Raw genomic sequence first — 72,089 nt, 5'->3', positions numbered from 1 at the left:
ATTAGATCTGGGTGAAGATTTGCAGCAAAATCCCAAATGAAGTGAACACCTTGACTGCTAAAAGCTTTCCAGATTTGCCAAATGATATATTCAATACCATATATTCAATGGCTGTCTTTTCAGGAAGGGCCTTTACCGCTCACATGTCTGCTCCTCTCCTCATTCCACAGCAGTGGGGCAGGAAAGGCTTCTGTGATGGCTACTGCAACATGGCTCCCTCAGACATTCCTGACTGCCTTGTAGTAAATCTCAGGGTGCATATTCCCTGGCTGAAGCCAAAAGAGCGACTTTCAGTTTGGTGAGACTGGAAGTGATGATGGTGGGGAAAAAACCAGCCAGGTTTGAGAACTCTGTGACTTTCTTTCATGGGGTGGAGCTTTATAACATGGATTAGAGCTGGTCACTCTATTACTGGGGATAATATTCACTGTGAAGTTGGCTTTTGTTTTGACTGTTGAATTAGTTGGAGACTGACATGGATTTTCTGCAAATGTATTAGTTATTCATAACTGTTCAACAAATCAATTGAATTAATCATTTTCAGCATATGGGCTGTCTGAAAACTGCTTGCTTGGAGTGTTTGCTATTCACTCTTTGGGCTGTGACTCATGGTCACATGAGAGCTGTGTTGGATCGCTGATTGGATAGCCAACTTTTGAAACACAAGGATCGTGAACAATGCACTTCTAGTATAAATGTTAAGATGAATAATGATTTGTGCTAAACTTTGGGATGGATGAACATTTCGCAAAAACCTGGTGGCTGTCCAAATAATTACAAATAGCAAAGAGCCTCACAAATCAGAATGAATTGAACTTGGCATTTGTGCCTTTATTCATGAATCAGTTTTCCAACTAGACAGTCATCTTTGCTTATTATAAATGTGCTCTCATTTAATTCATTTGGTACTCTCAGGATTGCTTGGTCACTTGGGAAGGAACCTGAACTTTTGAGAAGCACCTTCCCATTTGGTTTATATTTTTCCCATCTCTTTAAAATGTCAGTTTGTTTCTTTGAATCAGGCAAATTGCTACTCATTTTTTGCATATTAATACAAAACATGCAATCCCGCATGCCATTTTATGCCCCACATCACAGAGAACCACCCACAGTGAACAAGAGGGCATTTTTAAACCATAAGAGGTACCCCATGGGCTGTATTAATTTATTTCATAAATCATTAATAGTATTTCAGAGTTGATATTCTGATCATTTTCTCAGTTTGTATATATATTTTTTAACGAGTGAACATAATAAAATGCTTCTCCAAAAGGAAGATTGAACTAACTTTGCCATTTGGTCAGAATTCTCCAGCGTTTGGAGAACTACCTGAGATTGTCAATGGAAGTGGCTTGACGAAATCCCTTTTGTACAACTTTCTTGGTGAATAGTAGGACTCTTCTCAGGCAGACATGAGTGTGCATTAGAGCTGTGTGAAACATGCCACTTTCAGCATGTCCTACAGGTGGGCACATTTCACTTGGCTCTGCTACTTGGATGAATCTAAACCCTAAAGCAAAAAACCATATGGACTCAGGATCTTCCTCCACATAGGCTAAATTAAAAGCATCCAGGACCTCCATTACTTGGTGTCATAGTCATTGGAATCTGGAAGCAGTGGTCTGCTACCAGGGCCGGCTCCAGACCCCAGCGCGCCAAGCAGGCGCGTGGGGCGGCATTGTCGGGGCAGGGCGGCATTTGGCTCCGGCGGACCTTCCGCAGTCATGCCTGCGGGAGGTCCACCGGAGCCCCAGGACAAGTGGACCTGCCGCAGGCATGACTGCGGAGGGTCCACTCTTCCCGCGGCTCCGCTTGAGCTCCCGCAGGCATGACTGCGGCGGGTGCGCTGGTCCCGCGGCTCGGACGGAGCTCCCGCAGGCATGCCTGCGGATGCTCCACCGGAGCCGCAGGACCAGCGCACCCGCCGCAGACACTTCTGCCCCGGCCGCGGGACCGGGGAAAGGCGGCGAGCGCGCCGCCCTGCTTGGGGCACTGTCATTTCTAGAGCCGCCCCTGTCTGCTACCAGCTCATCTTCAGACATCTTTGTGGGGCAGTAAGCTGCTACCACTCAATCAGCTTCTCTCCATTCTGGTTGATCTGTTGTTCCCACATTTCCCATCCCTTCTGAAAAGATGTCAACAATGAAATTCTGCTTTCTTCACCAAGTCCTGAGGAAACTTGAAACCATATGAAAAGTGTTAGGCCTACCAGTAGTCTGAAGCTCTCCAAGTTTCACTGGGAGAGAACTTCAGTGAAATTTGCTTTCAGAATGAAACCCAAAATGAGGGAAGCTTTTTCTTTGCTTTCATTAGAGAAGCTTCGCACAGCTCTAGTAAGCATATGTATGGTGAGGGAGGAATATGAATGGAGAAAGGAAGAGTTATAGTCCCCACCTGTTTTGTGTGTATCAAGCCTCCATGATTATCCATTTACAACAACTAAAATGGAAACAGCTGTCTTGGAACAATTTTTAAACTCTATCCCTTAGCGACACAAATAAATAAAATCCATTTCCAATGCAAATTAGTCTTGATAGCAGCTAAAGGGATTTAACAAGTTAGTTATATTTGCACTGGGGATTTCAAAATTCATTTTTATTCATGTGTTTTATCTTTAAAATAATCGGGAGGGAGTTTAGTGCTTAAGAAAGCTTTGAGCCATGTACAGTGTGGGCATGCAGGATGCCAGCTTCTTCCACATAGCTAAGTGCATTCACCTCCATGCTGATCTGCAATCAACTTCACTTGTTACTCCATTTCTGAGACTCTTTATCAGAGACAGACTGCTAGTTGTGGGTATGTCTGAGGCTCTTAGAAGGCATTGCAAAAACAATTGGTTGGAATGCCTTGAGCTTGCAAAGCCTGTCAGTGCCTTCAGTTTGCAACAACAGCTGTCCCAGGTGTTTTAAAAATGTTGGCTATACTCACTTCTTGCCAATGTGAACAGAAAATCACAACCATTACAGGTCCCTTGGTTCAGCCAGGTTTTGCACCTTTTCCCCCCACAATGTAATGCATTGCATTTGTATTTTACCTGAAAGATCCTATTCCTAGCAACAGCACTTAGCATTATGGAATAGGTGCTTCAGAAGACCCAGAATGTACCTGTAAAATCACTGCTGTGATGCATCCCCACTGTAAACATGCCCAATAGTTCTTTCAAAAACAGTGTTGCCGTATCGACACCCTACAGCAATTTCCTTTCTTAAAACCTCTTCCTACTTGTAGCCTGAGTAACTCAGCGACTCTACTGGGCAAGAAGAGTAATCAACTCTCCCCAGGCTACTGAGCAGCAGAAACTATATTGGTCCTCTCCGAGGTGGAAGGACGGGCCAGAGGATCCACTATAAATTGTTCCAGATTCTATGACCTCATTCCCAAAAAGCTGATGGAGGTGGTATCTCTTCAGAGCCATTCTTGTAACTATTTGAAGCTAATTCTTGTCTGATGTGTCTGGATGTCTCTTCATCAACTTAAAATTAAAATAGGCAAAGCTGAACTCCAATACTTCACTCTGTTACTACACTCTATCATAAAAAATGCAGCTGCCATGATTACTTCATCAGTTGATGTGACCACATGACTCCCCCACCCCCTTATTGACTATATCAAGTTCAAGCTTCCCGTCAATACCTTCAAGGATCTTCACAATTTTGCCCCTCAGCACTTGTTCCACCTTAATTCTCTTTCCAGTGCTCTCACCTCATGGTCTTTGCCAATGATGCCAACCACATTCCTCATTAATCCATGTCTCCATAACTATCTCCATGCTTTCTTCAGTGCCACCCCTCCCCACCCTATGCATGGAAGCAAGCTAATCCATCAAGTTATCAGCCACTCATATTTCAAATCCAACTCCAAGATTCATTTCTGCCATTAAAGCCTTAAAAATAGTCATGTAATAGTCTCCAGAAAAGAGGATATGTGGGGACAGTTTATCAAATAAACAATACAAAAGCATAGCTACCAAATTGTGCCAGGCATCAACCCTTCTTTTTCATTCTTTTTTTTTTTTTTTTGTGTCTTTCAGAGTGTAGGGTCTTCATGGCAGAGATTCTGTCATCTTATGTTGTTGGAAAGTGCCTATCATACTACAGATGTTATCACAATATAGGAAGTAATAATAATAATAATTATACATGAATTAAATGAAGATCAGATGGCATAGTAAATTTGCTGCTCTGGATTACTTTATAATCTCTGCTGATTTGTGACTGCTTCATGGCCATTTAGAATGAGATTGGGAATACTTTGGCGTCTGCTTAGAGATGGCCTGACATTCTCAGTTCAGAGGGACTCTCAAGGTCTAGTTCCCTTTGGAATACTTCATCATTCATAGGGGTGAAAATTAAAAAGCCTTGTCCTTGTTTTGTAAAGCAATTCAAAAATAACATAAAATATGGTTTCATTTCAGTAGATAGTATTAAATATGATGTCCCTTAAAAGCCTACTGAGCATAAATCACTGTAATGGTACACAATATAACAGCTTATGTGATGGTGTGTGAGAAATGAGCAGTGGTGCTGCCATCCATAACTCACAAGACAAAGTTCCATGTGGGTTATGTGACTTGAACATTATGAGTCCATTGTTTCTCATTTTCAGATTGGACATTCAGTATAACTCTTGTTCTTCTTATAATATGCAGGAATTCCACAGAAGTAGTGACAAGGGTGATAAAAGGTTTTCTAGTAAGATTCATTTATTTTGTCCACTTTTATTTAATCTTTATTTGGGTGGAGGTTCTTTGCCAGATACTCATTATACCAAAATATGTTGTTAGATCCTAATCAGGAAAGTACTGTAGTTTCAACTTTTAAAACAGTTTGGTGATCAGTAGCCCTAAACTAACAGGAAAGCTTATTTTCTTATTGTTGTGTTTGAGATTACAATCTCTATACATCTCCTGTCCATGGAAGATTTCTTTTTCTTTTTTTAATTTTAGAAGCTCTACCTTTCCCTATAATTTTATTTCAGTCGATTATACTCAAGTATTTCAGTGAATTGAGAGTAATGTTCATTAAACTATTTTGTTCAGCCACAGAAAGAGAAGGGGTTCAGCAGTCCTGGTGTGGGCAACTGGCATGCTGCAGAGCTGTGATTATTGTCATGGTGTGTAATCTCTCTTCTTCTGCCCAGCTTTCGGTAAAAAAAAAAAATCTCCTTAAAAAAAATCAGACATCAATAAAAAGCAACTTTTAGAGTTCTGATGCAAATGACTCCTTTGCTGATCTGGCATTTATCTTGACATTGGAGTTTGGGACATTAGCCCCAGGTACTCTGGATAGCATATACCATGTCCAAATATTATTGTGGAATCAGACATGCCTTTTAGTGCAACTGAAGCCCTGTGTTTTTGAATGTGCCTACATAGACCTCATGTTCATCTGCTGTAACAGGAATATGAAATCCATCCTACCTCCCAAAGAGTGGAGATGATGATGAAGTTTATTCACCCCTACCAGTCTTTCCTCTACAGTATGAAACTTTAAATTTAAAGAGTATCGTGAGGAGTTGATTCATTCATGCAGCATGTCTTTAGGAATGGAATTGAGATTCTACTCTCTTTGGTCATTAGTGTTCCCCTGGTGGTGCAACACTTGAGTGAACTTTATAAACTAGATTGCAGAAAGCGTGGGATGAAGTTAGACCTGTCTGGTATGCAAGCTCTTCTGCAGTCAAGCAAGCTGTCCTTTGACTAGTTCATGACTAGAGTCAGCATACCCACCCAGATTCTTCTTCTTCTAGATCTGAAGTTTTATAAGAAAAGATGCATTCTTGGTGCAACACATCATGCCTTAGTGTGGGGGCGATGGACTGGATGACTTCTTGAGGTCCCTTCAAGCCCTACATTTCTATGGTTCTTCTAGGCTTGAGGAACAGATTTGCATCATGTCTTCCCCTCCTCTTCTTTCATTTCCAAATTGCCTATTCAAAATCCATTAGGACTGTGTGGAAGTGACATTTTTTACCCTTTTTTTTGGATGTGTGCTCCTGGGTTCTCAGACATGCAGTATTTGGTGGTAAAACCCTATATCCCAGTCACCTACTCCCAGACCCAAGGTAGGGTAGCTAATTTTAGCTAGCTAGCCATGCTTTTATACACTCTCTGTCACTGTAGTATGTTACAATGGTCATAGGGGTTGATGGGAAGGAGAGACAACTACTGAAAACATAATTATTAACTGACCATTCTGAAGAGAGTCTTTTCTAAAAGTCCCATTGAGCTTTGTTGAAATTTGTGCTTTTGCTCTGTGCAAATTCGAGTGTGAAAGAGTCAGATGGTTGTCCCTGCAAAATGGAGACTTCAAAGGAGAGGTACTATATGGGCAGTGACAAACTGGCCATGCAAGCTTCCTCACATGTCCATGCCCCTGAGTTTAAATCCTGACCTGAAGGGGAAATTTAGTCTCTATTACAAGTTAGTCCTTGGCCTCTCTGCTGATACTTCCAGAGAGGCAGCCAATCTGTGTTGTTTGAAATGATGGTTTTGTGCTGTGGACACTTGTCTGATGGGAACTGGATTGAGATCACCAAACTCATTTCACATGGGTCACCAAGCAATCATCAGCCAGTAGCCTTTGATCACTACTGACCTGGTCTGCATTTAATACAGTTGAAACCTCTTTACCCCCTTTGTTTATTTTATGCTTCACAAGTTTCACTAAGCTTCCTTATTTTGAATATTTCTCTAATTGTTTTCAATTAACTCTAAACATTTCTCTTCACTGATTCCAAAATTTTACTTTAGCTCTATGACTGACAACAGTATGCTGCACTGACAGCAAGGCTTATTTGCTACCCCCTTCAGTGGTCATTATGGACCAAATGCTCAAAAGGAGTTAGGTTCCTAATTTCTATTTAGGTTCCTAACTTCCATTGATTTGAATGGAAGTTAGGGAGACTAAACAGAATTTAGGAGCTTAACTCCTTTTGAGCATTTAGCCCTGTGTGTGTGTAAGTATTTGTACATCCATTCAGAAACTTTTTCCCCTTTCACATCCTGGAGAATGGCAAGAGCTGCATGTAGAACATGCAAATTGAGCAAATTAATCAAGTAATTAGATTGAAAATTGAGGGGGAGGCAGATCACTAACCAAAAACAAAATATGCAGATTTTGTACTATTAAACATTTAAGGCATCTGCCTTTTTAGTACGGTCGTTAATCTGTTAATATCAGAACTGGCACTAATCGGCACCCTTTTTAGCAGTCTCAGCAGAGTTTGCATAGGCCTGGACAGAGAACTCTTTCACGCTCAGAGGAGATCTCTTTTCAGGTTAGAGAGGGCTGCTGCCTCCAGGGCTATCAGTTTGATACCTTTTACCAGCACTAAACTCACTCTAAAAAATGTTAGAGCAGAAAAAGAAACCCACACAGATTGTAACTGAAGTGATTCTAATAGTTTAATATAATGTCAGTTCCTTTAGGCTGCTTCCCTAAGGTAGAATTAAGTAAAATTATTGAAAGATGGATGCAGCAAGTCTACAGTTTCTGATCACAGTCAAGTTGGGTTCACCTACTGGATTATTTAGATATGTTAATAAATGCCAAAATATTACTACTGAATCATCAAGGGCCAGATTCTGCAACCATTACATTTGAATAGTACTTTACTCCAAAAATAGTGCCACTGATTCCAGCAGAGCAGCTTGTGGAATCAGGTGCTACTTAGCATTAATAAGGGTGATAGAATCTGGACCTAAGACTCCAAAAATGTTTTTGAATTCAGCCTCCTCCATGAGACAATTTGTTTAAAGTTATATAAAACCTGGCAGGGAGTCAGGTTATTCCACTGGCTGATAATGTCTTACTCTGGTTTATTAGATTTGTGTGTGTGTCTATCGTTTTTCATTCTCCTAATGTAATGTCATTGCTTGACAGCCCACCCATCTTCATTTAATTTTGTCTGCTTGGGGAAATTGTGCCATCGGCAACAGTCTCATCTCTTTCAGTGAAGGAATCCTACATCACAAAATTTGTTTACTCTAGGCTCCAATCAGAATTGATTATACTGTAGTGCAAACCATATAATGCTATAATAGAACAAACAGTTTAATAAAAAGATTATCCACTATTCTAGTTTTCTTCAGCTTTCTTTGTCATGAGTTCGCCAGCCAGCTGAATGAGATGATTTGTATGGAAATGATAAATCTAAAAATGGATTAAAGCCCAGTTAACCTGATTCTTGGCAATTTCCTTACAATATGCATGCATAGTGTTGTGACAATTGGGCCTACAAGTTTACCTGACTTGTAAGCTGAACTGTAAAACGTAGGTAGACATACATGAGATGTTAAAATAATCTATCATAACAAATGTTGATGGGAAAAAGTATGAAAGAGAGACAGAATAACTGAATTAGTCTGAATTAAAAAAACATCTTAATACGATTCAAGGACTGTGTTGGAATTATTCTTGTTAAAAACAGGAGATATGGAGCTGGAAATTAATGAGCCAAAATTGGTATGCTGGATATCAGGCCTAATTGGTGGACAAAATAATGAGGAGATAGGCTATTCCACCTATCACTCCCTTTTGGGCTCCTTAAAAGAAAAAAAATTGTGGGGAAAGGATGAAAGAACAAAAGGAAGAGATGAAAAGAACAGATAGAGGCTACTGAAGTTAGCTTCACCACGACGTGGATATTCACCCACGAAAGCTCATACTCCAATACGTCTGTTACTCTATAAGGTGCCACAGGACTCTTTGCTGCTTTTACAGATCCAGACTAACATGGCTACCCCTCTGATACTTCACCACTGTGGCTGCAACCCCTATTGCTTCCTGGAACCCCCAGGGTCTTCATCATCCTGATCCTGAATGGTGTTCCTGACCAGACCAGTCCAGAAAGAGAGGCACCTGGATGACATCACCACTTCTACCAGCTCCAGCTGAATCCCAAACACCATCTGGGATGACAGTTTGTTATTACCATCTTTCATACTATCTTAGAGACTGACAAATAAGGGGGCTTTTCCTTCTAAGATTGGACTTTAACAACAAACAGCAACAATGACATCTCCAGCCCATCTCAACTAACTTCTTCTCAAAGTAGTGATTACTATCTTTGATACCATATATCAAACTGTCAAACAAGGGAGGGTTTACTTCTAGAACTCTCTCCAGCTGAAGGGAAAAGGCACAAGGAATGTTGCTAAAATGAAACCCTTCCTTAAAACATATGAAATGTAAAGTATTAACTGTTTCTCCTTCTTTTCTTTATCTTTAATAAAAAGTTAAAAGGATTGTTAATGGTGTGTTTGCCATGGGGCTAAGGAAGGCTGAGGTCTCTGTATGCCAAGCCTTGGACTTTGTTTAACACGGGTGTTGGACCGTGATTGGGTTGTGTTAACACCTTTAGCCCATATATTCCATTTAAATTAATACAACAATACCTAGTCATGCATGGAGGGTGAAAATCACCCCCTGATGACTTGTGAATGTGCCCAAACACCACTTAAGCACATACTATTGAGGAATTAAATGGAAGGGCCTTGGATGGGCCCTTGGGAGAAGCTGGATTTCATCCAAATTGCTTATTTGTATTGAATACCCCCATACATACACAGATACTAGGCTTTCAGTGTGCACTTTACATAAACAATGAGGGGGAAAATCTTCTTGAATATCTTCCTGATCTTTAATGCTGCCATTAATGTTTTGATTAGAGATGGATTAGAGGAAAAATAACTGCCCCAAATCTTCACATCAAATTCAAACCAAACCTCAAATCAACCTTTTTCAGTGTTTGAAAACTGTTGTTAACCGTCTCTTACACTTTGCTTTTTATTGTCATATCTCTGCATTTTGTGATTCTAGCTGGAATTTGAAACAGAAATGCTTCAGAATTATTCTTGTGAGATATCCAGCTGAATGTTTTATACTTTAAAGGCTTGGATAGTTCAGGTAAGGTTCAGATAAGCAATTAAGCATCCAAACACTTGGTTGCTTCTCTTTATGGGACGCATGAGGTTACACTCAAAGCAGTGCTGTAGTAAGGGCACATTTATTATATGTCTACGCTACTATGTAATGGGGTTTACAAACCCCATAGTGAGCACAGACAGAAGGGAGAGGAGAGTCTGCCCTGCTTACAGGCAATCAGACTGATCTGCAGCTGCCAACACTGCTGGTGTGGAGACATGCACCCTCAACTGTGACCAATAAAGAAAACAAGCCCAGCTATAATGGGAGAGGGTGGGGGATAGTGTGTGACTATAAAGGGAAAGAGAGTTAGAAAAGCCTGGGGTAGCAGAGGGGCAACAGACAGGCTGCTTCTGAGAAACTGAGGAGGAGACAAAAGACTACAAGCTCTGAAGCTTAAGGGCTGATAGGATCAATTTAAGTTAAGATGTGTTAGACTGGTCTAATTTTAGATGAATTGAAGGGTCCAATTAGGAAAAATCTGGGACCTCTAGAAAGACTATACCAAGAGCAGCTGACATACCACTACTAACTTTTGTGTGTTATTCTTGCACCCCAGACTAAAGCTTTGTGCTCACATCCTTTAATGTTGCTTCTGCCTTCTAGACTTCTTTGATGCAATAATGTTTTTTTATAGCAACCTTCATGCAAAGTCTCAGAGGGAATAATTTATCATCTGCCATTCATACAGTGGAGCCTGCAATAAAAAAAGGGGGTCATTTGGTGTCATGAAGCATCTTTCTTGAATGCAAAACATCCTCATTTTTGTGGGCAAGGAAAGGAAGAGTTCATTGGTTCATGGGGGTCCATAATTACATTCCTCTCTTGTAGCAGTACCTTCTTCCTCAATGTAGCTCAGATCTTTAATAGCTTATTCAGATTGTTCTAGAGTTTTGTGAATACTGTAAAAGAATCAGTGAATATTGGTTCAAAGCTGCAAGTATATATGCTTAGAATTGTTTCACCTTGTCTTCATTTTCTATTAGTATTCTAGTACACAGGCAGGCGGGTTTGCGATGACAATGGATTGTAAGCAAATAGTGGACCATATTCATAACAACTGAATTTTTAATTCATAGACTCAAATATTCACATTGGAAACACATCCAAGTAGGACAATTAAACAATGCCATGTAACTTATGTGTTCAGTCAAAACTAGCAACACAGCTTGAATTTTGAACATTCATAATAACCTGCTCTAGAACAATAATATTAAGAGTTAAGGTTTTGTCTAAATGGGAAAATATTTCTGACATAACTAGTATAATTATACTGCTATAGTTATATTAGTAAATTTATCCATATAGACAGCCCTAGTTCTCATTTAAAGTCAAAGGGATTTAGGCTCTTAAGCATCTATGTAACTTTTGAAAATAGAAAGTAAGTGACTAAGTCATTTAGATCTTTTTGAAAACTTTAACTATGGACTATGACTCCTATATCCTACTTGGTGTTTGCTGTAAATTTGATGACTACTGTTTCCAGTAGACAGCTAATTAACTGTTGGTCTCTAGCAAACAAGAAAAACATCACCCATGTGAATAGATTTTTCTTTTAGCCTTCTCCCAAAATTACTAATTAAATACATCAAGCCCTGGAGCAGCCTTAGGGGTATAGCACAGTTGAAAACCATTGGCAGCTAGTTACAACTGCTTCAAGAAGAGGCTTATCAACACTTAAGAAAAAAAATAATCCTTAAACTGAAGAGGAACATAGGTATAATAGCCATGCTGATTCATGCAGTGTTTATTTTTCTATTTTTTTAATTGTATTAGTGACATTTTGTATCCTTTTCCAAGAATCAAAGGTAGCTATGTATGAGAACCATTCCACATATCAAGCATATTTATTGTTAGTTCTGTAAAGGGATAATACTGTTTTGTTTTTTCAAAGATTCAATTTGATCCAGACTGTTTTGGCTTGTAATCCACTTTGTCTATAAAAGGGGATATTGGAATGTGTACAAGTGTGAGTTTATAGCTTAATTCTGAGTTTGATTCCTCAGCCTGGTTTGTTGTGGCTTTATAGCTTCACTTCGATAGGATAGTTTTACATGGGTAAACTGGGTCCATTTGAATTCTCTCTGAAACTTCAATCTTTTCATTATGGAGCATCAACTGTCTCCAATGTTCAGCTAGGCAATTAAGTGCTGCAATAAATATTCAAAATGGGTCCTTATCCCTTCTTTCTCATGCTGGTTAAATAGAGCATCCTGGAATATTACTTATGCTTTTTCATAAAATTCTGTAAATAATGTAAATTATGACTACATTATATTTTTTCTCTTCATCTCTTAAGGCAGATGAGCAAAATATTACAGAGGTGATGTGCTTAATAGAACTAGTTAGGATTTTAGCCTATTTCCCTTCTCCCTCTGTTGGACTTGAAGCATCCATGCCTTTCAAAGTACATAATTCCCTTGGAACATTCCTTTTGCTTTATACATTTAAAGGGGGGGATAGCTTGGTGGTTTGAGCATTGGCCTGCTAAACCCAGAGCTGCAAGCTCAATCCTTGAGGGGGCCATTTAGAGATCTGGGACAAAAGTTGGGGATTGGTCCTGCTTTGAGCAGAAAGTTGGACTAGATTACTTCCTGAGGTCTCTTCCAACCCTGATATTCTATGTTTTGGGTAGGGAGCATTTAAATTATACAATTATTTTAAATTTGTGTGCAGCTCCTTTGTCAACTCTACCTTCTAATAGTTTCCTTCTCTGACCTCTGTGGGACACTATGTTGGGGCAGGTCAGCTGAACACAACACTTCTACTCTAAGCAAGAGTGAAGCTAGGACTTACTGATGGACACACATGTCTCTGTGCCAGATGGTTTTCTCCACCACTGGCAAAATTCTCTACTTTATAAGCAATGTGTTACATATGTTGTGGAAAAATTGACCACACCGTTGATTTTAGGTCAGACACTGCCTTGAGGCACCTTTATTAAAATACAAATATGCATATAGGGAAACTCAGCGTGGCCCCATGCAAGGGGTTAACTGCCTTGTCTTCAACAAATTTTCACCAAGCTTATAAAGGCTAAAACCGCAAATTAACACTTACTTAGATTTCCTTATTTGGGATTATCAGTGGCAAATTAAGCAAGCTAGCTCAGTACTTTTCCATATTTGGTTTTTCCTGTTATTGTTCTTTGACAGTTTTCGTTGGTAGTCTGCCTGCCTTAAGACCCCTCCTTTGCGGTTGCATTGGGTAAGGCTCTTGTCGCATTCTAGCTGAGCTTCCCTCAGTTCCCCTTTCTCTGGTTTCTTCACCACCACCACCACCCCTCGTGCCCCTTATACAGACAAACAAGTTTTGCAGAAGTTAACCTTTGTCCTATATAGCAATTGGGTTTTTGCTAACAGGCCTGGGCCTGAAAGGCAGGGGTTAGGATGCAGTCTGCTTCTGACCCTATGGGTGGGGATCTGGCAAATTCCCCATCACACCACAAATCCCAATCGTCACCAGCAAGCCAATCAGAGCCCCCCACCATCCAGGGGCCCCCCTGTCACCGTCCCAGATGCTCCCTGGTTTCGCCATACACTTAATGCTACTATTTCCAATAATGTTGTACAATAAGCCCTTTCCTAACTATTTGTGTGCCCACCTACGTGCGGTTACATTGTACATCTTTGTTCTGCTTATGATTTTTCCATTGCTATTGTGCTGCTATACTAAGGCCATATTGCACAACCATCAGTTGATTTTGGTTCCCCTTTCTCCTGTTGGCCTTTGATTATGCCACACAAACTATTACAAATTTTCCTATGCCTTAATGTCAAGTTGACCTATAATGGCCTACTGTTACTTATGCTCAGCTAACTCAGCTTGGGGCAAGCGGGACCCCTTAAAATCCCTATCACATAGTTTACTGAATCCCTAGAGTTAGACTAAACTATCATTTTCAGGAGGTCATGGTTGGGAAACAGCTACAGGCCAATACCACTTAAAACAAAACTCTTCCTTTTAGACTGGTGAGCTAAAGAGAGAGAAAAGGAAACATCAAAAAAATGACCTTGGCAAATAAAAATCCATGCATATAGAAATAATTATTTGATTTCTATATGTAGTTTTTAGAAGCTACTTATAGATATATAGCTGGGGTAATGGAATCACAATTTCTGTGGGTATCTCTGTTGAATTGTACATTAGGCAAACCAGTGTTTGCTTATTCTTTAAGTGCATAGTATATAAAATATCTGAATGAATATGTATAGTAGGCAATATCCAGTAAAAGAACAATGGCTTTATTCTCAAAGCATTCAGAAATGGTTTAAACTCATAAATCAGCTTGTCTTGACATCAGTTCTAATAGTGTTCCAGAGGCCTCTCCTGCAATACAATCATCTAGACATTTAAAAAAAATATATTAATGGCTAAATCTGGAAGGTTGTTGAATTTCCTTGCTGTGTTATGATGCTGAAACTATGTTCTGACTCAGTGCATGTTATCACATGAGGAGTTTTGTCCCATCAAACAAATCTGGAAATGCTGGTAATCTCTAAGAGATTCCCATTTCCCCCCAATTTAACAGTTAAATTTGTTCCATGTGATCTTAGTAGGAATGTGCAGTGCTGTCCTTGTGAGAGATGAATGAAAACTGTGAGCTAGTATACCTGCAACCATAAGCTTTAAGAATAGAACTGAGTTATTTCACTGCTGAGAATAGGCTGATTACCATTTTAACATAAGCACCCTTAAAGAAGGGACTTTATTATTAAATTGGAAGACCTTAAAGATGTAGTAAGGTAAACATATTAATTGGATTATATTTTCAGGTTTGAAGTTAAGGTATATTTTAAAAAAACTGTATTATCTTCACATTAGGTAGTAGCTGTGGAAACAATTTCCATTTTCTAGGACAAAACCTGAAATGAACCTCTATTTTTCTCATTTTTAATTTTGATGGACCTCTGCTCTCCTGTTTTCTTCCCAGTGTGAGCACAAGTACAAAATGCCAGAAGCAAGAAAATGATTTTGTCGCAAAGCAGCCACAGATTAGCCCTAGTTTGCTTAAATGTAGTCCTAGGATCAGTTGAAAGATTTGGGAACCTTAGTGAGTCTGTCTGTAAATTTTGATTAGAGTGCTAGGTAAATTTCATAGAATCATAGGCTTAGAAGGGGCCACAAGGATCATCCAGTCTAACCTTCTGCCAAGATGCAGGATTTGTTGTATCTAAACCATCCAAGACAGATGGCTATCCAGCCTCCTTTTGAAGATCTCCAATGAAGAAACTTCCACGACCTCCCTAGTCTGTCTGTTCCATGCTCCTACTGTTCTTACAGTTAGGCAGTTTTTCCTGAGATTTAATCTAAATCTGCTATGCTGTAGTTTGAACCCATTGCCTCTTGTCCTGCCCTCTGGGGCAAGAGAGAACAACTTCTCTCCATCTTTTTTACGGCAGCTTTTCAATTATCTGAAGACTGCTATCATGTCCCCCTTAATCTCCTCTTTTCCTTCAACCTTTGCTCATATGGTTGGCATTCCATCCCTTTGATTATCTTTGTCACTTGCCCCTGGATCCTTTCCAGTTTCTCTGCATCCTTTCTATACATTGCTGACCCAAACTGGACACAGTACTCCAGCTGAGGCCTAACCAGCACTGAGTAGAGCAGTACTACCACTTCCCATGACTTGCATGCTATGCATCTGTTAACGCAACAAAATTGTGTTTGCTTTTTTTGCAACAGCATCACCTTGCTGACTCACGTTGAGGTTGTGATCCACCACAACTCCCACATCCTTTTGAGCCGTGTTGCTGTCAGGCCAGTTTCCCCCCATTCTGTATTTGTCCATTTGTTTTTTTCTTCCCTAAGTGTAGCACCTTACATTTGTCTGTTTCACATGATTTGTTGCAAGTATTTTCTTTGGCTTTATTGGAAATCACATTAATTCTATTTTTCTAGCATGATTTTCAGCAAATTTTTCACTAAAAATTTGAGTTGATTATCCAGACTTTTAGGTATTCCTAGGTGTTTGTGTAACTTGTCCCAAACTCCAAATTCATCTCTAACCCTATGTTTGGCATTATAATTAATTTTATAATTAGAAACTATCTCCTAGACTTCCAAAAGCAAAGAAATTAGTTTTAACACATACAGTGTATACGGCAGGATATTCATCTTTTGTCTCTATATCCCCGATCCAATTTCATTTAATGTCTTTGAGAGTTTTCCCACTGATTTTAATGGAAATTGGATCAGACCCACTGTCTGGAATTACTCCCTAATTATAAAATGAATCCGACCACCCAGTCTTCCAAAAGTAAAGAAATTAATTTTAACAACACAAAGATGGAAGGTCAATCTCAGAGGACAGTACCCAAATTAAATTTCTTAGGGCCGTATCCTCAACTGCTCTAAATTGCTGTACGTCCACTGGTTTCTAGCTGAGACTCTGGCCTTTAGATTTTGACATATGCATTATTATTAAAACAATACAATATTCTAGGGAAACGTCAAATTTATTTGAACATCTTGGATTTGAGTTTATCTTGAACATGGTTGTTTTTTTTCCATGCTGTATAAGAGACATTGTGTGTGTGTGTGTGTGTGTGTGTGTGTGTGTGTGTGTGTGTGGCGGGGGGAAGGAGTAGAGAAGGGACCAAGAAAAAATCCAATGGAAAAAACAAACTAACACATGGCAAAGTGCAGACAGAAACAAATGCAGATGGACTGTAAATAGGGAGTGGAAAATGGTGGGCAGGAGATAGCTAATGCATAATGTACATGAAGCTAAGCACATGTATATGTATTTTGCTAAATAGGGATTCTTAAAGTAAAGGATGTATTTATAAATAAATTAATAATAATAATAATAATATATGGAGATATACCTATCTCGTAGAGCTGGAAGGGACCCTGAAGGGTCGTCGAGCCCAGCCCCCTGCCTTCACTAGCAGGACCAAGTCCTGATTTTGCTTCAAGTACTGATAATTGCGTTACTAAATCAGGGCCATTTTATTGTGCTTTTTATTTGTCTGGTGAAAATCATCTGTGATTACACTATATTTTGAGGATTTAAAAATACCTTTTGTTTTGATCTCCCAAATTTACACCAGCACTAGTATGCATGGATATATAAACTTAGGAGAAATCTCAGCTGAATAATTGTCTCAGGATTTCAGTGGCTGTACACGTGTATTTTACACAGTGGAGCAAGTGATTCCAGTATATTTGTTTGCTCTAGACTTGTTTCATTCTGTCCAAACTAAAATCTTGACCTCTCTCTGACATCTCCTTGTGGATGTCTAGACATAAACTCAAGGTCAACATGGCTAAAACAGAGCTGTTAATCTTCCCACCCTAAGCCCTCTCTATTACCTCTTTTCTCTATCACCGTGGACAACACAACCATCCTGCCTGTCACTCAGGCCTATAACCAAGGCATCATCTTTGACTTGAACCTCTCTCTACATCTTTGAATCCAGGCTATATTTAAATCTTGTGGATTCTTTCCTTATAAAATCTCTAAGATCTGTCCTTTCCTATCCATCCACACAGCTAAAACTCTCACCCAGACTTTTATTATCTCATGTCTCAATTACTGCAACATCTTTTTCTTTGGCCTTGACACTGTCACGCTCATGTCCATTCAGAATGCTGCTGTAAAGATAATTTTTCTTGACCACCACTCTGAACATATCACCCTCTCATTGCATCCTTTCACTGGCTCCCTCTTCCCTTTCGTATCAAACATAACCTTGTTTTCACTTTAAAGGCCCTTCAAAACCTATCCCCGTCCTATCTATCATTCAGGATTAAAAGGTCAGCTCCTGCATCCAATGGGTCCATGATGCCAGCCTCCATCATCCACTTGTTAAACTTTCAAACAAGCACCTTTGTGCTTTCTCATTCTGTTCCTCATGTCTTGGAGAAGTTCCCTGTAAACATCCACAAAACTAACTCATTTTCCTCCCTCAAATTTCTCCTTCAAATTCTCCTTTGCTGTGAGGCCTACAAAAAATTGGCAGTGGTTAGGCTGTTGGTATGCTGAGAACACAATGTGTCATGCTGACCAGTATTGTCTCTTTGTTTCCTTTTACTCCCCATCTGCCCCTATCCACTTGTTGTCTCATGTCTTATACACAGATTGTAAGTTCTTTTAGGGGAGGGACTGTGGTTTTGTTCCATGGTCCATGACCGGAGCTCCTCGGTAGCACTATAATACAAATAATAAATAATAATCATTTCAGGTTTAATAACTGGAGGATTGTGGAATATGATCTCTGAAGGGATATATGGAAGGAGGCTGGGCTTTGATAGACTTTAAACTGATTCCTTTTGGCTCTGATGTCTTGCTGCCATGCAGGAGCAGTAATGGATACTTTTATACTGCTAAATTTGGAAGATTTCTAGTTCTCTGTGGGCCTCAGTACTCAGTTCTAGCCCTAAAAACCACAAATATTTGAGTTTTAAAACTGTGACATTATGTAACCCACCCCCCCAAAAACCCACCCTTTTAAGTCATTTTCAGAGGTAGTTTGTGTCTCCCTCTAAGCCCCCACAGTTGGTCTTGTGGTAACTAAGACACCTGGCATTAAAGGAGAAATATAGAAATCATCCCAATATTACAAAAAAAAAATCTCTCTAAAACACTCTTAACATAGTGCCTGTAACATACAAAGCACCCACACAATACTTGGTGATGGTCTAGTGTAGCGGAAAAGTTTTATCAGCACTTGTTGTAGATGATCTGCACAGTCAGAGTGTTGCCTCTTGTGAAAAGTGTGCTCAGTCTGGACTCATGGTGATAGAACTGTTATACTGCATCATCATATATTCCCTGTATAATAAAGAAATAACATCATACTGCACTGGTGCCTGTGATGGGATGTCCACCCCACACAAGGCTGGAAGGTGGCCAGGTAGGCCTATGAAATCCACAGGCTACACCTGGAGGAAGAACCAGAGAACAGGGAATTGATTTCAAGCAGGCTCAGATGAGCAGGAACAGGTGGGGCCTATAAAGCCAAGATGCTGGCAATAGACAGACCTGCTGCTGGCAAAGGACAGTCACTCCCTGGGAAGAGGGAGGCGGGTTTAGAGCTAGTACACCCAGAGAAAGGAAGGGAACCAGGAGTTGTAGGAAGCAGTCCAGGAAAGGAGCAGTGAGAGCTGGGAGAGGAAAGCACAGAACTGCTGAGTGTAGGGTCCCTGGACTGGAACTTGGAGGAGAGGAAGGGCCAGGGTTCCCCTCCCAGCCACTGAGGGCATGATATAGACCAGACGTGGGGCAGAGAATGGGAAGACTGCCTCGGTCAGTGTGAGAGTGACAAACAATTGAAGAACTGTACCACAAATTGGGGGAAATGCTGAGCAACTTAACTGCAGGGTTGAGTCATGAAGAGGACACTGAAGTTCCTGAGATGAGAGAGGAGTTATGGATCTGAAAGAGAGAGAGAGAGAGGTGGTGTGCAACCACAGGAGGGGGAATGGACCTTGAGAGCTAATCCCCAGAGTGACCATGAGGAGCTGCCAGACAAACAGTGAGTGGTGCACCCCCTGAGAGTGCCTAACACCAGTGCTTGAAAACTCACTGTAATTAGATGAACTACTGCACTCTATATATAAACATTTTACAGTATACTGTCACACTTTAGTAACTTCTCATGCCTTGTGTTATGTACCTAGGATTTTAGTTAACTGCCAGGTTAGGGCTCACTTTGTTTTTATAATTCATTATTTATTTGAATGCTGACTGAGTACTTGGTACTGTACAAATGTAAGGAGATATGGTCCTTGCTCCAATAAGCTTAAAATCTAATTAAGATTCAGACACTAAAAAGACTGTGGGTGATAGTGCAAGTTTCCCGAGGAAGAGGGGATGCATCTTGGATAACTGAACACCAGAAGATTTTACAGAATCAGGGTTAGAGCATGTGTGTGGGTTTGTGTTAGAGCAGTGGCTCTCAACCAGGAGTCTGGGGACCCCTGAGGGGCTGCAAGCAGATTTCAGGGGGTCTGCCAAGCAGGACCGGTGTTAGACTTGCTGGGGCCCAGGTGGGCCATGGAATTTTTATAACTTTTTTTTTTGGCTGGGGGGGAACTCAGAAAGAAAAAGATTGAGAACCCCTATGTTAGAAGGACTTGAAAAGTGGAAAGCAAACAGCTGATCATCTCTCTAAAGCAGAAACATAGCTTTAGATGGTTTAACTGGATTTAAGAGTGGAAAAAGAACTGAACTGGCTTTTGATTTCACAAATGTTGTATTTTATCTTCCATTTATGAGACTTACCCTACTGACTCTGACCTGGCAGGAATATCCTATTGCAAACAACTTGAAGAACTCTCCAGTCAGACACTTATCTGCTGCCTGTATAACAGGATTGTCATATTCCCTGACTGAATTTACAGCTCAGACAGCTTCAGTCATTTGAAAGGTGGATGAATAAGCACCCACACAAATGTCAACCTGACTCACCAAGCACCACAGTCTTTGAGTTTTCTATACCCTTCTGTCATGTAGTAGAGAATGTAATACACCCCAAAAGACCCATTAGTCTCTCCAGTAGAGGTTGAGCTGCTGCAGCTTTTGAACTGATCAAAGATGTGCATTCTGGTGGACAAGAGTCCCTTCCCTGTATTCAGTCAGAACACACTAGGGGTGGAACTAGAGCCAAGAGGGTGAGAAAGTGGCTCTGTGGTTTGCCCCTATGGGGAACATAGGGTTGTATGGGTGTTCTGATCAAGCTAGAACTAAACCTTATTGATACTGACTGAGTATTATTTGGCTCTGTTACCTGTGTTTGTGTATGACTGTTATTCGATTCCAGACAGATTGCAGTCAAGTTTTTTTTTTTTATTTTATGACCTTCATATGTGAATGTCATTCACGGGCTGTACAGACTGAATGTTAGAGCTCCAGGTGGCTCTAATTGTTGGAGTGCCTACAACATTTGACTCCCAGGTTTGTGCTGTGGCTGTCATGCCTACTGACCTTAACCAATTTCTGTGCACTGTCACCGACACGGGCTCCAGCTCAGACTTATCTAGGACAAGAGGCAGTTTGTTACAATAGAAGTAGATCTGTGTAGCTGGGACAGAAAGAAAAGGTGATGGACTCATTCATAGCAGGACAGAAGATAGATAAAGGCTAAAATGTTCCAAAGATCCTATGTCTGACTGATTTAAAATGAGATTTAGGTTCCTAAGCAACTTTCAAAAAGGGACTTAAACTCCTAAGTCACTCAGTGCCTTTGAAAATTGTTCCCCAAAACTATTTCCCTACCTGCTATTGGGGAGGGAAAGAAAGGAACACAGGTCTTTGTGACGTTCTGTATTCAGGGGCTCCAGAGAGAGGTGTATGCTGCTGAGCAGGAGAAGGCTCATATGAGCCGTCTGCAAACCAAGCTGGCCTTTGACAACTTATGAAAGAGAAATCTCATTTTTCATTCTCAAACACAGTGTCTAGGGTTTTCCTTGTGAAGATACCCTTCAACTGGAAAGGGCTACAGACCTGTGTAATCTGACTGTTCAGTGGAAAGGACCAAGCAGCCGGGCTCAGCTTCTGCCTCAGGAGGGGATTGTGGAGGGGAATAGACAGACTGCACACATGTTTTTAGGCAAAACGAGGCAGTTATATTTTGGTACATCCTAGAGAAACCTCTTGCTAACTTCCTCCAAATCATTGGGCCAAGTTGGAGTTGTGATAATGGTGGACAGGAACCAGATATGTTTAAGGGGAAAGGGGACAAAAGTCAACTATTGTGCTGGCCTGCTAAGGCTGGATCTGTTTGTTAAACTGTTCAGTCCATTCTGAGGATAGGATTGATCCCCCACCATCTGCTCCCTTAGGGCTTGCTACAAGGGAGTTTTCCCTTCTTTGCCTTTAGCTTCTAGGAGCACATGGAGGATGCAACATGTAATCCTTGTACCCCTGACAGCTCCAGCAGCTGCATGAGAAAGAGAAGGATAGAAGGCAAGGATGATCTTGTGGTTAAGGCACTGGACTGGGACTCAGGAGACCTGTCTTCAGTGTCCAGCTGTCTCTCAGACATCTTGTGTAAACTTGGACAAATCACATATGATCTCTGCCTCAGTTTCCCTGTAAGATAGGCATATTACTTCCCAACATATAAGTGATGTTGTGAGGATAAGTACCTGGGACATGCTAAATACTACAGTAATGAGGGCCATATAAGTGCTTAGAGTCCCGATTTCAGCAGCGTCACTGGTCTGTTTCTAGCATTGACAGTCTTTGGTGGAAAGACAACACTCTGACCCTCACCATTAATGAAGAAGAGACACACAAAGTGTGCCATTTGACTCAATTTAAGACACAGGAGATATCAGAGTCCAAAAATAAGGTGAACTGGAGAAGTGCAATTAAAGGCAGAAGAAACTCAAGGCTCTTCTAAATTCCTGAGTAGTATATGAACTTTCTCTGAAACGTTAGGGTAGTCTTCATTCTACATTTCAGTACCTTTTATTCTTCACCACAATGTCCTCACATCTTTCTTATTACTGTATCTAGGGATTATACATTAATAAATGTACAAAGCCATATTCTTCATGCCACAGAAACACGTTTTCATAGTGTTCCTCATCAGTTTGTCTCAGACATAGCACCGTTAACATTATTCTCTTCTCAACACCTAAATTTTCCCAGCCCTCTCTTCCCTGTCACTATGCAGGTTTATTTGTGATGCTCATTTGCAGCTTTTGAGGCTAGAGCTTTGTGATCCTGGGAGCGCCTCAATGCCAACTGGCAGAAGTCCGGTCCTCCCCCGTTTCCCCCTCCCCCATACTGTAGCTCAATTCAGGCCTGACACACTCATTACCCCAACACGCTATTGTCATAATATGTATATCAAAGGTCATGTTAAAGTATCCTATGTACACTGGTGACACTAGCCCCAACAATCATTTTGTGATGTATGTACAGGGTGTATACAAACTGTTATAGATGTGTGCTGGAAATGTTTTTAAAATGTGTTTGGGAGGCAGTGCATATCCCAAGCATACCATAGACAAAGGAATGTGTGGCAGAGGATAATTAAAGTATATGTAAATACATATATGGCAAACAAAGCCATCAAGCTACACAAGCAGAGGCAAAGACCATTTAACAATCACACCAGGGATAGCAGGAAGCCTTCCTTGCTCTTGAAGGAGAGACAAAGAATTTTGGGTAATATAAGGGGGACATAAAGACCTTTTAGGGATCCATCTCTGAGGGGAAATATGATACAACACCCTCTGAGCCTGTGAAAGTTGGGTCCCTTAGTTTGGAGGGCTAGAGAAGTTGGTAAGTTAAGTGAGAAACTGCTTAGGCAAAGATTGCAATTTGCTAAGACTACATTTTAGTTTCTAGAAAGTGTTTTGTTTTGTTTGTTGTTTTGTAACTACACCTGTCTCTTTTCTTTTGCTTGATATCACTTAATCTTTATTAATAAACTGATTCTTGTTTTATTATAAGTGTTAGGTTAGCTGAAGACACAACAGGCAGATGTCTGCTCTGTCTCTTTGGAGGCAGTAAACTAAATTTCTGAGAGTGTCCACTGACAGGGACTGAACAGTGCAGGGAGACGTCTCTGGGAACTTGATAATTGGGGTTCACTGAGTGTTTCCTGTCAGGCAAGTTTTAGACTGGCAAAGTCTTGAAGCATTTGCTAGCAAGGCAGACAGGCTGGTGTGTCAGCAGCAGCAAAGCCCTCACTTTTGTGAAGGCAGAGTGGTAACACAGCAGCTCACAGTTCTGGGTGTCCTGCTGAGCACAACATCACATGCTTACTTTTGTCCCTAGCTGTGAGTGTTTTACACAAGTGACTCATCTCGTTCCCCATTTTACAGCTGTGAGAACTGAGGCACAGAGAGGTCTGTGACTTGCTCAGAATTACATGGCCAGCAATTGCAGGCTCTCCTGATTTCTACTCTTAAAACTTATCACCCCCAGGAATTTGTACTGATTGTTTACAGAGAATAGAAAGTCTTCTCATTAAAAGAAATTTCATACATACGTCTTAGCAGCAACAGCCTTTAATTTATAACTGTCTCATTTTACTGTTGCTTTTACTCCAATTGGGTCAAATTCCTCCATGGTGTAACTCTACTGAAGAGATGAAATTCATTGTGTATGGCTTGGGTGCTAATCTTCTTTTGGTGTTTTGCTTCCCCTCCCCCTATCCTTTTTCTTTAATAAAACTTTCAGATTCACTTTCTTTTTGTTCACCTTTTTGATCTTGTCTTTAATTTTTCCCCCTCCCCTTCTATTGGCTTCTGTCCTCCATTGATTTCGCTCTTTTCTTTTTTCCTCCCATTTTTTTCTTGTGTCCTTAGTGTCTTCTGGGCCTAGTGGCAGATCCAGAGGGGAGAAACTATCTTCCCTGCTCTATCTGAAATATCAGTCGGAGGCCAAACAAAGTTGGGAATTGATCAGGGGCAAATCAATAGCCCAAATTATAGATTTACTTTCAGTCTATTGCTACTCATTTGGCTTCCCTTCAAACTGCTGTTTTTAGATAGAGAACTGCACTATTGAGTCAGAAGTCCCAGGTTCCGGGCCTGATCCAAAGCCCATTGACTTCAATGGGAAACTAGCTATTGACCTCAATCTTGACTCACCTTGAATTCATACACTAGCACAGAAAGAAACGGGGGGGTGGGAGGTGGAAAATGACAATGTGAATGGTCTTCATTCTGTGATATTGCTAATTTTTCAGAAGCGTGGGTTGCTGAGGGAGGGGTGAGGAATAGATCATGTATCCCCATTAGAAAGGATTGCTTTCTACTTTCCCCATTTCCTCTATTCCAGTGAACAGATGCGGCACATGCAGAGAGGAGATAGAAATGGGTTGATCAAATGAGCTGCCTTTCAGCCAAAAGGGAACTGGTACATTTTGCTTTATACAGTAAACTAAGATCAAGTGACACTATGCAGTTCTGTTTAGCAGGGCAAAATCTCCCCATTACAGTCTGTTCCAGGCAAAACAGAAGCCATCAATAATTTTGCATTCAAAAACATTCTTACTAATTGTTGCTGTCACTGCAGTAGTTTTGATTTGACATTTTCTATAAACCATTTCTAATCCACCACAGAAAAGCAGTTTGAGCTTTACAGTAGTTCAGTGAACATGCACATCTAGTATTCCATCCTGGTCCTGGTTTGTTGACATGTTTAATTAAAACCATATTATCACTGCTTCATCAACATTTTTAAACATTTTTTTTCTTCCAGGAGGAGGAAGCATTTCCCCATCAATCAGATTAGATTTCAGTATTGATGTAGCATCTTCATTCAGATAGTCTTGGTACCCCTGTAACAGGAGCTAGAGAAGCAATTATCACACTATCATATGCACCTAAAAGCAGCCAGGAAATGTTTTTGAATATATATTTTTTCTGTCATCCTGTCAGCTACACCTCTGTGTGGTTGCTTTGTTAAGATGACAGCAAATATCTCTCGCTCACTTTCTTTTAAGTTCTTTGAAATTGTAATAGGCACATTAGATTTTTCTCTTCTTTTTTTCTTTTTCTTTTAGCCATAGCTTTAGCTTTTCTTGATCTTTTGGTATTATCTGAGTGACATATTCCCAGTGCTTGGATACAGATATGTCAATTTTGGGTGGGGAGGCTAGCTTCATTTACTTGCAAATTGGGACATTTACACAGTCCTTTGTCTCTCACATAGGTTTTGCATCTGCAGGAAGCTTTTTTGCAGAAGACAGCACATTAGGCACCATAATTATTTTAATCTAACATCCTCTCAGTATTGCTCTTTAGGAGAGAGAAGTAAAATGGAGTGAGGGAGCAGGCGAACAATGCTTTGCTTTGGAGGACTTGACAGCTGATATAGTGCCATCTTCAAAGCTGCCTCAAATCAAGTGCTCTATAAGGCCATAACTGCTGAATAGATGTTAGCTTTACTGCAGTGAAAGGGAAATAATGATTCAGTTAAACATTAGTAAAGTATGGCTGTCAGAGTAATAAGTGCAGTACCATATTCCTACATCAGAACTCTCTTTGACAAAATGCAATAAAGGAATCTAATCTGTCAATAAATGTTTACCGGTGATGCTGTTTTTTATCCGTGGTCTGTTGATGTTGGGAGGGGAGGGAAATGATTTTTGTCAGCCCAATGGAGAAAGGAAAGGAAAGGAATCCATCAAGACTATCTAGCATAGAGGTGAGGTTAATGGGTCACTTCAACTTGAATGGTCCCTTTAAATATGTGTTAAATACTTATGCTAAACAATCTCTTCCACCTTGTATTTAGCTGTAACAGGAAGTATGCTTCCCAGACTTGAAGAAAGGCTCTGCATGTTTTGAAAGCTTGTCTCTCTCACCAACAGAAGTTGGTCCAATAAAAGATATTGCCTCACCTGCCTTGTCACTACTACAGGGCTGGTAATAAATACTTAGGGCATTTCAATAAATACTTAGGGTGATTCAAAACAATAGCCACTTGACTTAAGTAGCCACTTGACTTAAGGGGATTATGGGATGTTTCCGGAGACTGATCAGAACGCAGTAATGCAACACCTCATCCACACTAACACCTGGCGTTGTAGCCAAGGCGCAGCAAACATTATTCCTCTCGCCGAGGTGGAGTACCAGGAGCGCTGTAGCTGTGGAGTCAGAGTGCTCTACGTGCCTTGCCAGTGTGGACGGGGAGTGAGCTAGTGCACCCGGGGCTGCTTTAATGCGCACTAACTTGCAAGTATAGCCAAGCCCTTACTCACAGCTGTTTTGTGGTGTAAGTTATTTGACTTCAGTGGAGTTTCTCCTATTCTACACCAGTCTCAGGCCAGGTCTACACTACACACTTACTTTGATATAACTACATCACTCAGAGCTTCTCCGACCGACATAATTCTCACCTTTGCGAGAAATGGTAGGTATTAAGCCAATGAGAGAGTTCTCTCCCGTCGGCTTGGAGTGTCACCAGACGCGTGACAGCAGCGCAGGAGCAGTGGTGCAGCTGTGTAGTTCATAGTGTAGACCTACCCTAAGTAAGAGAATCAGGCTCTGCATATTTAGAGACACTAAAAACTGTTTTAGAATGTATTTAAGCACCAACAATGATATAGTGCTAGCTCAACTCTTCTACTTTACTGGCAGGGGGAGGGGGGGAATGTTGCTTTCTTTAAAATTGTGTGATAGAGTCAGGCCAGATGGCTACAGGAGAGTGTGGTTTGTTTGTTTGTTCAGAATTTTTTTGTTAACAGACCAGAGTAGGAAAGTCCACTGCTGGGCACAATTAGCTTATTCTCCTTGTGAGCCTGTTAATCTGATCTTCCCTGTTGCCAGAAGGCAGGTATTTTAGCCCTAGGATAAGTGGGTCCCTTTCCCCTTGGTAACTGAATAGGGGTTACTTTAGGTTAATTAGGGCACCTGGGGCTAATCAAGGGCCTGCCAGAACCTGTTAAAAGCCTCCCCTCCAGCCAGATAGGAGCTGAGGGAGGAAGGTGAGCTACTGGAGAGCTGGGCAATGCAGCCATTGACAAGCATTAGGAGAGAAGCCCCGCAGGTACAGAGGCAAAGGGTGGGAGAATCCCTGCCCAGCAGGGCAGATGGCCCTTAAGGGACCTGGAGGTCTGAGGGAAGAGACCCTGCCAGAGGGGAGAGACTGAACTGAGTGGCTGGTCTGTTGCCACCATGCCCAGAAGGGCTACCAGAGACTGAGAGGCTCCCCCTCCCCTCATCAGGAGGCTGGGAGGAACACTGCTCTGGCAAGGTGTTGACAATAAACTTGGGGCATGGAGAAAGTCCTAAGGGGAAAGAGAAATACCCCATCCAGCTGCTAAATGGAAGCGTGGGACCCACCGGGGTGGAGAGGAAGCTCTGTTACTATTTTAAGTTAAATAAAATCACTTTATACAAGTAGTTCAGGACCCCTATAATGCTATCAGAGTGGTGCCTCTTGAGTATTTGGGCCATTAGCATCTCCGAGCTTAACTTTGCAGTCCTAACAGGTCAAAGTACTCATACGGCACCAATCTGAAAGCATTTATAGGTACTCTGAACTCCCTTTATAAAGCTCTAGAATTCAACCAGCCAGATAACTGGAGGTTTTGTGTGAATGATCTGACTAGGAATGCAGTGTTTTTTCATAAATCATAGCATATTCAAGCTGCATTCCCTACAGGATACTGTATGATTCAGAGCTAAAAGCTCTAATGTACATTTGATCAATTTTAGTTTTGTCACTTGGGGAAAAATCTGTCAAACTCCCATTAAACTAAGTTTCTCTTTACTCTAAAGTACAAAAAGTAACACTTCATACAATAAAAGGATCAGGCAAAGTAAGCTTCTCAACATAACTGAAAGTGTTAGTAAAGCAGTCTTGAGTTCAAGTAATTGCAATGGGTCAGAACAACAAATATAGCTGATTTCTGCCTGTCAAAAAAAAAAAGACTTTCACTTAAGCAGACAATAAAAAACCAACAAGATAGACACACACATGAAACCCAAACCCAGTTTTCTTAAATCCTAAATAGAAGGATTATACAGACTAATTTGTAAAAGTGCAAATTGTACTCTAGTGCACTGGTATTTCTGATTTGTCTAATCACAAAATAGATGCAAGGGGATCTTTGCTCTGTGGATGAAGAAGCAATAAAATACATTTTGCACCATGTAAATATTAATGGAAGACTGGGGCATCTGGGGATTTCCACCATTCCATTTTGAAGGTAGATAGATAGATAGCACCCCCACTCCCTTTTTTGTTTGTTTACTGTTTTCTTTCTTACGTTGTGGCATTTTTGAATGGTATATTACTTTTCCCTTTAGATTAAAAAAACAACAAACCTATTCATGTTGTAGGGTATGGTGCTGTCTCAATGTACAAAACAGAGGACAGACCTATCTCATAGAATTCTCAATCTTGATTTGATTCATATCTGGTTATTTCAAATGTTAGCAGTAACTGACATGTTTTACATATTATGGATTTGTTAGTCGGTCTGGACTAGATTTTATTTTGAATAATGAAAGTGAAAAATGTTATACAGTAACTGTAGTGGACACAGGGTCATATGCAAAGTCAGTCAGAGTTTCTGATTGAAGCTCTGGAAATGAGGGATGTCAGACAGCTTTGCCATTGGGAAGTACTGAATGGGCAAACTTGTCTGTCCTTGCACTCAAGATCTTATTTCACCATCCTCATAAATGCTGAACAGGGAACTGTTTGAGCTAATTTAAAAGATATGTGCCATTATTTTTAATGTGCCACTCTCATTAGTGGAAATATCAATGATTTATATATTACTTGACTTGTTTGAAGGGCTGTAGCAAGTGCAGTGTCACAGCTTCACTATCTGGCTAGGATCCCTTAAAGATTAAATACTTTGTAAATATCAAGGGTGCAATCTACTGCTTTTCAATGTCACTTCAGCTGCACTTAATGAAATATATTTATACTGACTGGTCATTCATTACCCTAGTACTAATTAATTAAACTGGTTCTTGCTAGTAAAAGATCAATTGCAGAGCCACCTCCATAAACTTATATGTATAGGTGTTATACACTATTAAACAGGAGTCTGAGCCTTGATTCCTGGACTTGGTCCTGTGCTTGTAAGGTGACCGGTGCAGGGAAGAGGGCTGATGTGTTGGTTGCAGCTCCTGGCAAGGTGAGTGGGGAGAAGCATGTGTTGCTCAGTGACAACATCAGCAGCAGTACGTGCTCATGACAATGAGAAACTAACAGCAATTTATTTTAAGGAATGTCCTTTTGCAAGCACCCCCACTCCTGATTTGCCAGTGCAACTTCATCAGTGGCTTCCTAGGCAAGTCCTGAGATTTTGCTGTGTGTATTTCTAGTCCGAGTAAAACTACATCTGCAATTAGTTTGATATATTTCACCTGTGAGCTAAGCCAAATTTGAAATTAGCAGAGGTTTAAAAACTAGTGTAATGAAAATTTTCCAACTGGTTCGAAAACTGTATGAAGGCTGCACCACCACCATCCACTCCATGGAAGAAGAGACACCCAAAATTCCTATCCGTAGCAGAGTGAAGCAAGGCTGCCCCCTGAGCCCCATGGTTTTCAACTTAGCCATGGAGCCGCTCATTCGAGCAATCTCCTGCGGTCTAGGCGGTTTCGATCTATATGACAAGAGTAAATATCCTGGCTTATGCAGATGATCTGGTCCTGACTGGAGAATCTCAGGGTTGTCTGCAACAAATGCTTGCCATCTCTGGCCAGGCTGCCAGCTGGAGGGGACTCCGCTTTAATGTCAGGAAGTGTGCATCCCTGCATATTGATGGCAGTTAAAGGTATTCGGTCCAGGTGATGTCTTTTCAGATCCAGGGTGAACCCATGATCTTCTTAGAGGATGGGCAAGGGTACCAACATCTCAGCACGCCCACAGGTTTCCGCATCCAGCAGACACCTGAGGATACCATCACAGAGATCCTATGGGATGTGGCCAAGATTGACTCCTCCCTACTGGCACCATGGCAAAGATCAATGCCTTGAACACCTTCCTGACCTGCCCCCCTGATCTCATTTGTCCTGAGGGGATCTCTCGTAGTGAAGATACTTCCAAGCAAGGCAAACAAAACCATCCAGTAACTGGTGAAGAAGTGGCTGTTTCTTCCCCAGAGGGCCAGCAATGAACTGGCATATATCTTGCACAGGCAGGGCAGTGCCAATGTCCCTCGAATGGGTGATCTGTGCTACATTGCTGGGATCACTCACGCCTTCCATCTTCTGAGGTGCCCGAATGCCACAGTGAGGAACATCGCGGAGAGTGCTCTACAGGATGCCGTCAAGAAGCGAATCGCCAGGACCCCCTCCAACCAAGATGTCGCCACCTACCTGAGCGGCTCACTGGAAGGTGAATTTGGAAGAGACAGGGAAGACTTTGCTTCACTTTGGACTTGTGCCTACAATGCTATGCTACAACTGGAGAAGCATATGGGCTGCCACTGGACATGGTGCGAGGAATGCCAGGAGTTGGGAGTCCTGGTGCCACAGGTGAAGAATACAGATCACACTATCATAGAATCATAGAATTCAAGATCAGAAGGGACCATTATGATCATCTAGTCTGACCTCCTGCAAGATGCAGGCCACATAATCACGATCCACCACTCCTGCGACCCCCCCCCCCCCCCATGGAGGAAGAGGAAAAAAAACAAGGCCAGGGCCATTGCCAATTCCTGGAGGAAAATTCCTTTCTGACCCCCAATGGCGGCGTCAGCTGAACCGGAGCATGCGGGCAAGACTCTCCAGCCAAACCTCTGGGAAAGGTTATATCATACCATTGACCCATTGTACTATTGTGGTGTGGCATGACCCTTTGACCCATTGACTAATATCGTATATCCTATCATACCATCCCCTCCCCATAATTAATCTTAAAGTATTAATCTCATGGAGAGTCCTTCCCCCCCCTTCCCCTCTGTTCCCTGTGTTCCAGTATGATGGTCCCTGATGGTTAACTTCTCTTGAATTTTGAGCCTCTGATTGTGAATTTCCTAGTTTATATCCGCCGTCTCCTCGTTAGCATTACAGCTGAAATAATTCTTCTCCTTCCTCCTTCCTTATCCTATTTATTATCTAATCTTATCTATCTAATCTCATCTTTCTCCTCTTCTCTTTTTTTTAAAACAAAACTCCTTCTCTCAAGTCTCCTTCATCCTCCTAATTCCCTTCCCTTCTCGGATCCCTTCTCCTTCTTTGTTTCTGTCTTCTTCTAGTTTCCTGTTCTCTTCTTATACATGCCAAACAAAAACTGCAACCAACTCTACATGATATACTCATATACTTACTCTATAGCCCTCCTTATATGCTCCGCTAAATGCAACCCAATACCTAAGAGCTATTCAACACCCTATTCAGCTTTTAGCATTATGCATCACATTGCCTACTCATCATCATCTTCTCCCTCACCCCAGGTCCTCCTCCCTCCTCCTCCCTCCCTTCCACCTCTCCTCCGTCCTTATCCTCCTTTAAAGTTATTGTATCCTAAAATCCCTAAATGCATAACTCCACTTCTCACTCATCCCTTACTACTACTCCTAAATCTCCCAGCATCATAAATCTCCTAATCAATATCCCGATCCTCTTCCCTCTGACAATGCCCCATAACCCTGTCATCCATCTTGGTGTCATCCGCCCCCTATCATCACTCCAAGAGCTAGAACTATGCTGGAGAGGACCCTGAAGAACGCCATCCACTGCCAATATGTGGAAAACCTGAAACAGAAGCCGGACCAGGGCAAGGCATTCAAGGTGACATGCAAGTGGGACGCTAGCAACCACCTCCTCCCCGGGGGCAGCTTCACCCAATTTGCCAACTGGAGGTTCATCCACGGGGTCTGGCTCAACTGCATCCCACCGAACGGAGCCATCCGCCACGGGAATCAGGACAAGCGATGCAGAAAATGTGGCTACGCCAACGAGACGCCACTCCAAGTCCTGTGTAGCTGCAAGCCCCATTCAAGAGCTTGGCAACTGTGACACAATGCCATCCAAGATTGCCTGGCCAGAGCCATCCTGCCACCCATGGGGAAAGTTGCTGTGAACTCCTCCATCCTCGGAACTGATAGCCAACTGCGATCAGACATTGTCATCACCAACGAGGACCTGAAGAAGATCATCATGGTGGACATCACAGTGCCATTTGAGAACAAGGTCCTGGCCTTCCACGATGCCTGAGCTTGAAAGATAGAGAAATATGCCTCTTTGGCTGAAACCTTGAGAGCTAAGAGATACCGGATCCAGACACACGCACTGATCATCGGAGCCTTGGGCGTATGGGACCCCAGTAACAAGCGAGTGCTGAAAGAATGCGGAATTGGTCAATGCTATGCTTGGCTGATGTGGCAACTCCTGGTGTTGGATGCCATCAGGTGGTCAAGGGACATCTACATAGAACACATCACCGGACATTGGCAATACCAGGAGGGATGGAGTGCCAATGAGAAACACAGTCAGCAATGTAACAAATACTTTCTTTGTGGATTGTATTTTCTAAATGGACAACCTACCTAATTCTCAATTACTGAGGGACAATCTCTACTCATTGATATATTTTGCTTTCCACAAAGAAATCTCTGTACAACTTTTCATGAGTGATGTACCCAAGTATTTAGATTTTAATATCTAAACTGTTAAATCTTTTCACCTAAATTTGGGTTATTGCTGATTATGTACTCTATGTATCATATGACTTTTAAAAACTAACTTTGTATTTGTGGATAATCTAAGCACTATACCCAGATGTACAGACACTCTTTTCCCGACCTATGTATTATTTTATTTATATATATATATATAATTTAACATTAGCTTTAATAAAATTTTAAAATCTGTTCTTGTGTGCCACCAGGTCCTTGCACTGACCCCTCCCTCTCTGTTAACTGTTAACTTTTATGCCATTTCCTATGTAACTTATGTTTTCTGACTCTGCTGCTACATGTGGTGGGTGGGGATTCTCTCACTACCCCCAATCCCCACTAACCACTGCTAATGAAGAATCCAGCTCATTAGAATGTGTACATATTGTGACAGGTTGGATCACCAAAACCCTCTTGGGTGCTGCCACCTGATGTGCCAAGACTACTTCTACCCCGCCTTCCCTGCCAGTTCGGGGCCCCAGCACCCTGTCTTGCTGAGCCAGACACTCCTGTCTACTCCAACAAAGACACAGGGTCTGAATTACTTGCCCCAAAGCTGCAGTTTACCTGAAAGCAGCTAACAGAAGTGTTCCTGTCTTTAACACTCAGATGCCCAACTCCCAATGGGGTCTAAACCTAAATAAATCCGTTTCACCCAGTATAAAGCTTATATAGGGTAAACTCATAAATTGTTCGCCCTCTATAACACTGATAGAGAGATATGCACAGTCGTTTGCTCCCCCAGGTATTAATACATACTCTGAGTTAATTCATAAGTAAAAAGTTATTTTATTAAACACAGAAAGTAGGATTTAAATGGTTCCAAGTAGTAACAGACAGAACAAAGTAAGTCACCAAGCAAAATAAAATAAAATGCGCAAATCTATGTCTAATCAAACTAAATACAGATAAGATCCTCACCAGTTCCAAAATGCTCCCTTTTACAGACTAATCTCCTTTTAGCCTGAGTCCAGCAATCACTCATATCCCTTGCAGTCACTGCCCTATGTTCCAGTTTCTTCCAAGTATCCTGGGGGGGTGGAAAGGCTCTCTCTTTAGCCAGCTGAAGACAAAATGGAGGGGTCTCCCAGGGGTTTAAATAGACTTTCTCTTGTGGGTGGAGATCCCCTCCTCACCCCTATGCAAAGTCCAGCTCCAAGATGGAGTTTAGGAGTCACCTGGGCAAGTCACATGTTCATGCATGACTCACAGTTTTTATAGGTAGCATCCATTGTTTACATGCTACCTTGAACATCCCCAAGTAGGCTTTTTATGTGGATTGGAGCATTCAAAGATCCATTGGCCTTTAAATGTTTCTTGATTAGGTACTTAATTTCAACATTCCTTTCTCCAGGAACTGACCAAATGATCTACTAAGGTTATTTAGAAATCAAACCAGTACACTGCCAACATTCATAACATTCATAACTTTGAATACAAAAATGATACATGCATATAAATAGGATTAATACATTCAGTAGATCATAACGTTTGAGATACATGGCATATGTAGCATAAAACACATTCTAAGCATATTTCAATAAAGCCTTATGGGAGATACCGTCACACATATATTCACCTGATCCAGCTCCACCGTGGTATTGTCTAACTTGTTTTAGCAGCAGCTATTCCAACTGGTAAAGAGAGGCAGTGTCACTGCAGAGGATCTGATCCATGGCACTGAGCCTTCCTCTAATTCACAGATAAATCAACATGAAGTGAATACAGGTACCTATGTATTAATGTCAGGATAGTAATTTTCTTCCCTTGATGTTTTGGAGCCAGTGTTTTCACACTTCAGTTTTAGCAGCAGCCGCTATAAAGCTTGCTGTCTGTTGACCTAACCTGTCAAACAAAATAAAAATTATAACAGATACTGTAATTTTTGCACTGATAGCTCAAGTACAGGAAAAAAGGGGAAATCTGTTTAAGGGGGACTTGCTGCTAAGGTGGTTGGTGAATTACAAATAATTAATTAAAACCCTAGAGATTAAAAACCTAAGAGACTAGAAGGAAGAGTTGATTATGAGAAACTGTTTATTTCCTCATCTAGCATCCCTTAACTTTAAGAATGTTAGTAATACCATTGACTTCAAGTTTTTAGTAAAGTTAAGCAAGTAGTTAAATGCTTTGCAGAACTGGGGCCTGGTTGAGCTGTTATTAGATTGACTAGTACCTCTCACCCCTCAATTTAATAATCTGGTGACTCATCTGACCCATTTATTTATTTTTTTAAAATCTCTTTGTTTACTTGCACAAAAGAGTATTTTAATGGAAATGCCCACAACAAAAATGTTTGTTTAAAAAGATAGTTGAGACTTTTATTTGATGATATACTTACTACTAAAGCCCTGCTTCAGGAAGGTGTGGGTTTAAGGCCATCCCTAGCTATATTTCACTTTATGCATATACTTCCTGATTAGGAATGTTTTCCTGAATTAGGGCCTAAATCATTGACACATCTACAGCTTTTAAAGCAAGGGATCTAATAGGTAAGGACCTAATAAATCTATATTCAGATACCATTACTCACATTGACTAATACCATCATACATAAAGTCATACATAAAGTGCTACCCAATACAAGAAAGTATATCAGACTCTGGCCTATAATCAGCATGCACATGTTTTTATGAAGTATATGAAAATGCATGTTTCATCGCAATCTTATCTCTTACCCAAAGTAATTCTATTCTTTCATCTGTAATCTCAATATATGAACACACAAAAATGCACACAAAAAAGTCTCCCCTTTTGACCAAGTTTTCATATTAAAGTACATATACTGTCAAGAAATAGCAATTATATAGCATTTTACCAAAATGTTTTTTGTTGATTAATACAATTAAAATTTATTATTTACTTAAATTATTTACTACTATTTCAGTAGCAAGATCAAGATAACAAACATAAATAACCCTCCCCACACCACACAAACTACTACATACGCAAAAATCTAGGGGTCAAAATTAATATTTTTAAAGTGTGTGTGTATGTGTGGATAGTCTGATATAACTGTGCTTGTTTGGTATATGACAACATAAGATTTATGATGGTCTCAACTTTTCATTTCCTTTCAAATGTTTTGGCTTTCTCAATGTGATAATTAAGTTAAATGACAAGAAATACTTACTTTAATGAACTGTTTTTGGTTTTCGGATAATAATAGAGAAGCGTCAAAGTCTCAATGTTTGGATGAAAATACTGATCCAGATACAGACTGGGGAAGGGGGCTTGTGGAGGAGAGAAAGACCAGTCACAGGGTGTGATCCATGAAGGTAGTTAGGTACGTAAGTCTTGGTTTTAGGCACCACAGATGTGATCCACAAAACTCTTGCTTGGCTGCTGTTTTTGCCTCTGGGTCTGTGCACAGCTGCCTCATACTAGGTATGTGGTTGCACTGATCTCTCATGATAGGCATCCGGATGCCTGTCCCCTGCCTAAGCCTCTGAATAATTCACAAATGGGAAAGATAGGCATTGGGCTGTCTAGATCATGAGTGGAGGGCATGATAAGGCAGATAGCTGGAAGATTCTTTTCAATTTCACAAGTGGTGAGCAACTGGGAAGCCAAAAAATTCCATTTCAGTTGTCTAATAATAATAATAATAATTATAATAATAATCCTTTCCTGGGGAAAAATGTCATGTTTGTGACATTTCGTTCTGGATCAGTATGAAAAATTGTTCCAAAAATGGGGGTAGGGGGAATTTGCAAGAAAGGATTTGCATTTTCCAGACAGTTCTCATAGAATCATAGAATCTCAGGGTTGGAAGAGACCTCAGGAGGTCATCTAGTCCAACCTCCTGCTCAAAGCAGAACCAATCCCCAGCCAGGGCTTTGTCAAGCCTGACCTTAAAAACCTCTAAGGAAGGAGTTTCCACCACCTCCCTAGGTAACTCATTCCAGTGCTTCACCACCCTCCTAGTGGAAAAGTTTTTTCTAATATCCATCCTAAACCTCCCCCACTGCAACTTGAGACCATTATTCCTTGTTCTGTCATCTGCTACCACTGAGAACAGCCTAGCTCCATCCTCTTTGGAACCCCCTTTCAGGTAGTTGAAAGCAGCTATCAAATCCCCCCTCATTCTTCTCTTCTGCAGACTAAATAATCCCAGCTCCCTAAGCTTCTCCTCATAAGTCATGTGCTCCATCCCCCCCTAATCATTTTTGTTGCCCTCTGCTGGACTCTTTCCAATTTTTCCACATCCTTCTTGTAGTGTTGGGCCCAAAACTAGACACAGTACTCCAGATGAGGCCTCACAAATGCCAAATAGAGGGGAATTATCACGTCCCTCAATCTGCTGTCAATGCTCCTACTTATACAGCCCAAAATGCCGTTAGCCTTCTTGGTAACAAGGGCACACTGTTGACTCATATCCATCTTCTCGTCCACTGTAACTCCTAGGTCCTTTTCTGCAGAACTGCTGCCTAGACACTCAATCCCTAGTCTGTAACAGTGCATGGGATACTTCCATCCTAACTGCAGAACTCTGCACTTGTCCCTGTTAAATCTCATCAGATTACTTTTGGCTCAATCCTCTAATTTGATTAGGTCCCTCTGTATCCTACCCCTACCCTCCAGCGTATCTACCACTCCTCCCAGTTTGGTGTCATCTGCAAACTTCTAGTTCCAGCTAAAATCTTTTCATGACTGTGCTCCCAGGAGTGTAACATGTTTCCTTATTGAAAAGAATCAAGGAAGAGAATTAAATCTTAAAACCATGTTATTGAGGATCAACAGTTAGCTACTACTGAGCTTACCAATTAATAGGTATACTGGGCCCTGTACATGCACACCAGCTTGATTTTCATGTAGTTGTATTAAGGAACAAGGCAATCATGATAACTTTTTATCAGAGGGTTGGGTTTTTTCGGCAACTTCATCTGCAAACTTCAGGAGAAAGAAAATAACAAATTTTCTTCTCCAGAGTAGAGGGCAAACAAGTTTTCAGTAGTGTTGGCACACTACTCTCTTAGCACAGGTGTCACTCTTGCTAGCTGAACTATACAGCTGGGGCCCACTGTTCATTTCATTCCACTCATTGAATGGCTTCAAGTCAATTTTAGGATTATTATCCCTTAAGAAACACAATAACCTGAAATTTCATTTTGTTTGGACACAATAGTTGAGTCGCTTACATAGATTCAACCATGTCTTTTCATTTTCCCAGTAGTTCCTACCCCATCTGTATATCCTGCAGCAACTGCAGTGGGATGTAGGCACAATCTACACAATGTGAACAAACCCATTGTGAACAAAAGGTGTCAGCAATGGCTTTCTCTGTCTCTCTTCCTATCTTCTTCCACTGGGGTTGAAAATGATTAGGCTACTGAAGCAGATAGGCACAAAGTGTTTTAATTTCCTTTTGCAGAAAATGTGGTAGAAACTTTGTTCCAACATGTGCCTAGCACGCTTTCCACAGTGGGTGCTAGAAACAGATGATTCTGTCTACTCTAGCAGCCAAACTGTTCTCTGCCTAACTTAAGTGGAGAAAGAAGTAGGGAACTAATCTTTTGTCCAGAGGAAATAGGTAACTTTTTTTGCATTGCAGAGCTTCTCATTTCTCTCCCTGTGAAAACAACTGGTTGAGTCACATGTTCCTGTAGAACCTGAATGATCTCAAATGCCTTTGAAACAGTTTTTGACAGCTATTTACAGCAGCATTTAAAATAGAGGTGGACAAAAAGTTTTGAACTCATAGTTTATTTGAGGAAAAATGCAGTCTTGGTGAACCCCAAACAATTCATTAATTTGACTTGAATAGTTTCAACCAGTCCAAGAATGGCCAGAGAAGGAGGAGGATGTGCTAATGGTAGTGCTGTTGCTTATAACCTGGAGCCCAGTGGTTAGAGCACTCGCTTCAGATGCAAAAGGCCCAGGTTTGAATACTCCCCATAAAACAGCCTCTTTCAATTGACCAGATAGTCTTAAAATTTTCAGATTCATTTTGACCTGAACCAAAAATTGTATTACTGTGTTTGTTTGTGTTTTAACTGCCACTGAACGGAAACATCTGTTATCTGCCCTGCTCTATTCAAAAGTTCTGTAAGGCTGCTGAGTATACAATACATTATTTCCCATAGCACTAATATTTTTCACTAACTAATAATGTAAGGACTCCTCATACTCTCGGTAACCTATAAAACACATTCTGTTTTTGGAAAACATTCCCATATGAAAAGTAGCAAAAGTATTTTTTGGTTAAGTTGCATTCTAGATTTTCCTTATTTCCGCCATTGTATTCTTCTCTTGCCCCCTCTGCTTATAGTTTTGTATTCAGCTAGGATGGCATAAAGGACATGGTCCAAATCTAACCACCTGTGGAAGAGCAAGTCCCAAATATCAGGATTTAAACACAACCTTAATAAAAATAAACCAGTTTTCTATATAAACACTCACTCTTACCACTATTGAGATAGCACCTGAAGTTGTTCTTTCCACCCGCCATCTGGGAAGTCCTCTGGCTCACCTATTGATGTGACCTCCTACAGTCACTCTGCACCGGGGACTGGTAAAGAGCTTTCTTTGGAATGGAACCTCTGTGCTGCAGCATGAATAGTTGAGGCCGTTTGCATTTCAGAATAACCCTTCCATTCCAATTCTCCCTCCTTTTGCCAACCTAGGTGCTAACGGTGATAGTGGAAATGTGAAATCTGACTCCTACCATGAGTGTGTTTTATGCTATCATGTTTTTTTTTTAATGGGGAAATATGGGGAAAGAAGATCTAAAAGAGTTCATATAGACTAGGAACACAAGTTAAAACTAATGTTCAAGTTACTGCCAAAGAAATGTCTTTTTAAAAAACAAGATGAAACATCAGCTGTGGCAAACAGCCATGTGCAAAAAGCTTTTAGAGATGAAGTAAACATGTACTCTCCACCCGGACATTTTTCTCAGGTGCAGTAGCTTTTCATCATAAGCAAACCCCTCTGCTTTCTGAAAATGACCTGCTGCAAATGCCTAACATGCTGTAATAATCCATTGCCCATCTATAGCACTTTCCATCTCAGAATCTCAAAGGTCATTAGAAATATCAATGAAGTTTGCCTCTCAACATCCACTTGTTACAGATGGGAAAACAGAGGCACAGTCAAGTTAACTTCCTCTGTCACATGCAAAATCTGTTGAAGATCCAAAAAACAAAAACATTTTCAATTAGCCACAGGACAGACCATCCTTCATTTAAACTCTGGAGAGCTGACCGAAAAATAGCTATTTGTTAAAGGAGATAAGGATTTTGGCACCATTGGGATTTTTTTCTCAGAGTAAGGACTAATTGCGTGACTGATGGTTTGCAGAATTGGACCCTGATTTTGTTTTTCAGCAGTTTCAGCAGACATGGTGTCCTATCCTACCAAATGAGCATAATCTATTATAGTAACAAAGTTCTGAAAATGGTGCAACCACCGCTGGACACCCAGAGAAGAGAAAACAAAACACTTGTTGGGTCCACTGAAATGGTGAAGGAAAGTGTGTGTTTTGGTTTGGTTTGGATTTTTTTTTTAAATAGTGATGGATTTACAAAGGAGAAATAGAAACTTCTCATCATTACCTTGTTAAGGCCCTTCATCACTTAGCCTCATCCTACCTGGAAGCCCTAGTAATTTATTGTGATACTGACTTCCACTTTCACACCACCAGCATTCCCAGCCTTTACCATGCACCAGTCAGCTTCTCCCTTAAATACCTCTCTGCTTTCTCCTATGTGCCCCTTCTGCATAGGAAAATCTCCATGGTAAAACCCAAATAGCTACCACCTTATCCTCCTTCAGATCCCTCTTTAAGGCTCAATGTTGCCATGATGCCTTCAAATCCCATCCTGCTGTGACTATTCTTCCCTTCTGTCATTTTTCTACTCACTTCCTCCCCACCTCTAGCCTCAGTGGGAAAAAAAAACAAATACAATCCACATGACTAACAAACCTGGGCCAATACTACAGTTGCTTGTATGTTGTATCCCTATCTGCTACCCTTCATCTGTCTGTGTCTTTAGTTTCATGCAGTGTTAGACTCATAGACTTTAAGGTTAGAAAGGACCAACATGCTCATCTAGTCTGACCTCCTGCATATTGCAGGCCACTGATCCTCATCCACTCACTCCTGAAATAAACACTTAACCTCTGGTTGAGTTATTGAAGTCCTCAAATCATGGTTTAAAGACTTGAAGTTACAGAGAATTCACCATTTACAGCCTGAAAGTTACCAAGGCCCCATGCTGCAGAGAAATGCAACCCCCCCTCACCCTCCCAGGGTGTCTGCCAATCTGACCCAGGGGAAAATTCCTTCTTGACCCCAAATATGGCAATTGGGTAGACCCTGAGCATGTGGGAAAGACCCATCAGCCAGACACCTGGGAAATAATTCTCTGTAGTAACTCAGAGCCCTTCCCATCTAGTGTCCTGTCTCCAGCAGTTGGGGATTTTTGTTACTGGCAGTTGCTGATGGGTCACATGCCATCATAGGCAGTCCCATCTTATCTCCACCATAAACTTATCAAGCTCAGTCTTGATGCCATTTGTCCCCCCTTCATCCTCCCACTGCTCCCCTTGGATGGCTGTTTCAGAAGTTTACTCCTCTGGTTAAGTACCTTTGACTAATTTCAAGCCTAAACTTGTTCTTGTGTCCACATTGGCACTTTACTTAAATAACTCATCTCCATCCCTGGGATTTATCCCTCTGATGTATTTATAGAGAGCAATCATATCTTCGCTCTGACTTCTTTTGTTTTAGCTAAACAAGCCAAGCTCTTTGTCTCCTCTCATAAGGTAGGTTTTCCGTTCTTTGGATCATCCTAGAAGTCTTTTTCTGTCCTTCAGTACTTCCTCAAAACAGCTAGTGCCAGTGAACAAACTATTACATATTTTGGAATTAAACTCATTTGACTAACTATTAATATGTCTGGCAATATAAGGTCCAACTATGAACAGCCTCCTAGACTCATGTTAGAAATTAATGAGGGCTTTTTGAGCTCTCCTATGGTACCAATAGATGGTAATCCATAAGAATAGATTACTAAAAGTCCTCCACTATGTGATTAGTTTTTTCTGGCGGCCCAAAACTGTAGCCAAAAATGCAAATGAAAGTTCTTTACAAGAAGGCTTTCAATTAAGGAAAATAACCTTGCACCAGCCTACAGACACTTTGAACTACAGTTCAAGAATCTAGCTATGTGCACCATATAGATGCTTGGAAGTGACTTACCTCAGAGGCATCTTTTGATGTTTTTTATAGTGAAATTAGGATTCAGTTGCCAAAGAAGCAAGGATATTTTTTTTTCAAATATGGCAGGGTGACTTTGACTCTTCAGTCTCACAACTTCCTGTAAAAAAGGGGCTAGCTCACCCCCCACTGGCGTAACTGAAGTCAAAGGAGCTAAGTCAGTTTATATAGCTATGCATCTGTTCCAATGTCTGAGACAAAGAATTACATTTTACATGGTCCTGAGTAAAAATTAAGTATCTTGGGAAGCAAATATACTGTAACTATGACTTTGGCTGTCAGCAATGCAATGGAAAAAGACAGACATGTACATATGATAGAGGACAGGAAAGGTCACGTTTTGTCCCCAGAAATGCTAAGAGAAATGATACCAGAAACCCTTTCAGTTGAAATAGAAATAGTAGAAGCCAAGGTGAGACATGACTTTTACTATTAAAATGTATTACTTATTTGATATATCTAGGCAAGCCATTGATGTTTTCAAACTGAGCAAATATGTCTCCACTTTCCAAAACCAGGGGATTAACTTTAGGTATCCACTTATTGTGGTTTCTGAATTGTTCCACTTATAGCTACTTAATGTTAAACTTGTTAATTATATTCTATTTTCTAACCATAAATGGGTTAAGAGATGTCCACATGACAGCAGAGACATTAGCAAAGGCTGAATGCTGAAGTTTGTGTGCTGTTATATTCTTTCAGGATTTATGCACAGAAAATTGTTCAATCCATTCACGTTTGAGTATCGCATGGTTGCATGCATGAAAGGATCACTTCATTATGTATTTAGACTAAGGCTAGAATAATGCAGGCAATCATTTGGATTTGTTTGGGGTGTTTTGTATTTTACTGCAAAATTTTCATGAAGAGAACTTCTTTAAAAAAATAGGAGAAAGAAACAGCAATTAAATGGAGGAATCAGTATCTAGCTAAATGTCAATAACACAGCAAGCTTTTCCAATCTTTTCTCTTATGAAAGGAGTTTAATTTATGTAACAGATGCTCTGTTTCTGTAAATATGACTTACAAAAGCCAAAGTTGGGGAAGGAAAGCAAAACAGATCTTTCCATTGACCTTGGTCTCTGGTAGTTAAGCCTCGCCAAAGAGAACATGAGCATTTAGCTCAAAGAATGAGGGAGCTAATATGATAACTGGTGTACTTTGCATTTCATTAGCTTTCTTCTTACGTTAGCAGCTTTCATGTGGTCCTGTGCCTTTCAAATAAACACCTTTACACAATTAATAAACATTAAATAAAGCACACACTCTAAAAAGGAAAGGAGTAAAAACAATTCAATTAATATATAGAAAAGGAAGTGTAGCTCATCTAGTAGAACGGTTAAAATTTTGAAGAAATATTTTTGGTTCTTTCCCTTCTCCCCACATTGTCTCTTTTGGGGGCAGGGCATGGAGGGAAGAAATTTATTATAATGTTCCCTGTAGAAGACTGCAAGGGTGGGAGACGTTCAACGTAAAACAACAAAACATACAAAGGGGGTCTATTTTGCCATTCATACATGCAATTCCCATTACCATTGATGGAAGCTGCACGTGCTTTACAACTGGAAAACAAACTTATTGTAAGATTGGGGACTGGACTCGATGACCTTTCGAGGTCCCTTCCAGTCCTAGAGTCTATGAATCTATGAATTTTGCAAGGTGGTGATTGTGGAGCACTTGTTGGTAATGTGGGTATTTCTTGTGGCAATAGAAATGTGTATTTGCTTCCAATTTAAAAAACATTCCCTCTCCTGCTTCAAATCTTTAATATACCTGCAAGTGTCATTGTCATACAGCTGGGAGTAACCATTTCATGCCTTTGTCCTAATGCTGCAGAATTAGGTTTTACTGGAATACTTTTGGTCAGCACAAGAACTTTATACCCTGATTAGTTGTAGAGTGAAGCTAGATGTAAATCTATCTCAAAGGGAGTGAGATGAGACATGCCATCAATTTCTCAATCATTGATGGCAGAACTAATTAGACTGAGGCTTGCAGTTTTATCATGTATAAACACTAACTTCAAGGGTAGCTTAAAAGATATAGCACCATTCATGCCATTTAACTTAGTTTTAGAAAAAATATTTAAAATTGAATTGTAAATTTATTTTCTTTAAGACAGTGTTTTCCTTGTGTCACAGTAACATAAATGTTTCAAAAGTAGCTTAGACAGTGAGGTTAATGCTACTCCATACATTTTATTTTGAAATGACCCTTGTTTATGCTGGATGGGGATACATTTTGATTAGTTGTCAGTCTCCAACTGTGCTCAGCACTGCATGAGTGTCGCCTTTGGGGTGCAACCCTGCTTATCCTGTCACCCTGGTTAACTTAAAATGCTCTGCTGCTGTATGTCCTTTTCTGGATGCTCCCATGCATGCACCGAGTGTCAGTGTGATAAGCATCCCTGATTCAGCAGCTCTGACTCCAGCAGCCTAGTTGTTACACCACAACCACACTCTGGTCTCCACAAGCTTTGATTACCTCTAGCCAGTGACCCCCTACACACTCCCAGTCCTGAATTTCCCCCAAACTATCTTCTCTGAACATGCCAGGAGAGGGCTGGACATTTCAGGGAAGTAATAAGGTCAATTGCTCCTTTAAAGCAACAAACACACAGCAGTTTGTTGCTTTAACTGAGGTTAACAATCAATTCAATTCAAACACAGCAGTGGATTTGTTTAGATTAAAAGTAAAACAAGTTTATGAACAAAAAGAGAGAGGATTTTAAGTGATGCCAGTGCAAGGGATAAAGTCAGAAATGGTTACAAGCAAATAAAAGTGAAAAACCCTTTCTAATGACTAAGACTTAACAGAACTACAATCTTGGTAAAATTCTTACCACACTTCCTTCGAGCAAGATGGTGGACCACCCTCTTGGTCAGGATCACCCACAAAATTCAAGTGCTTGGTTCCTTTGTCATCTTAGATGAAAGATAAGTTAGAGAAGGGCAAAGGACCCCTTCACAGATCAATGAACCTTTGAAATGTATTCTTCTGAAGGCTACCCCCAGATAAAGTTAATTAGTTCATGCTAAGTAAAGGAGCTATGAGGTCTGGAAGATAAGGTCTCTCTCTCCACTGCCCCCTTCCACTGGTGGTTGCTACTATGCAAATTATCTCTCCCTGCTACAATTTCCAATTGAATTTGGGCCATGCCTGGTTTGAGGTGTTGGCCTCTTTCCTTGGTCTGGAGAAAACCTATTTATCAACTCCCATGACACACCTGGTTTAAACCCTTTTAGTCATAGATTTTAAAGCATGAAATTACTGAATATCCATAATTTCACGTGAAGCATTGTTACATATATTTTACAATGATGTTATTGACCAGTGTGGTGTTAATTTTTAAATGTTACCTCAAAGACTTATTTTGTACAAAAATTATTGCAGTAGTGTGTAAGGTGCTTAAGGTCATAATGGGACAAAGCAGAAACATGGGGTTCTGCCCTCAACATTAATAACAGGCTTGACCCAAAACACACTGAAGTCAGTTGAAGTCTTCCCATTGACTTCAATGGGCTTTGGATCAGGCCCAATGTCAGTATTTGAGCTATTGAATAAAGACCTCCCTCTCAGATGATGGTCTTTGATTTGTCATTGACCTGTGTTCAGGTAACTTAAATATCAAAGGTATTATCTCCTGTATAATGCCAGTACAGTGACAATATTATAAAGTCTTATTCAAGTAAATACAGCATGAGGCAACAGAACGGTTCAAAGCCAATACTAAGTTAATTGAGAATTGTAAGTGAATGTAAGAAATGTTTTGCAATAATTTCATATATCAGACAGAATTGGAGTCCTATAATTTGCTTTCTTTTGCTATCCTCGGATTGTGTCAATGCAGTGCAGTCAAGTCTATTCACTGCTTACTGTGTAGGATTTACAATGCCTTATTGTGCCCTTTGTGGGGTCACTCTGAAAATCTGCTTTTAATAAAGATTAAATAGGCAACTGTTGCCTAGCCTCAAGCCAGAAGCAGGGTTATCAGAACTGTTTTGGTCTCATACTATATCTAAGAAACATTTTAACAGATTTAAAAGTTCAAGAGATGGCAAAACTAGATCTTGGCTCAAACTATAAAATGTGGATCCAGATTTCAAAAGCTCTAAAATTTGAATGGGTTTGCCCATTTTTGCGGGACATCTTGTAAAATTCAGATCTGGGTCCAGATTCATGTTTTCAAGATGCATAAACTTTTGGGGGGGATATTTGGGGTTTTGGCTAAAAAAATGTCTTATGTTGAAATGTATTTCCTACCTTTCATTTCCCATAGTGAATTTTAGGATCTGGGGATGCATAGGCACATGAGCTCTTAATTATGGAAGTTAATGGTCTCATGGATCAAACTGAACCTGTGCTCTCTGCATTGTAGGTAGACAAGGAGACTGATGTGTTCTTCCACAAAGAAAGAGCTATTATTAAGCACACTTGTTTTTATCAGGATAAATTAAACCTGCTGAAGGCTTCTTTTGGACAGGAAGAAAGAAAGCACATAAAACTACTTAAATTAATCACAAGCCATCTTGTATGTAGACTGAACGCTTCCTCCCAGTTTTGTTTGGACATTCCTGTTTTTGTGAACTGTTCCCTTGCAGTGCTTTAAAATTGCCAATATTTATACTCGGCAACATTATGCTTTGTATTGATGACCTCATAAATTCAAAGAAACTGTATATTAGTACTGCTTCTGATTGCACCTCTTAAACATAGTTTATGGTGAAATTAATCCTGTCAACAAGAGAATGGGATGGCATTGTGAACCTTACCCTTGATCGGAAGAGCAAAGAGAATTTCTGATTGATGGTTCAGAGTCCTGTTTGAATTGTCTATTTCACGGGTCTCAAACATGCAGCCCGTGGGCCGCATGTGGCCCGCGAGGTTATTTTCTGTGGCCCACAAGGTCCTCGTGGCCCCCCAACCCTCTCCCAGTGTTTACCTAGAGCGGCTCTGGCCCGGCGAGCACTGGGGGCAGGGCAGGCTCCCGTGACGCTCCAGGAAGCGGAAAGAATGTGGGGGAAGAGAGGCGCAGGGGTGCATGTTGATGTTGCTTCAGGCACCGCCCCCCAGCAGCTTCCTTTGGCTGCGGTTCCCCATTCCTGGCCAATGGGAGATGCTGGGGGTGGTGCCTGAAGCAACAACAACACACACCCCTGTGCCCTTGCTCCCCCATGTTCCAGCTGCTTCCCAGAGCAGAGCGATGCAGGGGCAAGGCAGGCAGGCAGGGCGCCTGCCCTGCCCCCGGTGCGCGCCGGGCCAGAGCCCACCCCCCAAGCCCCTCCTGCAGTTGAGCCCCATGCTGCACCCTGGGTGGGGATTTCGGGGAAGGGGTTGGAATGGGGGCAAGGAAGGGTTGGGAAGAGCCAGGGGTGGAGTGGGGGCAGGGCTGAGGGCAGCAGGGGGTGTGTGTGTCAGTAATGCAGCCCTCGGGCCAATGTACTAGTTCTCATGTGGCCCTCGTGGTCATTTGAGTTTGAGACCCCTGGTCTATTTGCACCATGCTGCTCTTCAAACAGCCTTTGCGTTTTAACAGTACAACCCTTTCAACAGAGTTCAAAGAGTTAACAGGATGCTGCCAGGTCTTACAGTCGTGTGTACTTCCTGGAAGAGGGAAAGTGATGCTTAGTTAATGGGATACTGATGAACTGGTTAGTATATGATTTAAACTCTCTTCACTGACTAACTAGGGGAAATAGTCATCAAATCATATTATATGCAGAAATCCATTCTGTGATGCTTCTATTATAGTGTCAGACAGTAGATTTTACATCAGATGCTGTAACAATATCCTCGCCACAGTATTGATTAACAAGCTAGCTAGGTTGGGCAATGTATCAACTGATCCCGAATGCCTGCAATTAAAATTGTCTGCACTGCAACACTGGCACAAGCAGTTACATGCCAAAAATGCAGTCACTAACTTCATAGAGCCCATAGCCCAGCTATGGGCTCTGAGATATCTCTGAGAACGGAAGTATAGAGATTGAGGCAAAAAAATTCTAATAAGGGACATTTTTCCTTTTGTATCAGAGGGGTAGCCATGTTAGTCTGGATCTGTAAAAGCAGCAAAGAGTCCTGTGGCACCTGATAGACTAAAGCCTGGTCTACACTAGGCGTTTAAACCGGTTTTAGGAGCGTAAAACCGATTTAATGCCACACCCGTCCACACTAAGAGGCCCTTTAAACCGGTTTCTGTACTCCTCCCTAACGAGAGGAGTAGCGCTAATATCGGAATTACCATATCGGATTAGGGTTAGTGTGGCCGCAGATCGACGGTATTGGCCTCCGGGCGGTATCCCACAGTGCACCACTGACCGCTCTGGACAGCAATCTGAACTTGTATGCAGTGGCCAGGTAGACAGGAAAAGCCCCGCGAACTTTTGAATATTTCCTTTTTGCCCAGCGTGGAGCTCCGATCAGCACGTCTGGTGATGCAGTTAAAAATCAAAATAAAGAAAGATCTCCCGCATGGACGATGCGGACGTGATCGCTGTAAGGGCAGGCAAATCTGTTCTATCAGCGCTCCGTTACAGAAGACGAAATTCAAAATCATTTTTAAAAAATCTCCAGACAGACGCCATAGCAGGGGCTCAGCGCACTGCTGCGTGACAAACGTAACGGAAAGCCCAAGAATCAAATGGACGCTCATGGACTGGAGGACTCAAGCTATCCCACAGTTCCTGCAGTCTCCGAAAAGTATTTGCATTCTTGGCTGAGCTCCAAATGCTTCTAGGGTCAAACACAGTGTCCGCGGTGGGTCAGGGCATAGCTCGGCAATTTACGCACCCCCCTACCCACCCCAGAAGTGAAAGGGAAAACAATCCTCTCCTGACTCTTTTACATGTCACCCTATCTTTACTGAATGCTGCAGATAGACCCGATGCTGCAGCACTCAACACCAACATCCTTGCTCCCCCCCGCCATGGGTGGCTGATGGTGCAATATGACTGGTATCCGTCCTCGTCATCAGCCTATTGGCACATGGGGCAGTGCAAAAGGACTGGTAACCATGCTGACTAGCATCGGTGAGGTCTATCAAGGGTGCCTGGCCCTAATTTTTCCTGGTAGATGGTACAGTATGGCTGATAACCATCGTTGTCATAGCAACAGGGGGCTGAGCTCTGTCAGCCCCCACCCTTCATGTGTAAAAAAAAGATTCAATTGCCCCTGGACTAGCAGAGGGATGCTGGGCTCCTCTGCTCCACACGCCTTACTGTCCTGTCTGGACTATCATAGCAGCTGGAGGCTGCCTTCCACTCATTTCTCACTAACAAGTCAGTGTGTCTTATTCCTGCATTCTTTATTACTTCATCACACAAGTGGGGGGACAATGCTACAGTAGCCCAGGAAGGCTGGGGGAAGAACGGAATCAACAGGTGGGGTTGTTGCAGGAGCACCCCCTGTGAATAGCATACAGCTCATAATTTCTGCAGGATCTGACACAGAGCAGCTGCACTCTCTGATACAGTGGTTCTCTAGTACACTTGCCCATATTCTAGCCAGGACTGATTCTATTTTTAGATACCAAAAAGGAGGGATTGACTCTGGGAGTCATTCCCAATTTTGGCTTTTGCGCCCCTGGCTAAGAGCAGCCAGGGGCACTTATGACAGCAGCAAATGGTGCAAAAGACTGGTAACCATGCTCATCTTTTTACCAATTTATGGATTAGTAGATGGTACAGTATGGCTGATAACCATCTCTGCTGTCATGCAAAAGCAAAAGCATGCTGCTGTGTAGCGCTGCTGAATCGCCTCTGTGAGCGGCATCTAGTACACATACGGTGACAGTCACAAAAGGCAAAACAGGCTCCATGATTGCCATGCTATGGCATCTGCCAGGGCAATCCAGGGAAAAAAGGCGCAAAATGCTTGTCTGCCATTGCTTTCCCAGAGGAAGGAGTGACTGACGACATTTACCCAGAACCACCCGCGACAATGATTTTTGCCCCATCAGGCACTGGGATCTCAACCCGGAAATTCCAAGGGGCGGGGGAGGCTGCGGGAACTATGGGATAGCTACGGAATAGCTACCCACAGTGCAACGCTCCAGAAGTCGATGCTAGCCTCGGACCGTGGACGCACACCACCGATTTAATGTGTTTAGTGCGGCCGCGCGCACTCGATTTTATACAATCTGTTTTACAAAACCGGTTTATGCAAATTCGGAATAGTCCCGTAGTGTAGACGTACCCTAACAGACGTATTGGAGCATGAGCTTTCGTGGGTGAATACCCACTTCGTCGGATGCATTGCTCCTTTTGGTGTTTCTGAAGCCTTCAAGAGAGACCCTCCTTTGCCTACCAGAAATATTCATTAATTCTTGACTTGTCCTTTGTCCATGTCCCTTTATCCCCTTCCGCTCCTGTCAGTGCAGTTACCCCCTGATTTGTGTTTTATCTGATATCATCACCTCATTACAGCTAAATAATCAGTTATAGCTTTCTTGCTTCCTGCATCAAGTGTTTGAGCAGTAGAGATTAGAATCCCATTAGTCAAACAGACTCCAGGGTGATAGGCGTAGTGTAGATTCCCAGGTAGTCAGATTATTGAAAAATATAAGCACGAAGCATTGCAAGACATCCAGATAGTAACTGAGTGTAAATATTAAATAGCAGAATTCAGGTGCAAAGTCTGAATATTTTCTTCCAAGGAAACAACTAAATTCTTAAAACCAATGTCTATGCTACCACAGCACACAGTAGAATTTTAGAAAACCAAAATCAACATAAGGGAATCTCTCCATGTAATGCTCATTCAATTTACAAATCTGTACAAATTTATCCTGTTAGTAAATCTGATTACCACTTCATGGACAACAAAAAGTGTATATTTATAAACTCATTCCATTAATAACCGCAGATTCAAAATAATCCCTTTGGCTGACATTAGTAAAAACTCTACTTTCATGATTTGATACAATGCAATACAATCTCTGCAGAAGCCCCAGTAGGGGAAGCATATCACAGTCAAGCTGTGGCTGTACAGTCTATATTCAAACTTGTATTGCACTGCATTGAAACTAGTCTCCTCCATGCAAATTGAGAATTACAAGTGGAATTAGTTTCTTGGCATAAGTGTAATATAAAGGATATACCTATATATTATAAGCTTGTATTCTATCCCTGAGTATTGGAATGATATCAAGCCATAGCCACCAGTATTATCTGAATTAAGGTAGCACCCTGTAATGGGTTGTACAAACCCTCGCACTGGACAGGAAGTCGTTAAGAAGCAACTCTGACCTCAGGAAGCCAGGCCCTTCCACCCATGCCAACCATGCTCTCGCTGGTAGACAGGGTTTAAAAAACAGCCAGACAGTTGGAGGTTGGCAGGGTAGAGAAGAGGATGTGCTCTGAGAGCTCCAGGCTGTGTGAGACCTCAAGACCACACCAAGTTGGGAAACAGACAAGCTGCAGCTTCCAGGAACCTGAACCACAGTAGGAAGCCCTGAAAGCACTGTCCCATAGGGATGGGATGCAGAGGAAAGTAGGAAGTGACCCAGGGAAGCTGACTTGAGACTGTTGCAAGGCACTGCAGGGTAAGTGAAGCTGAACCAGCCTCCCAGAGTCAGAACCTGTGTCAGATGGGGTAGGGTGGGCCTGGGTTCCCTTACACTGCCTCTGAACTGCACTCATTAGGTGGAACTGCTGCCTTGGGTACTAACCACTAGGTGGGAGACACTATTTCCTAATCATACACAAATAGACACGGTCCCTGCCCAGATGAGTCTAACCATATAGGTTGTCTGTATCATCTATGACCAAAAGAGAATGCATCAAAACGCTAATTCTGAATATGCACATTTCTAAGTAATAATACAGTTTAGGTCATTTATGATGGTAAAACCTACATCCCATTGGTTTCCGCAGTAATAATATTTGGAGAAATCATTGTATCTGGTGGGTATAATAATTAGGGCTCCATGTCTGTTATGCACAACCTCTGTGATTTCTGCAGCAGCCAGTGTGGTTGACCCCAGGGCGGCCCAAGCAGCTGGTCTCAGAACCGCTGCTCAGGCAGCTCCAGGGATAGCCACTCCAAACACTGCTGGAGTGGCCCCGGGGCCAGCTACACTGGTCACTGGTTGGGTGGTCCTAGGGACCACTCGAGCAGCGGCCGGTGTGGCTGGCCCTGGGGACTGCCTGAGCAGCAGTCCCGGGGCGGTGGGAGCAGCTGCATTTCAGTGGGCCCCGACAGCTGGTGCCACTGGCCCCTGGACAGCCCCCCGAGCAGCAGTCCCCCCAGACTCCCCTCCGAGCAGCAGCTCCCCGACTCTTCCCCCCCCCCCCGAGCAGCAGCCCCATAAAAGACTCTCTATATGGTCTTATGTTTTTGGGTTATGGGGTTAATGCCAGTGGTCCCCCCCATGTAGCCCACAGAAATTATAAAAAGGTAATCTTTTCCTCAGAGCTCTCAGCAGGAGTTCTAAGCCTAAGCCTCAGTGTGTTGATCACTGCATCATGCCCTGTGTGTACTAGAACAATTCATAGGCCTGGTCTACACTAGGAGTTTATGTCGAATTTAGCAGCATTAATTCGATTTAACCGTGCAACCGTCCACACCAGGAAGCCATTTAATTCAACATAAAGGGCTCTTTAGTTCGACTTCTGTACTCCTCCCCGACAAGGGAGTAGCACTAAATTCGACATGGCTATGTCGAATTAGGCTAGGTGTGGATGCAAATCGACCTTAGTAGCTCCGGGAGCTATCCCACAGTGCACCACTCTGTTGACGCTCTGGACAGCAGTCCGAGCTTCGATGTTCTGACCAGCCACACAGGAAAAGCCCCGGGAAAATTTGAATTCCTTTTCCTGTCTGGACAGTTTGAATCTCATTTCGTGGTTGGACATCGGGGCGAGCTCAACAGCACCGGCAGCGATGCAGAGCTCTCCAGCAGAGGAGTCCATGCAATCTCAGAGTAGAAAGAGGGCCCCAGCATGGACTGACTGGGAAGTCTTGGATCTGATCGCTGTGTGGGGCGATGAGTCTGTGCTTTCGGAGCTGCGCTCCAACAAATGGAATGCCAAGACCTACGAGAAGGTCTCCAAAGCCATGGCACTCAGAGGATACAGCCGGGATGCAACGCAGTGCCGCGTGAAAATCAAGGACCTGAGACAAGGCTACCAAAAAATCAAAGCGGCAAACGGACGCTCCGGAGCCCAGCCCCAGACATGCCGCTTCTACGAGGCACTGCATGTGATTCTTGGTGGGTCTGCCACCACTGCCCCACCAGTGACCGTGGACTCTGAGGATGGGATAGTGTCAATTGGCAGTTTCTCGGCGATGTTCGCGGATGGGGAAGATGAGGAAGGGTTTGTGGAGGACGAGGCAGGCGACAGCACTTACAATACTGATTTCCCCAACAGCCAGGATCTCTTCATCACCCTCACAGAGATCCCCTACCAACCGTCCCCGGCAGTTAACCCGGACTCTGAATCAGGGGAAGGATCAGTCGGTAAGTGCTATAAACATGTAAACATTTATTTTTTAAAAAACAGGAATAAAAACTATATGAAAAGAAGGTCAATGCATATGGGGTTAGAACAGAAATCCTCTTGGGTCAGTTCCACGAAGCTCTCGTAGAGGTACTCGAAAAGCCTCCGCAGGAGGTTCCTGGGGAGAGGTGCCTTATTGGATGCTCCGTGGAAGCACACTCTTCCGCGCCAGGCTATCCTCAGGTACTGTGGGAGCATTGCCTCCACGAGCATGGCAGCATAGGGCCCTGGTTTGTGCAGGGTTTCACGCAGCATGCGCTCTCTGTCTCTCTTAGTGACCCGCCTCAGGATGATCTTGCTCGGCAACTGCTGCATCTAATTAGGGGAATTAGTGTAATGTTACTATTGGGAATGCTTCACTTTTCCTTTGCATAACAATAAGCGTAGTTTAACAGCCACGTGGTGGAGGCTGCAGAGGGGAAGCATACAGGGATCTTTCCTGGGGACAGCCGCGAGTGGGTGGAACAGGGTCAGAGTTTATGCTTTCCGGATTGCCTGCAGCAGGAGGGCACTGCTATACATTAACTTTTAAGCAGCCTAAAGTTTACGGCTTACCATGCCTGGCTGCTACATGGATTCTGCTGTCCTGCCCCGCTTGTCTGATCTCCAGTGCAAGACCCCAGGCAATGAAAGCGAAGGGCGAAAATTCGAACTTGTCCTGAGAGCGCATGAGATAGGTGCCGTGTATGGTCTTGTTCACAGAGACAGACTAGACTGTGTTCAGTGTTCGCAAACATGTATCTTTGCAAGGAAATCACTTCCTTTTTCCTATCACACAGCTGCGGCTGTTTCCCGACCTGCCCCGGCATCCCCCTCACAGAGGCTGGCGCAGATTAGGCGGTGAAAGAAAAAGACTCGGGATGAGATGTTCACTGAACTGATGGCCTGCTCCAGAGCCGAGGCGGCCCAGCAGAGCCAGTGGAGGGAGACCCTCTCCCAGTACCAGCGCTCACACAGCGAACGGGAGGAAAGGTGGCGGCAGGAAGACCAGCAGGCGACTCAAACGCTGCTTGGCCTAATGAGGGAGTAAACGGACACGCTCCGGCGCCTTGTGGATGTTCTGCAGGACCGCAGGCAGGAGGAGAGAGCCCCCCTGCACTGTATCTGCAACCGCCCTCCCCCGCCACAAAGTCCTGTCCCCCCCCTCACCCAAAATAACAAGAAGGAGGGGCGCTAGGGACTGTGAAAACTGTCACTCCACCCCAGCAGAGCGCTCATGTACCAAACAGCTCTCATTCCCCAAATTTTGAGAAGTGCTTCCCTTCCTGGCTCACCCAATCCCAAATCCCAGTTTCATCCCCCAACTGTGTAGTTGAGTATTAAAAATAGTTTGCTGTTAAGTACTGTTTCAGTCATGTTTCTTTGCAGAAGACTTTGTGTGAAGGGGGGGGAGAGGGGTTTGTTAATTGCATAGGACAGCCACCATTACCAGGGTACAGACATGGGGGCAGGATCAACAGCAGGTCACACACAGAGTGCAGTCACTAGGCACCCGGGTCACTCTGGGAGGTGTCTGCTGCCCCAGGGTCCTAGCGCCTGCCATCCACAAATGGCAAGGCAGGCTGCCCTTACCATGCCCTTCCACCCTAGCCATGAGCCTCTCCAATGCCCTGAGCCCCAGCCAGAGCCCTCATCCCCCTACACCTAGCACCCTTCCCACACACCCCTCACCCCTTCCTGCAAACCCACCCCTTCCTGCACACCCTCCTGTAATCGTCCTCCCCCCAGAGACCGCTGTAGGAGCAGGAGCCTGTCATTCCTCGAGTATAGAAGCGGTCTGTACATCACTGCACACAGTACCCACCACAGTCTGCGTCCCTGTTTGAACCCTTTAACGCGAATTCATTTGTAAAGAAAACTTTGTTAATTAACAATGTTCCATTAACTTTATTTTTAAACGTCTGTTGGAAGGGGGGAAACCTGGTGAACGGGGTATGTAACCGCAGAAAAAAGTCAATAGTAACTGAAACAGGGGCAGGTTCAGCTTCTCTGTAAAGAGACTGGACAGTCATAGGTTACTCTGCTCTCTGAGGAACCTAGCTTTCAAAGCCTCCCGGATGCACAGCGCTTCCCGCTGGGCTCTTCTAATCGCACGGGTGTCTGGCTGAGCGTAATCAGCAGCCAGGCGATTTGCCTCAACCTCCCATCCCTCCATAAAGGTCTCCCCCTTGCTCTCACAGAGATTGTGGAGCACACAGCAAGCTGCAATAACAATGGGGATATTGGTTTCGCTGAGATCCGAGCGAGTCAGTAAGCTCCTCCATCTCCCCTTGAGACGTCCGAAAGCACACTCCACCACCATTCTGCACTTGCTCAGCCGGTAGTTGAAGAGTTCCTTCTCACTGTCCAGGGCGCCTGTATAGGGCTTCATGAGCCAGGGCATTAGCGGGTAGGCTGGGTCCCCGAGGATCACTGTAGGCATCTCCACATCCCCAACAGTTATTGTGTGGTCCGGGAAGAAACTACCTTCCTGCAGGCGTCTAAACAGACAAGAGTTCCTGAACAGACGCGTGTCATGAACCTTGCCCGGCCACCCGACGTTGATGTTGGTAAAGCGTCCCCTGTGGTTCACCAGTGCTTGCAACACCATTGAAAAGTAGCCCTTTCTGTTAATATACTGGCTGGCCTGGTGGGCCGGTCCCAGGATAGGGATGTGAGTCCCATCTATAGCCCCACCGCAGTTTGGGAATCCCATTGCGGCGAAGCCATCTATGACGACCTGGACGTTTCCCAGGGTCACTACCTTTGTGAGCAGTAGGTCAACGATTGCGTTGGCTACTTGCATCACAGCAACCCCCACGGTAGATTTGCCCACGCCAAAGTGGTTCGCTACTGACCGGTAGCTGTCTGGCGTTGCAAGTTTCCAGAGAGCTATGGCCACTCGCTTCTCCACACTCAGGGCTGCTCGCATCCGGGTGTCCTGGCGCTTCAGTGCAGGGGACAGCAAGTCACAGAGTTCAAGGAAAGTGCCCTTACGCATCCTGAAGTTTCGCAGCCACTGTGATTCATCCCAGACCTGCAGCACTATGCGGTCCCACCAGTCCGTGCTTGTTTCCCGGGCCCAGAATCACCGTTCCACAGCATGAACTTGACCCATTGCCACCATGATCTCCGCGGCGCGGGATCCCGTGCTTTACATAAGAACATAAGAAAGGCCGTACCGGGTCAGACCAAAGGTCCATCTAGTCCAGTATCTGTCTACCGACAGTGGCCAATGCCAGGTGCCCCTGAGGGAGTGAACCTAACAGGCAATGATCAAGTGATCTCTCTCCTGCCATCCATCTCCATCCTCTGGTGTCCCTAGTCTCTGTTCGTCATTCTTACCCATCCTGGCTAATAGCCATTTATGGACTTAGCCACCATGAATTTATCCAGTCCCCTTTTAAACATTGTTATAGTCCTAGCCTTCACAACCTCCTCAGGTAAGGAGTTCCACAAGTTGACTGTGCGCTGCGTGAAGAAGAACTTCCTTTTATTTGTTTTAAACCTGCTGCCTATTAATTTCATTTGGTGACCCCTAGTTCTTGTATTATGGGAATAAGTAAATAACTTTTCCTTATCCACTTTCTCAACATCACTCATGATTTTATATACCTCTATCATGTCCCCCCTTAGTCTTCTCTTTTCCAAACTGAAGAGTCCTAGCCTCTTTAATCTTTCCTCATATGGGACCCTCTCTAAACCCCTAATCATTTTAGTTGCTCTTTTCTGAACCTTTTCTAGTGCTAGAATATCTTTTTTTGAGGTGAGGAGACCACATCTGTACACAGTATTCGAGATGTGGGCGTACCATGGATTTATATAAGGGCAATAATATATTCTCAGTCTTATTCTCTATCCCCTTTTTAATGATTCCTAACATCCTGTTTGCTTTTTTGACCGCCTCTGCACACTGCATGGACATCTTCAGAGAACTATCCACGATAACTCCAAGATCTTTTTCCTGACTTGTTGTAGCTAAATTAGCCCCCATCATGTTGTATGTATAGTTGGGGTTATTTTTTCCAATGTGCATTACTTTACATTTATCCACATTAAATTTCATTTGCCATTTTGTTGCCCAATCACTTAGTTTTGTGAGATCTTTGAAGTTCTTCACAATCTGCTTTGGTCTTAACTATCTTGAGTAGTTTAGTATCATCTGCAAACTTTGCCACCTCACTGTTTACCCCTTTCTCCAGATCATTTATGAATAAATTGAATAGGATTGGTCCCAGGACTGACCCTTGGGAACACCACTAGTTACCCCTCTCCATTCTGAGAATTTACCATTAATTCCTACCCTTTGTTCCCTGTCCTTTAACCAGTTCTCAATCCATGAAAGGACCTTTCCTTTTATCCCATGACAGCTTAATTTACGTAAGAGCCTTTGGTGAGGGACCTTGTCAAAGGCTTTCTGGAAATCTAAGTACACTATGTCCACCGGATCCCCCTTGTCCACATGTTTGTTGACCCCTTCAAAGAACTCTAATAGATTAGTAAGACACGATTTCTCTTTACAGAAACCATGTTGACTATTGCTCAAGAGTTTATGTTTTTCTATGTGTCTGACAATTTTATTCTTTACTATTGTTTCAACTAATTTGCCTGGTACCGACGTTAGACTTACCGGTCTGTAATTGCCGGGATCACCCCTAGAGCCCTTTTTAAATATTGGCGTTACATTAGCTAACTTCCAGTCATTGGGTACCAAAGCCGATTTAAAGGACAGGTTACAAACCTTAGTTAATAGTTCCACAACTTCACATTTGAGTTCTTTCAGAACTCTTGGGTGAATGTCATCTGGTCCCGGTGACTTGTTAATGTTGAGTTTATCAATTAATTCCAAAACCTCCTCTAGTGACACTTCAGTCTGTGACAGTTCCTCAGATTTGTCACCTACAAAAGCCAGCTCAGGTTTGGGAATCTCCCTAACATCCTCAGCCGTGAAGACTGAAGCAAAGAATCCATTTAGTTTCTCCGCAATGACTTTATCATCTTTAAGCGCTCCTTTTGTATTTTCATTGTCAAGGGGCCCCACTGGTTGTTTAGCAGGCTTCCTGCTTCTGATGTACTTAAAAAACATTTTGTTATTACCTTTGGAGTTTTTGGCTAGCCGTTCTTCAAACTCCTCTTTGGCTTTTCTTATTACACTCTTGCACTTAAGTTGGCAGTGTTTGTGCTCCTTTCTATTTGCCTCACTAGGATTTGACTTCCACTTTTTAAAGGAAGTCTTTTTATCTCTCACTGCTTCTTTTACATGGTTGTTAAGCCATGGTGGCTCTTTTTTAGTTCTTTTACTGTTTTTCTTAATTTGGGGTATACATTGAAGTTGGGCCTCTACTATGGTATCTTTAAAAAGGGCCCACGCAACTTGCAGGGATTTCACTTTAGTCACTGTACCTTGTAACTTTTGTCTAACTAACCCCCTCATTTTTGTATAGTTCCCCCTTTTGAAATTAAAGGCCACAGTGTTGGGCAGTTGAGATGTTCTTCCCACCACAGGGATGTTGAATGCTATTGTATTATGGTCACTATTTCCAAGCGGTCCTGCTATAGTTACCTCTTGGACCAGCTCCTGCGCTCCACTCAGGATTAAATATAGAGTCGCCTCTCCCCTTGTGGGTTCCCGTACCAGCTGCTCCATGAAGCAGTCATTTAAAGTATCGAGAAATTTTATCTCTGCATTTCGTCCTGAAGTGAAATGTTCCCAGTCAATATGGGGATAATTGAAATCCCCCACTATTATTGGGTTCTTAATTTTGATAGCCTCTCTAATTTCCCTTAGCATTTCATCATCACTATTACTGTCCTGGTCAGGAGGTCGATAATAGATCCCTACTGTTATATTTTTACTAGAGCATGAAATTTCTATCCATAGAGACTCTATGGAACCTGTGGATTCGCTTAAGATTTTTACTTCATTTGAATCTACACTTTCTTTAACATATAGTGCCACTCCTCCCCCTGCACGGCCTGTCCTGTCCTTCCGATATATTTTGTACCCCGGAATGATTGTGTCCCATTGATTGCTCTCAGTCCACCAGGTTTCTGTGATGCCTATTATAACTATATCCTCCTTGATCACAAGGCACTCTAGTTCACCCATCTTATTATTTAGACTTCTGGCATTTGTGTACAAGCACTTTAAAAACTTCTCCCTGTTTATTAGCCTGCCTTTTTCTGATGTGCCAGATTCTTTTTTATATGACTGTTTATCATCTGATCCGGCCCTTACATTATACTTCTCATTCCTCTGCTCCCGACTATAACCTGGAGATTCTCTATCATCAGACTCTCCCCTAAGAGAAGTCTGTGTCCGATCCACACGCTCCTCTGCAGCAGTCGGCTTTCCCCCATCTCCTAGTTTAAAAACTGCTCTACAACCTTTTTAATGTTTAGTGCCAGCAGTCTGGTTCCACTTTGGTTTAGGTGGAGCCCATCTCTCCTGTATAGGCTCCTCCCATCCCAGAAGTTTCCCCAGTTCCTAATGAACGTGAACCCCTCCTCTCTACACCATCGTCTCATCCACGCATTGAGACTCTGCAGCTCTGCCTGCCTACCTGGCCCTGCGCGTGGAACTGGGAGCATTTCTGAAAATGCCACCATAGAGGTCCTGGATTTCAGTCTCTTCCCTAGCAGCCTAAATTTGGCTTCCAGGACATCTCTCCTACCCTTCCCTATGTCATTGGTACCTACATGTACCACGACCACCGGCTCCTCCCCAGCACTACACATAAGTCTATCTAGATGCCTTGAGAGATCCGCAACCTTCGCACCAGGCAGGCAAGTCACCATACGGTTCTCCCGGTCATCACAGACCCAGCTATCTACATTTCTAATAATCGACTCTCCCATTACTAACACCTGCCTTTTCCTAGAAACTGGAGTTCCCTCCCCCGGAGAGGCAACCTCAGTGCGAGAGGCAACCCCAACACCATCTGGAAGGAGGGTCCCAACTACGGGAAGGTTTCCCTCTGCTCCCATCGACTGCTCTACTTCCCTGGGCCCTTCTTCCTCCTCAACAGCACAGGAGCTGTCTAAGCGGAGGTGGGACAATTCTACAGTGTCCCGGAAAGCCTCATCAACATACCTCTCTGCCTCTCTCAGCTCCTCCAGTTCCACCACCCTGGCCTCCAAAGCCCGTACAGGGCCAGGAGCTCCTTGCACCGACTGCACACATATGCCACCCGCCCACAGGGCAGGTAATCATACATGCGACAGTCAGTGCAATAAACTGGATAGCCCCCACTCTGCTGCTGGGCTTCTGCCTGCATTGTCTCCTAGTTAGTGAAAGGGTGGTTTACGGAAAGTAGTTTTGGACGGTGGTTCGGTTTATAGGTTTTAGGGGGGGCCCACGGGGATGGGGTTAGGGCTGGTGAGGGGCTCCCACTCCCTTCCCACTCCCCTTCTAAACTCCCCTGCGAAACTCCCTGTTAGCAGCCCCTGGTCGCTTGTGCGCGGCTTTATAAAGCCCTGGCCTGAGTGAATGCCCCGCCCACTGATTAAGGCTCAACCAATTACCAGAGGCTTCGAGCTTTCAAACCTGCCTCCAACTGCCAGCCAGAGTACACGGTCCCTCAAACAACCAAACAAACAAACAGACTGACACACACAAGCTCAGCACACAGCAAGTAACCCCCAAACACAAACAAACACACACTACAGACAGTCACTTACCCCACAGATGCTGTATTAGCTCCTCCTTCACCTGGAGAACTCCCTTGCGAAACTCCCTGTTAGCAGCCCCTGTTCGCAAAGCTCCCTGGTCGCTTGTGCGCGGCTTTATGAGCTTTGTGCGCTTTGTGAGAGGTCTGTGCCACTCTGACACTTCATGTCCTCACTGTGCTGCCGGAGCCTCCTCGCCCGATTTCTCATCAGCTGACTGTGGAAGAGGTGGACGATAAGGTGCAAGGAGTTGACAATGCCCATAAGTGCAGCAATGATCGCAGAGGGCTCCATGCTCGCAGTGCTGTGGCGTCTGCGCTGTCACTGACCAGAAAAGTGCGCGAACAGATTGCCCGCCGGCGCTTTCAGGGAGGGAGGGCGGGAGTGACGGTTGAATGACGACAGTTACCCAAAACCACCCTCGACACATTTTTCTCCCAGCAGGCATTGGGGGCTCTACCCAGCATTCCAATGGGAAGCGGGGACTGCGGGAACTGTGGGATAGCTGCCCAGACTGCACCGCTTCCAATGTCGACGCTTGCCCCGTTAGTGTGGACTCACAAAGTCGAATTAGTGTCCTTAGTGTGGATACACAAATTCGACTTCATAAGGTCGAATCCACAAATTCGACCTAAGTTAAATCAAACTACTCTTGTAGTGTAGACATACCCATAGACTCATAGAAGTTTAAGATTGGAAGAGATGTCAGGAGGTCATCTAGTCCAACCCCCTGCTCAAAGCAGGACCAGCCCCAACTAAATTATCCTAGCCAGGGCTTTGTCAAGCCAGGCCTTAAAAACCTCTAAGGAAGGAGTTTCCACCACCTCCTGAGGTAGCCCATTCCAGTGCTTCACCACCCTCCTAGTGAAATAGTATTTCCTAATATCCAACCTAAACCTCCCCCACTGCAACTTGAGGCCATTGCTTCTTGTTCTGTCATCTGCCACCACTGAGAATAGCCTAACTCCATCCTCTTTGGAACCCCTCTTCAGGTAGTTGAAGGCTGGTATCTCACTACTCTTCTCTTCTGCAGACTAAATAACCCCAGTTCCCTCAGCCTCTCTTCATAAGTCATGTGCCCCACACCCCTAATAATTTTCATTGCCCTCCACTGGACTCTCCAATTTGTCCACATCCTTTCTGTAGTGGAGGGTGGGGGCCCAAAACTGGATGCAATACTCCAGATGTGGCCTCACCAGTGCTGAATATTCACCTCCCTCAATCTGCTGGCAATGCTCCTACTAATGCAGCCCAATATGCTGTTAGCCTTCTTGTCAACAAGGGCACACTGCTGACTGATGTCCAGCTTCTCGTTCACTGTAATCCCCAGGTCCTTTTCTGCAGATCTGAGGCTTAGCCGGTTGGTCCCCAGCCTGGAGCAGTGCATGGGATTCTTTCAGCCTCAGTGAAGGACTCTGCACTTGTCCTTGTTGAACCTCATACGATTTCAACTGGTAGATTGCTTCTCACTATATGAGTCTGGCAGGGCTAGCTTTCTGTCATATGCTATTTATATGGGTAGAGGGAACAGTGGTCAAAAGGAATTGGCAGCAAGACTGTTCAAGGGCTAGACTGAATGTTGAGCTGTCAGAAATAATGAGAGAGGAGAGGAGAGCATAGAAAAAATAGAGGACTCCCCCTGCTTGACAACCCCAGGACAACAGAGCAGTTCCACAAAGGGATTTAGGTACCTAAGTCCCTGTTTTTAGACACCACTGTGATCTACCAAATCTACTCTGCTGCTGTCTAATGGGCACCTAAATTCTCTGGGCCCCTATTTTTTTTCCAGTAAAATTCCCTAGGTGCCTATGTTTCTGCCTCTAGATCTACATACTGCTATCACACTCTATGTATCAGGACACCTATCTGCTGCCTGAGCCCTAACACAGTTCATGAACCAGAGGAACACCTATTTTTTTTCTGCAGGGCCCTACCTTGTATATGTGCTCAGAGCCCACTAAAAGATCAGACCTCATTCAAATCACCATCACTGCCCACTTTATAACTTTCAGTGATCTGAGCACTCATCTGGGATGTGGGGGACCCAGTTCAATCCCCCTCATCTTGATGGGAGAAAGTATTTAAATAAGGACACCTCCTCTCTATGAAGAGTGCCCTAACCACTGGCAATGGGATATCTGAAGTGGGGCTCCATCAATCTCTCCTGCTGAAGCTGTTCCACTTTGGATAAATAATTAGTTATTGAAGTAGGGAGACTGGACCCTGTAGCCTGGACTCAAGTGCCTAAATCTGTGAGAGGGCAGGGCTTTGGGCACCTCCCTTTCAAATTGTCTAGTTTAGGTTGTACCTTGCCTAGTGTGGTGGCTATGGTGGGTCTCATCCTCACCTATCTCTCCCCATGCATAATATAAGGAGACTAATGAATAACTCAGATTTTGTGGAGTCCAGTGTTATTCCAATAATTTTCAGGCTTCCAAATCACTTCTCTCTCTCCCCCTTTTCTACTCATGGCAGCTACAATGCTTAAAAGACAAAGAAAGCACCACTGAATGAGGGCTGGTCCTGGCTGCACAGCTTTCCAGTCAGTAGATTTGTGTAAACATATGGTGAGACAAAACCTTTTTGCTTTTAAGTTCACTTATCCTGTTAATTTAGGTATTTAGCTTGTATTTTATCTTTTATTTCTTTTGTAGCAAATCCTGAACTTTATGCCTCATCACTTGTAGTCACTTAAAATATTTCTTTTTTTTCTCTGTAGTTAATAAACTTGTTCTACTGTTTTATTTAACTAGTGTGTTTGGATTAAAATGTGTGGGAAACTCCATTTGGAATAACGAAGTTGGTGCATACTATTTTCCATTGAAAAAATGATGGACTTTATATGAGCTTGCATTATTCAGCAAGATGCTGGGCAATACAAGACACACATTTCCGGAGGAAAGTCTGGGACTAGAAAATCTTCTGATGTTCATCTGCAGTGTAATTCATGGGTGGCTAGCTAGTAGCACTCAATACTATGTAGCTGGGAGCAAGTTACATGCTGGAGGCTGTGTGTTTACTGGCTAGGAGTGGCTGTTCACCAGTAAAGCAGTGTAAAAGGTATCTCAGGTTGGAGAACTCAAGAGACACAGCTATTCATCAGTCCAGCTTGTACCCTGGGAGTATGTCAGTAGGGTAGTCTATAGGAGACCCAAGTTCAATTGTTGGTCACCATAGATGTCTTGGTGTCTCAGGGAAAGTCACTTCGGCACAGATTTTTAAAAATATTTAAGTGTTGTAGCACTCAGTGTTCCATAACCTAACTGATTCAGGAGCCTGAGTCTCATTTTTAAAAGTGATGTAGGCACTTAGGAGCCTAAATCCCCTTGACTGAATGAGACATTAGCTCCAAAGTGCCTAAATCCCTTTTAAACATGAGTCTCAGACTCGACTCAGTCAGGTGTTGCAATGCTGAGTGCAGTAATGTCTTAAATACTTTACAATCTGGGCCTTAGTCTCTCTGTGCCTCAGTACCCCCTTCTGTTATAGCAACAATGAGAGTGCTAGTGGAGTCAAGGATCCAGGATGCTTCTGGTTTTAAAGCACTGTGTTGTCGTCATCTGCTCAGAGGAGGCCTGCATGACACAGTGGTTTAGTACAGATGTGATTATTACATTAATGGCTGTTGCCAAGGATGGTGTTTCTGGCCTCTGTTTGTCAGAAGCTGGGAATGAACAACAGAGGATGGATCACTTGATGGTTAACTGTTCTGTTCATTCCCTCTGAAGCACCTGGCATTGGCCATCGTCAGAAGACAGGATATAGGGTGATGTGGACATTTGATTTGAATCACTATGGCCAATGTTGTGTTAATTTTTTGCTACCACACTGGGGAGTGAACCAAAGACCTCCAGCGCTAAATGTGTGAGCTGCTACAACTTGACCTAGTGAGGTCCATAGTGCCTGAAAAAACTGATGTGTTTTGTGGACTGGCACACACCCAAAACATTGGGATAGCCACCTGCAGTTTGTCTACATTGACACTCCTATTATTACTATAACTGGTAGAGCTGAACCAATGGGAGGAACAATATTGATACTTTTGCTAAGACAGTCTAATGTAGACAAGGCCTCACTATTAGCAGTCTTTTTGGCTACATGCTAGAAACAGTCTTATGTTTGCCTAGTTTATATTCATATAAAAATGCTCTAGTGTAAGTAAAAGTATCATTTTAAAGCTAGTTTTATATCCACAGAGTGGCTTCAGACACTCTACATATTAACCTCTAATAATGATTCAGAAATGTCCTTTAGGATTATCAACTTGTTCTTTACTATAGAAATAAATGAGGTGCTTATATTCTACTTATTCTATTTTTTTTAACGGATCTAGGTACATTTGATTGTAAACCTTATGGCCCAAAGCCTACAAACAAAGGGCGGCGACTGAGTTAGCTCTCTGCTGGCATCTGCTGGGGAACAAGGGAGTCGACTGAGTAAGGCAGTACCTCATTTACATATTAACTACATATTAACCACTGTTTTGAACTTGGGGCCAATATTTTGAAAATCACTCTAGTGAAAGCCAACTGGGCAAGGCCTAGAAAATTACTGGGTTCAAGTTCACCCTGACTATAACTGGGGTTTGCTGAGGTTGAGTTAGCCAAAAAAAGGAAAGCCAAAAACAGAAACATGGAGTCTGTGGAGGTTCCCTTATATCACTGTTCCCTTTTTAAAAGAGATGAGCTGAAGATATAGCTTCATCCTGAGAAGATACTGGAGCAACTGATCTGGTCCCTAGCTGAGAACTTCAGGGTGTAGATAGAGCAGAGAAGCAGTTGCAGAGCACTGGTAGTATATTTAGATGAGAGCTACTAATCAGTCAAAGGCAGAGAGGAGTGGTAGTTTGACCCCTAGCAGAGCTGAATGGGGATCCTCATTATTGAGGGCTGAGTATATGGACAGCAGCTATTTCAGCTACAGAGGGAGCAGATCAGAGTGGATTGTCAGCTCCAGTCTCCATCTGCCTAGGAGCTCTGGTGAGGCCTCCCTGACCCAGCATCACACCTGAATGTCTCTATAGCAGGTCAAGCAGCAGAAATCCACAGCTTGCCTAGACAGTTCAGACCCAGATTCTCCTTGGGACTAACTAACTGTGAGTGAGGAGGTGACAATGCTCCATCCGGTGCTTATGCTTATTATGGGGTGGACATAGGTTGGGACTGTGATTCATGTACATTGAAGTAATAGTGGCAGAAATTGTTAAAAGTAAGGCTTGAATGCATTTACCTGGTCATTTCCCTTTCCCCAGTAAAGTTTTTGTGTTTAAAAACCCTTTGGTCCCTGTGCTGGCAAGTGGGGAATAAGTTGCCTGTCAGTGACACCCCGAGTGATACATATGTTCCAAGGTTACTGGGTGAGGGCTAAAACTGGAGTTATTTAAATTTTAGAAAAACCCTGGAAAGCAAGGACCAGCCCTTGATTGCTGCCAATGTCACTGGCAGAAGGCTTACATTATTATAACAATTGTCTCAGAAAATATGGTTATTTGTGGAGAGATAGACAAGAGGAACTATTTTTGTGGTTATAAAATGAACAGTCAGCTCAGGGTTTTTTCATTCAGTGTGTTCCTGTAAAGCTTAAAAGTTTGCAGCAAATAAACAGTCCCATGAGAAACAGTAGTCAGTAGCAGGTGCTAAGACTCCCCTTGATCATTTCTGGTTATTCTTTTTTGTTTTGTTGTAATAGGGCAATGAAACAACATTTGCTTTATCTGAAGACCTTTGCCTCAGGGCGGTTGAGAATAAGGGATTCCACATTCTGACACTTCAAAGTATCTTTTTTCTAATTTTGTTTCACACACTGTCGCTTTCAGATTGAACAATTTATCTCAGTCAGAATTTAAGTGTTTGGAGTGCAGTGATAAGAGTAAGAACGCTATGGGGCCTGATTTTCCTTTCAGTTTCACTGATGGTGTGAATCAGGGGTAATGCTGCTGAAGTTGATGGAGTCACAACCATTTTACATTAGGGTAAGCAAGAGAAGAATCAGGCCTAACACTTCTTTCAAACATCAAAAGCCCTGGCCCTGCTTGTGAAGTATGAGGTGCCACTGGGGAAGCCTACAGTACTGGCATCTGGGCTAATCAATAGAGTGGTTAATAAACATTTAACTTACCTTTATAATTTTTATACTTCAGAAACTGAAATATCAGGTGGGTAAGTTTGTTTTTTCAACTGCTCTCTCAGATAGCTGAGCTATATCTCCTTGCATTTCATTTTTGACTCAAGGGGTTTTGTTTCAAACACCAGCTGCTCAAACCTGGACTTCCCTTTTTGCATTCAGTGTTGCTTCTTTTGATATGTGAACATCTGGGAGAGATTTGTTTTTAAAATCTCGAGTCACTGGGCTGCTTAGAGGATATATTTGAAACCTTCTTTGTTCACTGTTGTTACACAGGGAAGATTATTTTAGTGATGAAAAGAAACTACATACCTCAAATCTTTAATATTTAAAGTGCATATTTATTGGAGTGTTAATATAGTTACCTTTAAAATACCAGGTTTTTTAAAGCTGTTAACTTATTTGACAAAAAATTGGTGCTTTGATCCATGTTCTTGTTTACTAGTGCGCAAAATTCATTTTATTTTTTCCATGTGGAAACTGAGTTTTTTGTAAATTTTCTCAAGGGCAAAATTTAATCTCATCTGTCCCTTCTCTCCCGTTTTACAGGCATTATAGTGAACTGTGAGGACGCAAAAGGCGACTGTCTGTTTGGTGTGCGTGAAACAGTCTGGTGTGTATATTACAAACATTTTTTTGACTCTAATTAAAGTTCAATGATTGGTGCACCAAGAGTTATTTTTATTAACAATACCAGTTGTGGAACCATGTAATTTTGATAAAATTTGCATAATTGAGGATGGAACTGTTTTTGGTGAGTTCAAAATCTTCTAACTCAGCAATATAAAGTTAGTTCTTGAAGATGGAGAGTTCCAGTAAAGATGTGTGTCTATTTATTCTATTAACACCGTTTGTATTTGTTTTTAAATTGCTGTGGTTGCCCCACTTTTCCACAGTTGCACTTTCCTTTATTCAGTTTTCACTGTTCTTGATGATTTCAGAAGAATATAAAAACCTAAGATTTGCAAACATTTTGTGCAACAGAAGAGCAGGCCTGTTATGAAGATGACCTACTTACCCACAAATAACATAACTTGCTTTTAAAAAAGCAACAAACAGTCATAGGAGCATGGCAGTCTAATTTCAATGGTGGCAGCTCTGGTTGCAAGTCCTGTTTCTCTACTACATTATGCTGGATTCACATCAGTATAACTCCATAAAATCAGTAGTTACCCTGGTATAAAACCAGTGTAAACTAGTGTAATGCAGTGGAGAATCTGCCCCCGTCCCCAGTGGAGGTTAACATTAGGGATGTAATTCAGCCCACCTAAACCCCTATTTAACTGAACGAATGAAGTCATTGGGATACCTTGTGCTTAAAGCTATCCATGTGCTTAAATGCTTCACTGCATCAGGTCAAGCTGATAAAACTCTATTTTAAGATGCAATGGCTTCAAATTAATGTGAGAACAGTTCATCACTTTTCAGTCATTAGGGCAATTTTTTTTCCACTATAAACGTTGCATCTGATCACAAGAAGCATCTCATACCTGGGGGTTTGTTAGCAACGAATCTGACTATCTCTAAGCAATGTCATCGAGGTCACTGATCCCTGACAGACTTAGACCTGATGGTGTGTCCTGTAATTAGACACCTGTGGCTGGCCCATGCCAGTTAACTCAGGCTCACAGGACTCGGGCTGCAGGGCTGGTCAATTGTGCTGTAGATGTTCCTGCTCAAGGTACGGTCTGAGCTTTGGGACCCTCCACCTTGCAGGGTCCTAGAGCCTGGGTTCCAGCCCGAGCTGGGATGTCTACACTGTAATTAAACAGCCCTGCAGCCCGAGCCCCATCAGCCTGAGTCAGCTGGCATGGGCCAGCTGCAGGTTTTTAATAGCAGTGTAGATATACTCTGTGTGTGTCAGTTCTGATTTTCGAAGCCTTTCCCATAAATTCAGATTTCTTCAGTGGAACTATTCTCAATCAATTTTTTTATTTTACAAACACTTCATAAGCAATAGCATCTGGTGCTTACACATTAATAAACATTGTTTTCTGTTTATATTATTTACATATGCAGTTTTCAAAAAGTGAGAGGAAAAATTAAACAGCCACACAGCCTTACATAAATGAAGACAAAATGCACCATAAGAAGAAAACAAAACAAAACAAAACAAAAACCCCCAAGCCCCCCTTTCTGTTAAATAGAAGTAAGAATCATCTTGTCCTTTACAATTTGAGTTAAATCAAAATATCTGAGATAGATATTTTGAATTGCTTTAGAGTGTTTTTTTGAGAAAATGTTTGACACTTGTAATATTTGTATATATTAACAGTCATAAAAATAGTTTTGCTAGCCTGATTCAGTTTTCTATCAGTACCCAGTACTTTGTTGCTCATGATGACTTGGCCTGTAATTAGCCATTTCTCACAAAATCCAATACAGAAGATATCAAAAAGATGTAATTGCCTGAAGCTAAGAAAAGAATGGGAAAAAAAGAAAAATGTATAGCTTTATTGCACACTTCATACAGATAGGCAGTGAAAATACATATAGAAATAAAAGGACTTACTTGCAGCTAAAGTATGGCTCTGGGCATCAAGACAGCTTTGAATCTCTCTACTGTCTCGCTCCTTTTTACACTGCATCAAGTTCAAGCTTCTTATCCTTACCATTAAGGCCCTCCAAACTCTGAATCTACTTACATGATTGTGTATATCCTATTGCAGTAACCATCAACATTTCCACTCCGTTAATTAAGCCAGCTTTGATTACCTATTAGTCCACTTCTCTCACACACATCAGGAATTCCACCCATGTCACTCCTTATGATTGGAATAACTTCCTCAAACTAATCCATAAACTACCCTCTCTCCTTCAGTTTTCCCTCAGAATCTGCTACTTCTGTGAATTCTACAAAAAAAAACCTGCCCTCTAATAATGTCTAAAGGGATTGCTAATACTTAGGACTTGTCTAGATGGCATGGCAAAGAACACTAGAGGGGTGTGATTTGTAAAGAGAATGAGCAGAGTGAAGTGCTCTATGTAGACCTTGCTGACATGTTCTATCTTTTAGATACACCTATCGGTCAAGGTCCAGGATGGGGGTTAAAAGCAGAAAGGCAACATAGGCCCATATTGTATTTGTCATGTTCTTTTACAATTTAGGTGGAGCCCTCTTGCTGGGGGAAATGCAGACACAGAGCCACCGATGACCCTATTGTGACATTGCAGTCTATATGGTTTTATAAAAATATGCTAATGAGTGAATATAATGTAACTGGAATATGCTTCATGCAAAAGGTCTCTTGTAAGGTATCATTACAAATCTTATAATCTACTGAGTGTGATCATCCTATTTGTATAAATGTACCACTCCTGTATCTGAAACTAGAAATATGAAATATAACTCCTAGGGCCTATTGTAATTATGCAAAGTGTGGGCCATTAATGGTGGTTTGGAATCTTGATGACTCCCATTAACCAGGACAATTGACTGCAGATGGCTGTTTTACCTGTAAGTCTTCCTGTATACCTGTGTGCTGGCAAATGGGTAATGAATTCTTGCAGTGACATGTGATCATTCACCTGAACTGGAATCCATCTTTAACCTGGTGTCTTTCCATTAAGAAGGAGGGGGTAGGAACACACAGAGGGACAAAGGATTCCCACCTATTCAAAAGATATATAAAGGGGTGGAACAGAACAAAGGGAGGGTAGGAGCCATCATGAAGAATTCCCTAGCTACCACCTGAGCTGGAACAAGAGCTGTACCAGGGGAAAGAATTGTTCCCAGGCCTGGAAGGTGTCCAGTCTGAGGGAAAAAAAACTTACTGAAGCATCTCTCAGGGTGAGATTATCTGTATTCAGTTTGATTAGACATAGATTTGTACATTTTATTTTATTTTGTTTGGTGACTTACTTTGTTCTGTCTGTTACTACTTGGAACCACTTAAATACTACTTTCTGTATTTAATAAAATCACTTTTTACTTATTAATTAACTCAGAGTATGTATTCATACCTGGGGGAGCAAACAACTGTGCATATCTAACTATCAGTGTTGTAGAGGGTGAACAATTTATGAGTTTACCCTGTATAAGCTTTATACAGGGTAAAGACCCCATTGGGAGTTGGGCATCTGAGTGTTAAAGACACTTCTGTTAGCTGCTTTTAGGTAAACCTGCAGTTTTGGGGCAAGTAATTCAGACCCTCAGTCTGTGTTGGAGCAGAAGAGAGTGTCTGGCTCAGCAAGACAGGGTGCTGAGGTCCCGAACTGGCAGGGAAAGCAGGGGCAGAAGTAGTCTTGGCACATCGGATGGCAGCTCCCAAGGGGGGTTCTGTGATCCAACCCTTCACACCTATAACCTGTAGTTCCACTCAGTTTGAGTGTGTCCCCGAACATGTACTTAGAGAATCATAAGCCTCAAATTTCTCTACTGCTCATTTCCTCCCATTTAGCCTGCTCCTGCAAGTTTTCATGTAACTTTGGCAAGTAATTTGACCTTCACATTTACTTTTTAAGATCTATTTTACTCCACATAATTGCTGGTCATATATCCTTGTGCCCCAGGGTTTTGGGACAGAAGAAAACATAATGTATGATTTGTATGTATCTAACTGACTAAGAAGCTTATAAAGAAGCAGGAAAAGAAGAGTATGTA

At 42.4% G+C, this 72,089-nt stretch overlaps 1 long non-coding RNA gene across 1 annotated transcript; it reads left to right on the top strand.

Moving 5' to 3' along the window:
- The first annotated feature begins 19,337 nt into the window (after positions 1–19,337).
- LOC120400331 lies at positions 19,338–68,089 on the top strand. Its single transcript, XR_005595739.1, has 3 exons — positions 19,338–19,411; positions 65,697–65,799; positions 68,036–68,089. It is a non-coding gene; the product is annotated as an uncharacterized LOC120400331 (long non-coding RNA).
- The last annotated feature ends 4,000 nt before the right edge of the window (positions 68,090–72,089 follow it).

Source organism: Mauremys reevesii, linkage group 3 (assembly GCF_016161935.1).
Source record: "Mauremys reevesii isolate NIE-2019 linkage group 3, ASM1616193v1, whole genome shotgun sequence".
NCBI classification, from domain to species: domain Eukaryota; kingdom Metazoa; phylum Chordata; order Testudines; family Geoemydidae; genus Mauremys; species Mauremys reevesii.
This window is presented reverse-complemented; position numbering and strand designations above follow the sequence as displayed.